The sequence below is a fragment of the Micrasema longulum genome, unplaced genomic scaffold, assembly GCF_059751315.1.
Source record: "Micrasema longulum isolate JH-2025_06_02 unplaced genomic scaffold, ASM5975131v1 h1tg002561l, whole genome shotgun sequence".
NCBI classification, from domain to species: domain Eukaryota; kingdom Metazoa; phylum Arthropoda; class Insecta; order Trichoptera; family Brachycentridae; genus Micrasema; species Micrasema longulum.
The window spans coordinates 80,998-141,945 of record NW_028279699.1 but is presented as its reverse complement, the minus strand read 5'-3'; the positions used below and the strand labels follow the sequence as shown (position 1 = coordinate 141,945).

Below are 60,948 nucleotides of genomic sequence, written 5' to 3'. Positions count from 1 at the left end.
TATTACTAAGCATAGTTATTGTTGTTGATCTTCGAAACTGTAGTTGTGAGAGAAATACATATCAAAATATACACTTAATCAAAATATATATCTACTAGAATGTTTGAATATGATGTTTTATTTAATTATTTATTTATTTATTCATTCCCAATACAATTTTATTTTAAGTGTTTTATTCAGACACTAGTCCTAACTACTTGGGAACTGTTGTCTAATGTTAAAACTTCTCTACCTACAACTGCAGTACCATAAATTAATTTCCATTTTTATCTCGGTTATTTAAGACTTATTTAAAATAGACACGAAAATGAATTGTTCGTTTGACTTATTAAGAATCAGATTAAAGTTTTCATTATACAAGAAAAAAATACATTTTTGTAAGGATAATAGGTAACGCAGTTAGAAGAAAAAATAACAAATTAAATGTTTTTATATTTTTTATTTACACATCATACACTGGCAGTGGTTTATAAGGTAATATAAAAATACAAAACTTACTAACATTTCATACAATGCAATTGACATAAATTGATGTGAACACAGCTATCAAATAAATAAATAATATTGTAGGCTTGCTAAAATTCGAAGGTATTACTTTAACAATGAATTTAAGTGAAATTAAATTCAGTTAAAAATATACGGATGTAAAAAATTGAGCTTATTTTTTGTATTATGTAATTTACATTTAACCATAATAAAAATTTATCAGGCCTACAAATGAGTATTGGTGTTTGTCACAATGAACTAAAATAAATGCTAATATCTCAATTAAAATACGCTTTAAAATACTGCTTGATTGTATTGAGTAATCAGGTTGGCGTAGAAATAATAAAACCTTATTTTATAACACAGAAGATACAAAACACGACGATAATGTTTTTTTTTCTAACTGGTAACATTAGTGGTAATGGTTTTTAGTGGGATTTATACGCCTTTGTAGAACACGATTTTGATATGGAGAGAGTTAAGCATTTAGTAAACGTATCCACCGCTGGAATCGTAGGACTGGGTGATGGTAGCCGGAACTCCTCCGTGACTTCCACCACTGGAGTAGCCACCGCCCGAGAGTCCACCTGAAGACCCTCCGAATCCACCGGAATGACCACCGGATGAGCCGCCAAATCCGCCACCGATGCTTGAGAATCCGCTGGAGGGAGCGCCGTAGCTAGAGGAAGGCTTGGAAGGTGCTCCGTAGCTGGAGGACAGACTGCCGCCAAAACCGCCACTTCCAGAAGATCCGTGTCCACCGAAACCGCCGCTTCCTGAGGATCCGTGTCCACCACCGAAACCTCCGCCAGATGGGCCAGATGGAATGCCGTAGCTTGTTGAAGGAGGACTGTAAGATTGGGAAGGAGCGCCGTAAGATGATGAAAGTCCACCAGATAATCCACCTCCAAACCCACCGCTGCTTCCACCGTGAGAACCTCCAAATCCACCGCTGCTGCCACCCTGAGAACCTCCAAATCCACCGCTGCTGCCTCCATGACCACCTCCGAATCCGCCTCCAATAGAGGGTGCTCCGTATGAAGACGAAGGGGGTCCATAGGATGAGGATGGTTTGCTAGGGAATCCACCTCCAAATCCACCGCTGCTTCCTCCGTGTCCACCTCCGAATCCACCACCGCTTCCTCCGTGTCCGCCTCCAAATCCACCGCCGCTTCCTCCGTGGCCGCCTCCGATAGATGGGGCTCCGTATGAAGAGGACGGCCTGCTAGAAAATCCACCGCTACCTCCATGACCGCCTCCGAATCCACCTCCAATAGATGGAGCTCCATAGGAAGATGATGGCCTGCTTGAAAAACCACCGCTTCCTCCGTGGCCACCTCCGAATCCCCCTCCGATCGATGGAGCTCCATAAGAAGATGATGGCCTGCTTGAGAAACCACCGCTTCCATGGCCGCCTCCAAATCCGCTGCTTCCCCCATGTCCGCCTCCGAACCCACCGCTGCCTCCTCCGTGTCCACCTCCGAATCCACCTCCTGGAGCTCCGTAGGAGGAGGACGGTCTAGAGATGCTGCCACCTCCGAATCCGCCTCCGTGTCCGCCTCCGAATCCCCCGCTTCCGCCGAAGGAGGGTGCACCGTAGGAAGAAGAAGGCTTTCCGCCACCGAATCCACCACCACCACCCCCTCCTCCAATAGATGGAACCCCGTAAGATGTAGATGGAGGAAGGTAGCTGTTGCTCAGAGGAGCTGAAAAGAAACAACAACCCAATTATTTATGTTCACAGAAATGATTGGTTTTCCAGTATTCTCAATAAAGCAAATATTTAGAAATAAAAACATTACATAATTAATATATCGAGCCATAATCGCCAAAGCATCGTAACCGACAAAAACAATGTTTAACGGGAAAATACTTCTTACTCTGATTTTACAAAGAATACACTTTGGGAATTAAACTCTGTTTCGACTATTTATTTTATTGATATCAATTAAAAAATATTCGAACCAAAACTTGGATCTTGATGTATATTTCTTAATACCAAAACGGAAAAAAAAAATTCTCCGGTAAAACATTGTTTTTGTCGGTTATGATGTTTTGTCGATTATGGCTAGATAAGTATCCTGACTGTTCACTCATTAAATGAGCGTACAATAACTTTTACTTCCAAATTAGTGACAAAATAGTTAAAGAAAAATAATGTTTTAATTAGCAATAAAACAGACAACATTTGCGCAATTCCCATTGGCCAAATTTATGATGGGTGCTAACGACTTTTAATGTATGTTTTTTATAGTTCTACATTCTAAACACAAATTTGTAATTTACATTCAGATGTTTCTTAAAAAAACAACCATATTGTTGCCATCTCGGAATCATTTTATTAGTGGTATTTGCTCATTTTTTTTTATTGTTTGATTTCACAATATATAAAATAACCTAACCATTGATAAAAATAAGCTTTTTTTGTATTTTTACTAAGAAAAATAAATAAAATATTACCTTCACTAGCTACTTTGCTGACCAGTAAGAAAATTGCCAAAGCAGCGTTCTGAAAAACAAAAAAAAAAATTATTGTAAATATACCATGAACACATAAAAAAAAGCGTATGTTTTATATTTATTTTACATATATACACCAAAAAAAGGTTTTTAATCTTTAACACACTGTAATTAACTTCCCCCGAGTCACTGTGGCAACCTGACGTTAGGAAATGATCGCCTGATAATCACTGTCTCTTTTCATCTTATAAAAAGTAAATATGTGTCTTGCTAAGTGATCTAATTAGATAACAGATCTTTATCTCAAATGAATGTTTTAAATATTTGTTTAGACTAGGATACTACTCGATATTTTGTCATTTTCGGATAGCGTGATGGATAAAATATTTCATGGAGAATATATTTAACATAAATATGTTTTTTTTTCTAAGAGTTCAGGTTTACTCGAAGATTACAAAAAATCGTGGTTAATGTATGAACGTAGTTGTCGAGATATTAATTTATTAATTGCAATTCACAACGCCGGCTACATTACAGGAACGGGAGGGTTAAAACCAAATCATCGAAAGAATCGAGAGTTTCAAATACTGGCGAATAATTGATCAAAAGGGCGTAATTAGAATTTTCGAAATTGGAACTGAATAATTGGCAGTTTCTAGTGTAGCAATTTGGTGTGCGAATTCAACAATAGACAGTCTAATAGATTGTAAGCATTTAATGATATAAATTATGTATTGACCACTACATTGGCCTCGTGGCGTAGTGGTCGGCGCGTTTGCTTACCATGCAAGAGGTCTCGCGTTTGATTCCCGACATGTTTGACATAAAATATTTATTTAAAAATAGGTGTTTTTACGCCAGAACGTTTCATTGTTCCTGAGATGCAATTATGAATGTTCTCTACACCCTAGAGAGTGGTGAATTTGGGAATATTTATTTTTTCAATGCGACTAATTATTGCTCCATATATGGCTACACTGATGATTAAACGTCAAAAACAATATAGAAAATATTTCTCCAGTCTGGTCGCCTCATTATCGTATACATTCTGATTCACTCGAGCGCGTCCAGAAGAAATTTCTAAAATAAATTAATTTTAAACTTCATATTCCAGCTGCTTTATTTAATTATAATCAATTGTTGTCTTCAGCAAATCTTTTAAGACTTTCTGATAGAAGAATCCTAACTGACCTAATATAACTTTTTAAGGTAATTAATTCATTAATTGACTGTCCAGATTTGCTGGAGTTGGTGTGTTTCCAAGTACCTGGTCGATATACCCGCCACAGATCTCCTTTTTGTTCTGCAAGTTCTAGGACCAACTATCACATGCACTCGCCTATCCCCAGGCTCCACAGATATGGCAATCATTATGAGGACAAGGCTGATATATTTGGTTCTGGAATTGATAGTAATAAAACGAGTCTGATTTCTTTTTTTCTCGCGCAATATTATTCTTAAACTTTTCTTTATATTAAAAAATGTTTTTTCTTTTTTTTTGTTTTTTATATTTATGTATTTATTTCGTTAATATTTTTGGTTGCTTATGTGTATTTACCTACTTGTTACTATTGTTATAGTTATGCAATTTTATAATTTTTTGTTATGTTTTTATATATGTATTTTTTTTTTCATATTTATGTTCAATATATGTTAAAGGCAATTTATGCCGTTAATGTAAAATAAATAAATAAATAAAAATATGAACACGTGATATCAAACATTATAGTTTTCATTAAAAACATTATTGCGACCATTACCCAAAACACTTGATTAAGTTGAATTAACCAAACCGTATTAGTTTTATTTCCGTTTTTGAAGCAGTTTAATACACCATTTGACATTTAATCATCAGTGTAGCCATTAAACGAAGCAAATTGTGGTCGCAATAAAAAAATCTTAAATTAATCACTCTTTAGGGGGTAGAAACGATCCAGAATACCACCACTGGGCAAGCACCTGAGGCGCAAGACTGATCATCTTACTTTCATGTAACAAAAAATATCAAGATACGCTGCAGTTGGTGCACCAATGCAGTGCCCTATGCTCCATTAGGTGCTGAAAGGGAATGATTATGATGACGAATATCGTTTAATATTACACTTATTAGATAGACTTATTATTAGAAAGCCGGGTAAAAAATTCGACTACCCTGGCAATACTAACAAAATGTCCACTTAATTTTATTTAACAATCTGACAGATGGTATAATACTCGAATTCTTAAGAATTATTTATTATTTAAATGATGTTACTTGTGAATTCACTTCTTACACATGAAATGCGATCCGACCGTAATTCCTTTTAATCCCAGCAGTATTTTGACACTTGCAAACAACACAACACGGCATAATTGAATTTAAATCGTCAGTTGCGTACTAAGCAACATCTACCTAATGGCCAAAACGTAAAACTACTCATTTGTGAGTAGTTTAGTCGAATTCAGTTAGACGCGCGTATGCGGTTTGTGGACTATTCTAATTCTATGATTTCGTATATATTTTTTTTTCTCATGGATATTCGAAATTACATAACACTAAATTACTAAATTAATGTAACAGTGTAAGTCACATAAAAAGAAGCACAAAAGCTAGTCTCATTTTCGAAAAGTTAGCCAAATCATTGAAAAATTAGTAAAGCAGATTGTAATAGAAAAAGAAACACTTATAATTTATTAAAATAAAAATAATAGCGCGTCCATAATCCATAATCGCGTGATGCTAGTTTAGTAGTTAAAATTGAAAAATTGTAAGATCAAAATTAAAATGGAATTGTAAAAAAAATTTACAGTCTGTAAAATACGAGATACTTGATGCGTTTTTCGCAATGTCAATTTCAGGAACGTTTCGCAATATTCCATTGTTTAGAACCACAGTGACACAGAAAACCTTGATCGTAGATATGAGTTCTTGCGGAGGTTTTATGCTTTGTTTATGGTACTTTACTCTTCTAGAACGTGCATTGCAACCATGACAAGACCTACAGTACTTAGTTTAATCTCTCACATAAATTTAAATCTCGATCAGTTTCAGAAAACGATCGCTCCTTTGTCAAGGCTTGGCAAATAATCCCACTTTTGATAATAACTACGCTAACACATCTTTTACATCGCGATCACTATGTGAGCGGAGGCATTCTTATCTGGCGACGACTAAAACATACAGGGTGTTCATTTAACCCTGTCACATCCGAAACTACGATGATCAGTATGAGCGAGACGACATATTGGCGCATTAAAATATTTTTTTATAACGAATGAAATTTACAAAAATAACATATTAAAAAAACAAATGTTTACTTATTTCTGCAGGTGAGAAACAAAGAGGGGGGAGGAGGGAGTCTGATACACCGTCACCACACAGCCGCATTAAAAAAATATTTTTTGTTCAAAGTTCATTAATTAAATTACTCTAATTAAATGACTGTTGTGTCAGTCAATGTTTCCGCGTGTACAATAAAATTTTAAAGAAATTTACAAATTGCTTTGTAAAAAAAATATAATTATCTTACATTTTTAGTGTTATGATTATATTTTTTACGATCTGGCAACATTACGCTGTGACTGGGTTAAAGGGGGTATTTTAAGACACAGTTCGATGTATTCAAATATGATTATATGCGCCTTCTGGACTATTCTTAATTCTATGATGATAATAATAAATCTAAATTATACTAGGCCGATATTTATTTATTTTTAATAATAACTGACAGTCAATTACACTCTTTTATCAATGTTAATCAATTATAAATGGTCAGTAAGTGTAAAAAACCATCATTGATCTATTACCGGCGTGCCGCAGGGTAACACCATTGACCTCTTGGTAAAGAAATAGTGACGCAAGGTTCGATAAACAGGTTTTGCAGTCAGGATGTCGTTATGCATGCAAATCGTTACAGTTCATAAATTATCTTCATTCGTGACTTTAGTTTCGTTAGAGTTCTATTTAACACTTGCATTATTTATGATCTTTTAAACGAAAATAACAGCTAGAAAAAAAATACGAAACTATCAGTACAGAAGATTATTTTTACGATATTCATGTAATAACAATAATGCTTTTAAAACTGAGGTATATTTTACATGCCCCTTAATTTAAAAATAAATACATTAAGACTTGTTATTTCTGGCTGCGATACGATCCCACTTAATATTTAATAATGCTCACACTTACACACACCTGAACACTTACTCCTACACTAATACACATAAACACACATATACACTTACTCTCATACAAATACACATAAACACACCCTTTTGTTGTAACATAATTTAATAATATGTATGATTCTTATTTGGAAACTTTGCTGGTCTGTCTTTAAACTGTATTTTTTTTAAATGTAACTACATATATCATTGTCGACTGTTTATTTCTTTAAAATAAATAAATAAATCACAGTGAAACATAAAACCATTTATAATATGATTATGATTCATGTCAATAATAGTAGTGCTTTTACACTTACATATTACGCATACAGGGTAAAATTTAAGTCAGGGGTGGTATTCTGAATCTTCTGTACCCCCTTGAGAGTGATTCATTCGGGGATTTTCATTTTTTGAATGCGTTTACACTTAGCTTCGTATCTGGCCACAGTGATCATTAAATGTCATATAAATATGAACACGTAAAATCAAACATGAAGATTTTCATTTAGAAAATTATTGCCACAGCATTACCCTAAACAGGGTTGAATTGACCAAACCGTATTGGTTTTATTTCCGTTTTTGAAGCAGTTTTATACACCATTTGACGTTTAATCATCAGTGTGGCCACTATATGAAACAAAATGTAGTCACATTAAAAAAATAAAAATCCTCAAATTCTAGGGGGTAGAGAAGATTCAGAATACCACCTAAGGGGTGGCAATACATGAGGTCAACGAGACACATTTCGGATGTTTATATACCGACGCTGGAAGGCAAAAAAATACCAAGCGACATGTAGCAATTTTATGGAACCGCCAATTATAAAAATATAAAAATATTTTTATTTATGTTTTTATATAGTGATGAACACCATATTTTAAAATTTTATTTAAACTGTGTAGAAATCACGCCAAAATAAAGTATGTACGAGATTCTTTTGCCAATTAAAAGAAGAAGAAAAAGGAAAAACTTTAATTGGCTCTTTTGTTAAGTTGCTATATGTCGCTTGGCAACTTTTTCCTTTTCAGCGTCAATATTATTTTATTTGTAATAAGGAAGTTAAGTGCTATTGAATAGTGGATAAAAAAATGTTTTCTTACGAGTGGTAAAAATTAAAGCATTTAATTGTACTGCGAAGTTTCTAAAAAATGTACGGAAAAATTAATAAAAACAAACTACTATGAACTACGTCAAAAATTTTACATAGTCAATCAATTAACAACAGTGCTGTTATGTGTTGAGGTAGATTTCCGATTTCCAGGAAGCCAACTCACCGGTCGTGACAACTCACCGACAACTAGTGACGTCACGGGCGGTGTAATTTCAAAATCATGAAACCTAAAAAAATCAGTGTAGTGATAATAAGTGTTTTCTTTTAAAACTATTAAACTTCCTCATAGTGGTACCACTTTGTGGGTTGTTTAACCCATTACGTAATAAAAACTGTAAATGTCTATCTATGTAAGCCGTATACAGCAAGAGAATTGCCCTATTAACAAGTAAATTCTGACTTGCATTCGAACGGTTTCTAGGTGCGTAAAACAGCGCATGAAATCTCGCCTTGTATAATTATTCGAAACATACGAACTGATCTCTTTCAGTATATTTGGATTAAATATTGTACATCCAGAAATCAGCTTATGGAAATGTTACCCAAAAAAATATGACAACGAGATTCGAGGGTATTGTAATTCAGCATCCCTGCTAGAAATAAAGATGGATTGTAATTATCTACTTTAAGGTATAAGTAGCGTTAAAAGTAGGAGTAGGATAGAATGAAATTTATTGCAGCAGAGAGGGAAAACAAGTAATATGTAAAATTAGTGAATGAAAACATTTTAAACTTTCATAAAAGAATTGATAATATTACGATAATTGCGCGATGACTTAACTCAATTTCAAATGTTGCAAATTGATCACGATTGCTTTCACGGCACGTATAAATAATATTTCACGATCTTCTGTTTAACATCTTAATCAGTATCACTTTAATTTAGAGTAGGTAATAATGAATGTAGAAAGTATTCCACGAAATCTAAAATGTAGTTTGATACGGTCTATAAAGAAGAAATATTTTTTATGTCATCACATGCACCCGAAAGAAATTCGCAGTCACGAGTAGGCGTGTAACAAATTGAGTAATCAAATGTATTCATTTGGGCGGAAGGAACGTAAAGAAGGAAACGATATATTAAAATAATAACAGCAAAAAACAATATAAAACAAAAAGAGGTAACAATATACGGGCCGGGCATCCACAAAAAGATTGTTAAATGTAATAGCCGCCGTCAATATTACTCGTTTGTATAGTATACATGCACAATTATGTCGATAGTCATTTACAAACGACTTTGACACTTTCTTTCAACCTGATGTTATCTCTTGTCATATGATGATGCAAGGCCCGTGAGAGAAATGGCCTTTGTGTCGAACGTGGGAAGAGTCATTTACTGACCTTTTGGTCATGATCCATCATTTTAGTAGAATTATTAAAAAGCTGCAATAGAAAATATCAATTCAATGGAATAGAAAAGATTTCTACAATCTGCAGCTAAATATATCACTTTCTTATATGGATTACTGTTTTAAGATGTTTTGACTGATCGTGAATACAGATATTAAACAGGTACAAATATGCATCCAGTTTATAGTAAATTTTAAATAACAATGGGATTGATTTATTTGTATTAATTTCACACTTTATTTAAACACATAAGCTCAACAATAAAATGTTAAGTCTTTTTCGATTTTTTTTCCTGCTTTTGTACAATTTTTTTTATATTTTCTTTTTGAAATGTCTAGAAAAATGCAAAATTTTGCATTTGTAACGCAAATTACAATTATTTTCGAAAATTTATTAGCCCTCCGGTTGTGTAGTAACTCATATTTTAAATTTACTATAAGTATACCGAACTGAAAACCTTATCACGGAAAATCATTTCAGGGTCTAAAACTTGGAGTTTCTGTACCTTGGATCACAAATTGACAACGACGAGAAATGAGCATGGAATAAGATGCATTTTCCGATTTCTTGGACATATTGCACGCGGCAATGCGGATAGCCTGCAGCGACTGGTTGTGGTCAGTGGCGTGGAAAAAGAGGAAGAGGTAGATCCCCTGCACGATGGACCGATCAGGTCAGGATAGCGGCAGGCACCCCGGTGATTGGATCACTGGGTGCTGCGCAGTCCGAGGAGAGTTGGAGAAGAATTGTTGGGGCGGCCACAAGGGGTCGCGATCCTCATTCACGAGGACAGCGACTAGGAAGAATACAAAACTAACAGATAACTTATGATATCTCATATGGTTAGATTCCTTAGGTATTATTATACACCTAAAGGTACCTGCGAATTTACGTTGCATAAAACCGCTTTCCGTCAAACCGAAATACTTATATACGAGCAGATAAAAGAATTTCATTAATTACTCAAAATAAGAACCTTCGTAATGTTATTCATTTCATTATAAACGTAATCTTCCAGTCTCTTTGAATGACAGTAAACATATTTATCTAACACTTTCTCTTCGCAAAAACGTTCAACATTCCTTTTTATTTGTTTTTTATCTCAATTTTCCACATTTATATGAGGTAATTTGAATTATTTAATGAACATAAAGCTTGCAGTAAAACTGTTTGCCTCTCATGTGTGCGTTTTCTATAATTGAATAGACCGTTATAACACCTTTGTGGTTATGCAATATTCTTATTAAACGAGTAATTAAATTTAATTACGCAATAAAATTAATAACTAATTGATACAATGATTATATGCCCATCCACGGTAATAACATAATTGATTTATTACGTTATTCAGAATTGATTGATTTCTTTATAATACAGAAGTACTATTTAAATATAAACATGTTAAAATTACTTGTCAGAAAAACTGTTATATCTATCAAAACTAACGCAGGTAATTTTAAATACAAAAAACGAAAAAAGGCCTTACTCATAAACTCGGCGTAAAGTTACGCCTTAGTATAGTGGTATGTGGTATTAATCAGATGAGAATACCATCCTTATTCTAACACTATAATAAGAATGGAATTCCCATCCGAATTATATCACTATATTTCGTTGTGACTTTATGCTAAGTTTATGAGTAAGGCCCAAAGAAAGTCAAAACTTTGGTGTGCTAGATCTGTACCTATTGGTACATACTTATCAGATTTTTCTCTTTAAATGTAAATAAAAAACAACCTTTTCTACCGGTTAATAAACCATTCATTTTTAAAAATCACATTTAAACGTTTAATTAAAATAACCTCTCCCAAACTAATCGAATAATTTGATCAGTTTAACTCAACATAACATGATTTATTAATTTTAATTTTGTTTAATAATAACACAATAGATACATATATCGGGCACCTACAGAGAAACAGCTTACAGCTTTAATTTTTATTTGCAACTACATTTATTTTTTATTTCTTTCACTAAAATTTATTTAAGTATTAAAAATAACCTGAATATATCTTTCCATTTTTATCTTATGTACAGTGCATATGTCTCTATTTCCCTTAACAACAATAGATTTCATAATGTATTCTAAATTAAGTATATCCGCGTACAGGCCACGACTATGTGGGATTTTTTGTTTTAATAAACATAGTGATATATGTAATATGTAAGACATGTACTAAAATGTAAACAAAAAAAATGTAAATTAATAAGCAGTAAAACAACCTGGATCGACCTATGCGTGTGGACTTACCCCGACTCGCTAGGAAATCCGAGACAAGTCGGAATATTTGTAATGCATTAATAAACAAATATATACACCTGCACATACATACACACATACACATCGTCATGATCACAGAACAACGACGGATTTTCGAAAAACGCTACTTTGATTTTCTTTTATATTTGATCTTGAAAAGGTTTTATAAAGGCTTTATATTCCAGGTTTGGAAAACAAACATATTACTAACCCAGTATCAAAGGATATACGAGTACTTTGGCTTTATCGAGTTGTGACATAAAGTGTTAAAAATGAATAATTCCCTTTCCGAACTTAATGGTGCATATAGCACTCATTGGTACATCAACGTAGTGTATCTTGATTAATGTTTGAGGTTGATTGAGATGATTAGTCTAACGCTTCAGGTGCCAGTACAGAAATATTTAAGTATTAAAACACCCTTTTAAATAAATATTTTTAGTCGATTTTTCGCATGGTAGGCAAACGCGCTGAGACGGACGGAAGTTTAAATTAGTTGTGAGAAAAACTCACTGTAACATTATCTCATTAAGGCTGTGTCCGGGTGGATGAAGAATACAGTTTTGTTTGTCAAATAGAATCAAAATCTTGGACGAGTGTTTTCGACTCTGGCTACTCTCAAGAAAAAATCTCGAAAAAGGAAATCGAACATTTCATTACCTGAATCGCAGAATTGATCTGCTTACCTCCATAAAGAGCCGCTTAATACACCGCATTTGGTTTATCAATGTGGTACCCTATGCATCACTGCATGTAGAAAGCGGAAAGATAAACATTATATTATATAAGGTAAATCGAAAAATACAGAATTTCTCCAATCGTCAGACTACACCAGCTCGGAAACGAGTATGGAAAAATTTACGTGTTTTGTTTTCCATTATTCGAATGCATTAAAAATCGTTTTGATTGTATTTTATACTTTGCTTACCTACTACAGTGAACTTATTTTTTTGCCTAAAACTGTTATAATTTTTCAAAGATACTTTATTATGTACCTACCTACGTATATGAAGTACTTAATGTTTATTTATTCATGTATCTATAAATCATAATATGATTCGATTCGAAAAAAAACGTTTATTAGAAACATACTTATTAGACCTACATGAAAAGCTTATATTTTAATTTTGTACTTGTCACGTAAAAGCCCTCTGGGCGTATATAATAAATAAATAATGGGCCGCTATAAAATGAATAAATCTTGAAGTTGGTCCATGATGATTATTATTCCATGCGCCTTATATCTGTCATGGCGACTTTCTTACTATTGTCTGTGGTAGCGATACTTTCACTTTCTATGGAGCTGACCGTGACACGACATGAGCGCCATCTTAGATAAGCATTATGAACTTCCATTTCAGAAAAGATCAACTCTAAGTATCCATTTTACGTTAATATCTTTATTGCAAAAACCACTAGAATCACTATGAAATTATGGTTATTTAAAATTTGTGGCTAAGGTAAGGTAAGTATTATAACTCGACAGATGTTTAATATTTGAAAGTAACGTTTAACAATGAGAATGCAATGCACGCATACACTTGGTGATTTACTGTGTACTTTATGGTCAATTCGTTTCGGGTAATTTTCTAATGTATTTTGAATTTTAACACACGATTTAAATGTTAGGAAAATGTTCAAATTTATATGCATGTTATGTAAAATAATTTCTGAATGTATTCTGTATTCAATTCGTCGTCATCATTTCTCTTTCTACACCTAGTGGTGCATAGAGTACCTGAGTGTGGATCCAATGCGGCGTATTTTATTTTAAATCTTGAAATAGTGCATACATTAACATATTCATACGCATGCTATAAACATAACATTTACATATACATCTATATATAAAAGGCAATGTTGGTATGTGTCTTCGATTGACTGAAATTACTGGATCGATGTACATGCGGTTTTCAGCGAAATGTAGATCTTTACCACGAGCATTTTTATAACTATTGCGTGTTTTGTCCCAGGGCTCGACCATTGTTCTCGTGGAAACAGCAATTTGATGGAAAAAACATTGTTTCGAGACATTGCCACAAAATTCTTTGTCCTCACAATTTATGTAAACCAAAACACAAAAATAATAATGTATACGAACATATCTAATTAAGAGTAAAATACATTAATTGATATTTTATTTTATTTGGAAAATCAACAGTTCTACATACATATTTATAGTAAACAAACAGATATAGTGTATATACTCAGAACTAATAACAGATTTCCACAAAGTATACAAAGTTAGTAAAGGAAATATAATACATATCAAATAAATACATATAAGTTTATTAATATAAAAATGTTATTTTCATGTACTCGTAAATATTTTTCAATAATCAAATAATTTTTAAAATTTTTTTTTAAGAACATTAAGTTACTGTAAATTGGGCGGGATTAGGACAAAAATGCTTGAAGAGAGGATAAGGAGGGGAAGGGAGATGTACATATTTATTATTATAATGTCTACTAAGTTACATAATGCATTTTTAGTGTAAATTTAAAAGTTGACAGAGTGATGTTTGTGTAATCTATATCTTTAAATTTTGTATTGTACACTGAAAAAGTCCTACGAAACATCGAACATTCGATTGTGTTCATTTAATCTATATACGAGTATGTACTTAAATCTAGCAATAGCAAAGCATTTCCGGGTTCAGCTCGTAATCCATAAGTTGTTTAAGACATAGGTACATAACATGTATGTCTTAACGTAAGTTAAAATTTAGATTTTTTTTTTAATTTCGTAAAAAAATCACTGCCTTAGACTCGTACATAAAACTAGATTCTGTGACTTTACATTTTTCTAAATGGGAGTCTAATCTTTACCTTTTATCTGGTACTATGACAAAATTCGTTATGTATAAAGGTAAGGTGATCAGTCTAGTGCTTCAGCTGTCAGTTCAGGTACACAAAAATACTGCGGTGTACCCACTTTTAAAGCGCAATAGGTATCAGTTCAGGAAAAATTGCTTGCCCACCACATACCGCACACCGCATCAAAGGACTAAGTCTCTTTGGCAGTGCCCACATTACACGGAAAAATTGCTCGTCGCCGTTTGTAATCTGGTTGCCTTAGCATCTTTGTGCTAAAAGAAAATAATCCAGAAGTGTATAATATGTACTTTATTGGATTGTGGTAACGAGGGAAGTTAATTCTTCACAGACCGGGATAAAATTGATTGGACATGATGACTTTGCCGATTTCAAATTATTTGATTACAAATTATTTTTTTTCGTAATTTCTTTCTATATATTAGGACTTCTTTGTATATTCTCACAATTAAAAAGAAAATAAAAGGATATTGTCAATTGTCCTCGGCATGGGTAACCCCAGTGAGGACACATTATTTTTATTATTTATTATCGTTTATAATGTGAAAAAAAAATCTAAAATTTCTCTTTTTTAGTGCATATAAATAACTGTTTTATTTGAGAGTTAGTTAAAAGGTCAACAATAAAAATGCCTAGTCGTAAGACAATAAAATGATCTAAGATTTAAGACCGATAATATGTATGCGTAACTAAATACCAACGTATAAGTTGCGAATAAATTAAGTAAAATGCCTCTTAAGTAATTTGTAAACAGGTGGAAGAAATTAACTTAATCTTTAATTGATCAATTTGTTTATTTATGTTTTGTTAAGAAACAACTATTTTCTTTACTTTCTATTCATAATAATAATTAAGTAAACACATTTCGATGAAATGTTTTATAAACATTTCAAAACATTGACGTCAAGAAAACAAGTTTAAATTTTTATTTTTTAAATTTCACTGCGATTATTCTAGGTTAATCGTTTTCTGAGACACTAATCTGAATCTTCTCCATCCCCTAGGGCGTGGATATTTTTTTTTTGCGTACTACTCCACTTTGCTTCATATATGGCCACACTGATGATTAAACGTCTAATAAATACGAACACGTAAAACCGAATATGATGATTTTTATTTAGAACATCATTGCGCACAAAACACCTAAATCTTGATTGAATTGACCGTTTTTTATTCAATTCATGCAGTAATATAATGAGTAGATAATAACGCATTGATTAAAAACCAAACGTTGATAAATGATTTATTATGTTGAAATAAATATAAAAGAACTTATTTTTAATTGTTTCTACCGACCGGTTTCAATGCTTCACAAGCTTTTTTATCTGGCTATAATTAACTAATAAATATAGTTCTATTTAATTTTAACATTAATTATTAAATATTACATCGAAACATACGAAGCTAATAAGTCGAGTCTTTTTGTAATGTTTTTTGTAAAGATGGGAAGTGTGAAGTGAAATGGATACGATCATTAAAACTAGAGAGGAGGAGACTTAAAAATATATGGTTAATTTTGTATTTATAATTTTTTTCTAATTGTGAATCGCTTTTTTTGTTTTCAAGATTTCTAAGTTGTCGGTTGGTAGAAAAAAAAGTAGTTAAAAACAATGGTGTTTTGTATTTTTTTTGTAACAATGAATAGTCACAAAGTTAGCGCTTCAAATATAAAATTTATATATATATTATGTGATTAAAAAAAAGGTTTCAATTCAAGAAATTTTCTGTTTTTTATTATTTAGTCTATTCCATTGCTCTTTCTAATACTAAGTTCTTTGTATTTCCTCTGCTTGTGTTGTTCGTGCGTGTTTCCAGACAGCATTGTGTAGTGTAGCATTTCCTAAAGCATGACTTGAAAATTCATTCAACTTACTTTCCTTCAGCATAATCAGTTCAGAAAATCAATACTTATACAGAAATATAATACACTTATGCATGTTTGTAAACTACGGAGAATTTTGTTGAGAACAAATCAGAATAGTTTTGTTCGTTATTCTGAGGTTTGGTACAAAATTTAACGGGTCATATTTTGTGCCTATAAATTATAATCAAAATATATAACCAACATTTTGATATACTACTCTGCTTAGCTTAAGATTCGTAACTGAAATTATTTCGTTTTGAGTTTATTTTACGTAATGAATATATGATAGGCTCACATATTTCTCAATTCAAAAAATCATTTCTGCTTCTCAAATATGAGATATTTTCTTGTAAAAAAATATGAAAAAAAATTAAAACAATTCAGATTGGCAAAGCATAAAATAGAAATGTCCTGTAAAGTTTAAATTTAGCAGATTCGACTTTTTACATTAGCATGGCCGTATAATATTGCATTTAGTTTACGTTTGCGCCTTAAGAAATTTCAACCAACGTAAATAATGTTAATTAGATATTCCAATTTTTAAAAAAGGGATTTTCAATTCCGAAACACCGTTTGACATTTGTTTTTTTATTTAATCAATTATTTTTATATTTCTCGTGTTTATTAAACATGTTATAACTACGCTATTGTTCCCCAGGATATTTATTCAGTAGAAAGGTAAACATTTATCTTAAAAGGGTAAAAAAACATTTGAATTCTGTAATGTCCTGCCGGTTTAACAACTTTTTGACTACACATTGATTGTAGATAACTTTGTTCATCCGGAATATAAAAAAGAGTTTCCCACACTCACGACATTAGATTAAAAACTAAGGGTTCCTTGGTCGTTCCCCGAATTACAAATTACATCGGAGAACGAACATTAAATTGCGTTTTTCCAAGGTTGTTCAATGATCTCCCTCAAACCACCATTAGCATGAAAGATCTTAAATTAAAGAAAAGAATAGAAATATCTTCTAAATAATGTACGAAAAAAGCCTGTCCTTATATTTTTTTAACTGGAAGAATAGCTCTGGTATTAAGAGGGTTAAGGTAATAAATTATACGATTGAAGATAACGGCATAAGACAGCACGGACGGGTTGAGGGGGTATATTGCTGTTGGGACAAACAAATAAATATATGTCGTGACGTCGTGAGGTGTGTAAACACAGTGTTTCCGTAAAATTTTTAAAAGTTTGAAATGATTTTATCAAATTTCCTATTTTTTACTACTTGTGATACTATATTATAACACAGATAATAGCAAAAACAGTGGTATAAACCGTACGAAAGTACTTTGAATAAATTATTGGAGATGTGAAAAGGGACTGCCGAGAGTAAAGAATGTGACAGGAGATTCAAGGATTGAAAACTAAAAAAAATACAAAGGAAATGATGTATTTGCAAAAAAATCTTTATATACCTAACATAGTAAAAGACTGCAAAACCGCATTTTTATTTATTTATTTAAAGACATTTGAAAATCTTATCTAAGGCCTTTAAGTTGCTACCGCTTACGACATTAAAATGTTTTTTTCCGACGGAGCTACTGTTCAATATTTGAGTGTCATAAAATATTCATCCAAAATGACCTCTACGCCAAAATGGCAGGTGTAATAATAAACCGAATTTACATAAGTGAAAATATTAGACAATTTTGTCATTTTTCAACGCTTCATTATTTGGTTTGTCAATGTTTAAGCAGATTTGTTGAAATTTGAAGTGTAGTTATCTTGTCATTAATTGGTTGATGAAATCGTCAACATTTGCTTACGAAAGGTTAAAACTACGTAACGCGTACAGTTACATGAAATATATTTTGGTTTGTTTTTCTTTGCCGAGTAAAAGTCATAAAGTTCATTAAACTTAAAAACACAGAATATTCAAATGATTTTTTTATTAAATTGTAAAATCACATTTGCACAATTAAACAATAAAAACTATAGGATTAACAGAGCTGCGCTAATGATGGGAAGCTAAAAACATCATACTTTTACCTTGACGGTATAGTTGAAGATACACTATCTACCGAATCTTTTGTAAACAAAACATTTAAAAAAAAAAAATACTATTCATTACAGCTAAAAAAATTGTTTTTCAATGTACGGGTCTGAAAAAAGACCACAACACCTTCGAAACAGATCTGGGTAGGTGGGTGGGGCTTTTAATACACTACCGACCCCCCACCTTCAAGTTTTGGGTAGATACATTGGGATGTAACAAGGGGAAGCGTACGTCAAAGTAGACATATCTACGCACTAAAGTGACATAGTTTCATTATGACATCAAGATAATTTTGACGATTACGAAGATGCACTACCGATTCTCTTCCATCAAGTTTTGATGTAAGTGCATCGGTTTGTTATGACGGGATAGTACCCCTCTGAGGTTGGCACTTTTTTCTTAAGACCCCAATAAAAATATGAGAGAGAAAAAAGCAAATTTTGAAGTCAAACTGAATTCTGATATAACTGTCAGTTTTAAAAACGATGCACAGATAATGTGGCCAGATTCTGATTTAGAACATCTAGGCGTAAAATGTTGCCACTATAAAAAAAAAATTAGTTATTATATTTTTTTCATCTGTTTTACTATCTTCCTGAGTGTACGTATTGAAACGTTAAAGGAACCGGATTTGTAATCACTCGGTAGATAATAGATGATTGTTGAGCATACCGTGTTGGTAATTGTCAAAAGTCATATAAAAATCATGTTTGAGCGAGCATTTTTTGCTTGAATTGGGATTTATTGGAGTTTATAATCGCTTTGAAGTAGGCAGTTTTTATCGCAGAAGCCTATTTTAAATAGAAACGAGAACTGTTTGAAATTTTAATGAAGCAAGGAACGCGGACTGAATTTTCGCGGACATTTATTGGTTAGATTCGATCATATAACGTCTAGATGACCTGTCGGTACAACATACTGAGGTAGATAGAGATAATACAGAAGTAAAGTGTACAGTCTCGATATGTACAGATGTAGATAGCGTTCATAATCGCGGCACCGGTGACTAATCAAATATCTACAAATCAATGAATAAATTTAATGATTCTGTAATTATTACACATGCCAAGCCTATAACTGGTAGTTTTATTTCGCGTGATATAATACCATTTGTATAAAACAGTTTTTATTACATTTTCCGTGTGCAGTCTTCGACCCAAGAGAGAAATGCATAAAACATACGGCTTTTTTATATCTTTCGTTATAAAACTACTTGCTCTGGGATATCATTTCCTACTACTACTACCATCATTACATTTCCCCTTAGAGGTAAGCAGAGAGTAGTGATTACCACACACGTCTATCCTGACAAACATTCCTAAGTTCTTCCACATTCATACATATTATGACACGGGGAATTTTTTTTTGAAGAAACAAAAAAAAAAAAATTAACGTAAGGTTAACAGTTTGTATCCCGGAACCGTGTAAACACGTGATTATATTATAACCACGCGTTGTGTCCCGGTCCCGTGTTTTCACGTGATTTACAGCTGTTTAAATAGTGCATTTTATTGACATCTAGTGACTTTTATTAGTACTTTTTCGTTGCTGGTGAACTTCGTGAAAACTCGGGACCGGGACACAACGCATGGTTGTTATTATCACGTGTTTACACGGCTCCGGGATACAAAGTACAAAAAAAGAGTGAGACGCTGTAGGTATATGTGCGAACATTGCAATGTGGTTCAGCATAAAGGCCAATGTTGGCAAAACTATCATACAAAAATGACTTATTAAATTATTTCAAATAAATGTGAGAAGTTTTAATTGATTTAACCCAGTATTTTCATAATTATGACACGTTTAAGAAACCCTTCAAAAAGCATGAAATTTCACTAAAATGGGCCAGGCACAGGGAAAATTAAGTGTGTATTCGGCCGGTACTCAAACTGTTAAGAAATATGTGTCTATCAATTTATAAATGAAACATTTATACAATAGTATTAGTAGAATACATAATAAAATAATTATATGTGTCATACTTCAAGAATTAAAATTAAAATAAATAATACACGCCCTTTGGTTGTGTCTGCTTTTGACATGACAAGACCTAAGATTTTAGTTTACCTGATCATGCTACGTCTTTCGTGATCGTCCTCTTTCTTTGTTACCGTTCATTCTCGCCATATTATTATTATTTATTATTATTATTAACCACGCTTGCCTACTTTACAAGGCATCAGGTTCTCGACGTCCTGGACGTCCGCTGCTGACTGTTCGTCGGCAGTTCGTGTCAGAACTACGGGACGCGAACCTCACTTGTGAGGATGCCCAGAAGCTGGCAGCCGACAGAAATGCTTGGAGGATCTTTGTGGACACCATATGCTTCAACTAGGGAGCGGACATGGAATGATAATAATAATAATAATAATAATTGACCATTCGTATCTCGTGACCAAACCATCTCAGTGACCCTTTCTTAATCTTATCAATTGTATTTACCAATTAATTAATAACTTTAGAATCGGGTTGTGGTCCGGTGGCTAGTGTCTCGGACTCACGGACCAAAGGTGCGTGGTTCGAATCCTACTCTATCCCAACTTGATTCCCATTTTCTAATAGTGAGTTATTTACAACTTGTTGAAAACGGTCCTCAAAATGAAATATTTGGGTAAATCATAAGACCGCAAATATTTCTTTAAAAAAATAATAAAAATAGCATTGGTACACCGATTCCAGCGTTAATTATAAAATAATAGTAAATAATAGTAATTAATCTTACCAATCTTATACATCTCTCAGATTAGCACCTTATTTCCAAGTAACCTAAATCTTATCCACATAAATAACGATTAAAGCTTTTTTGTAATACAATAACTTTATTTATTTAGATAGCTATACAAAAAAAAACAACTAGAAATTCCTTAACTTATTCATATTGCACATTACAATATATATATATATTTAAATATTCACTCAGGTCATAAGCTCTTTAAATGTCTAGATTTCCCTTTATGTTTCAATAGCAATGTGATAATGATAAAAAAAAAACGCTTTTGGAAATCGAAATCTATTAGACTACCACTCTACCGTAAAGCTAACTATTACGGCGAAGAAGTTCAGTGTCACGGGAAATTAGATATAAAAATCTTTCTTACACGCAGTAAAAAGTAGACCATTAATTGTAAGACGAAGTTTCTCTAAAACGAATGAAATAATTGATAAAAATGAACTACTTTAAACGACGTCACAAGTTCTTCTAAATCATAAAATGATATAGTGTTGTGGTAGATTTCCGGTTTCCGTGAAGCTAACGCATCAACCAGGACAATTTGTCGAATATAACTAGTGACGTCACGCGCGAAGTAATAAAAAAAAAAAAAAAGATTTTAAAAATCTAAACCACTGAATTTCTTCGTTAGCTATTTTCTACAAAAAATATAACTAAATATAATATTACAATATTTGAGACAGTTTTTACTAATTTCCTTGAGTAAAATCATACTAAAAGTGTTATAATAGACGTATTATGTCGGAATTTGAATACAGCGGTTTTGCCGTATGGAAATAAACACGAATATGTCGTAATTTGTCTCCAGCGCCGAATACAAATAATAATATATGTGAAAATTTTCACTTTTCTCGTACGGACGTGATGTACTGTTTATGCATGACTTTGGCTTTCTTTTGGCTCAGATATTAGCCATGGTAATTTTAAATTACTAAATCATCAGTTTTATTTAAGAAGGTGAAATAAAAATCACGCACTTTAAAAACTGACATTCGATTATTGGTGAATTGTTGATAAAAAAAACAACGTAAATTAGTTTAAAGCTTCGATTTTTAATGTCACACTATAAAAAGGTATACTATATTGAAGTGTTATTTTTCAAAGATTTTTAAGTAAAAATTAAGAATACCATTCAGCTGCATGGAAAATTTGTTCCCTAACAACCACTTTTGACACTACAGGGCTTCAAATTTACTTTTTTTTTTCTCAAATTGCTTTTAAAAATTCTTATTTTATGTGTTTTTAAGTGATCGATTTTTCGAGTATCAAAACACTTGTAAAAGTGTAAAAATCAACAAAAAAAAACACTTGATCTGATAAAAACGGATAAAACACATAACTGTTTTTCTCCGAACGATATATATTGGTTCAACAATGTTTTGAGTATGTCCAAATGTTAACAAACTGGCTGGATTTCCTCCCTAGGGAGTTATTTGTTGCAAAAGATACAAAGAATATAGAAGTCTAGGCATTAACATTAAAAAGAAGAAGTATTAAAATTGAAAAATTATTTTCAGGCGTTGCCTAGTGGGTGAATTTGGTTCAGCCGGATGAATCTCACCCACATTACAAAGGTTTCAGCTCTTTAACTTCACAAAAGTCAACAGATGGAAGAGTTGAGGAAATGTGGATGTTCAAACATAGGCAGAATGGTGAATGTTACACAGTGTGTAAAGTGGCCACTTAAACCAGCCAATGACAGGCCATGCCCTGTAAATGCCTAGACTCCCATATTCCCCTCTCAAAAATGCTTTCCCTCTCTATTGCAACAAATTTAAATTAGAAATGTTTCCCGACGAATCAAAAAGATTCACCTCATCTGCTCAAATATTTTTAAAAAAAGCCCTTTAGGTACCCCATCATCAAGTTATTTGAGGAATTTGTGATTTAAGGCAACTATATATTTTTTAAATGTTGAACACTCCTCTAGTGGAACGGAAGACCTGTTGACTACTGCCAACAGGCCGGCTTCTCCTGAAGAGTTTTAAGTGGTTTCCTCTCCACGTGAGCAAATGCTGAGAAGTTCCTGATTAGCCCACATTAATATATCCCTCCTGATCCCAATAGTTTAGATAAATTTTAAGATATTTAATTGCAGAAATATCCACTTTTTGAAATATAAACCTTGTATATTATAAGCAAGGTAAATAATAAAGCAACTCCCATATAAAAATAATAAAAAAACTATATATTTTTGAATAATAATGTTTGTGAAAGCAATTATACTACCAAATCCCAAAAGGAACACTCCTACACTACCAGAAGTCAAACTAGAGGATGTATCATGGGGTCTATCATAAACTCTGAATTCGGGCAAAGAAATTTCAGGTTTCTGGGCCCCAAAATATTTAATATGTTACCCGAACATGACCCGGAGTCAATTAAAAAAAAATGTAAAAAAATGGTTACTGGGTTTAGGTAGAGAAAAATTAACTAGTAGGTAGTAATGTTATTGTTTATTTTTGCATAAAAATGTCTGCCTTAAAACAGGCTGTACCTAGTTAGGTAGACTAGACATGATCCAGAGAAATCTATTACCTAAATGTGTATGTAGATAAAGTAATTGTTATTTTGTTAATGAACTATGATTATTATTATTATTATTATCGTTCATCTTGAAATAATTCAGGAACTTCATGAAAACATGACATGGTCCCGAATCGTGCTGGAAGATTAGTTATCCGAGATATAGTTTTGATTATCTTACAAAATCCACAAAAAACAGGTATAACGAGAAACACGTCTGACATTGGCAATAACTCGGTGCTGAATAACAGGATATGTGTTTTTTTTATAAATATAAATAACTATCAAAATCGTCTTGCAGCCAAATAGCTATCTTAAAAGAATTGCTAAATGTTGACGTCAATTTGCACAATATCAAATTTTGTGTTTGTTCAAAATTTTTGAGTTTTGTTTAACCCTTACGCTGCTACGCAGTTTTTCAAGAATCTAATCAGAAATCTTATTATTAATACATTTTAAAAATATTTTATCGAATACGTTGTTTTCCAAACACACTGTTTTAAAAATTAATAGCAATTCCAAGAAAAATCTTCCATTTCATAAATATCTAATTCAAGCCCAGTGGAGTGAGCAAGATAGACAACTCGTGCCGCCCGCAACACATTCTCGTACAGCGGTTGTAAACCCTTTCTTTATCGAAAATAAAAACAAACAAAAATGATCTCGCACATCAATCTCAAGGCGCATTGTTTTAATAGTTATTATTGAAACGACAGTATTATGATGGTTTTTTTGTTGATTGTGGGGCAAAGTGCCCTTATTATCAAACCTACCACTTCCATCAATGCATGCTAAACAAAATTTGAGTATAATATATCTTGGATGATTCATATGAACAAGCGACGTCGTTCAAAGTAGTTCGATTTTATTAAAATATTTTATATTATTTTTTATTAATTTTCAATAAATTTTGCAGTACAATTTAATGTTCGAATTTTTACCGCGCATAAGAAAACATTTTTTGTATTAAATTTTCCGTAGGGCTGAAATAGGTACGAAACTGAATAATAACCCGTCGAATAAGTAATTTTCATGTTTTGAAAATGTTTTATACCACTGACGGTTAAGTGCAACAAGCAGTTCCCGAATTCATTTACCCTTTTGGGGATTATGACGTCAGCATCAGTCTAGTTAGAACTTTATGATAGGGATTAACAACAACGATATATCGTTGTTTAGCAGTCTAAGGGTTAAATCATTATTTTTTCTAAATGAAGTTTTCATGCCAACTATAAGTATAGCACCAAAATATGGAATTGAAAAAACAAAAGTGAAAGTAGGCTAAATGCTGTCAAAATGCTATCCCTCAGACAAATGTGTGATGAAACTAAGTATGATGGTTTACATAATTCCGTTTTTCTTATTTATCAAAATTTAAAAAACATTGCAATTAGAAAGTTCAGTGCTATTGGAAATCGGATATAAAAAATATTTATTACACGCTGTAAAAATGAAATTACTAAATTGTCATGCGAAATTCTCGAAAATGTATGAAATTGAACTAATAAAAATGAACTACGTCACAAGCTCTACTGAATCAATTAGTGATAGATAGTTCCGGGAAGCTTATTCACAAATTAGCAGAACTCACCGACGAGAACTTGTGATGTCACGGGTGGAGTAGGTAATTACAAAATTATAAAACTGTAAAAAAAATAATTATTAGTTTTGTTGACAAATTGAAAACTAATTTTTAAAAACCACTGAACTTCCTCATTTGGTAGTAGGTAGTCGTGTTCTGTTATTATTTTGTTCTGCATATGAAAATGTCTGCCTTAAAAGAGGTCGCACCTCGTTAGACAGACGCACAATCTAGAGAAATATATTACCACAAAAATGTAGTTGTTATTAAATTGTGTTAATAAATCATCATTATAATCAACTAATGTGAGAGACATATGAAAAAAAAATAGAACCAGGTAAGAAAGTCTGATGGAAAGTTACTATAAAAAAGTTACATTTATTTTTATCTTCAAAATAATTTTTTTTTTCTGTACAAAAAACAGAATATGTATACATTTTTTTTCTAAACGTGTTCAACTACAGGTTACCGACGTTGACACTTTAAATTTTGTATAAAAATACACACATTTTTGTTCATAAATACCGATTTTATTTTATGCCGTCTCAATATGTACCCGATAACGATAGCGTTTATAATCACGGCGCGGAACGCGCATATGGAAGGGGTTACATTAAAAAAAATAAAAGTATTTTTAAATTATGCGAATACGTATTTTGTTGCTGTTACATTTATTGAAATAAAACGGCAAAAGTGTGATTTTGTATTCATTATAATTTGATATAAATCAGAAATAAAATTAGGGGTTCGAACTGTCAGTAGGGTCGCAGTGAGTCACATCTTGCTTAAAGGTGTGATATAGGTGTATAAAATGTTGCAAATTCCTAGTTGCAGTCCACCGGCAACACAACTGACTAGTCCATCTTGTTAGCGTTCACGTCGTGAATTCTTGGCAAATGGCTTTCACACTCATAACGGTGTGATCACGGCAGATAAAGAGATAATGAAAGGAGAGGTTCTGGCTCCTCAAATCCAAAACCAAACAGCTAAAGAAAGGTAACCTCGACATAAAAATTCTCCAGAGAAAGCAATGAGAAACCACTTTGGTTATCTTTTCCCAGGAATCACTATGGTGAGTACAGCCAAAAAGCAGTTGTCCTGGCTGCGGAATATAAAAGTAGTGCAGGACCAAGATGCTTTCGCTGTAGTGATCGCCAACGTCAGGGAGACCTGACAAGGCACCGCAAGAAGAAGATAAATCAGCAAAGCCGCAATTGTAACAGTGATTGTAAATTTGGTATCATTATGAATCTGCATAATTATATCAAATTACTTTTAAATCTATTTATGAAACGAAAGTAAAAGGTGATTCTAATAAATAAAAATGCATCTCTTTGCAAAGAACTTTTCCTTTCTTTTTTTAAGAAATGTTTTTAATTACGCGATTACCGACAATAATTATGAATTATTTTTAAATGCACATCTTTGGTTTGTTTTTGTATTAGATAAATTGAAATAAGAATCCGGAGAATAGATTTAGCGATTTGACGATTGAGTACACATGAAAAATCAAAAGAGATTGAAATTTCTTTGACATTAAATGCATTATGCATTCAATAAAGAACAAGAAAGACACTACGCATTCAATCAATATTTGGACCAAGATTTCCGTGCGCATCCTACGCCAGTGATACTGTTAACTGTTAACTTCAACTGTCAAATCGTATTTGTTGTTGGTTGTGTCTCTTGATTTACTATATGTCCTCTTTGTTTCTTTGCACGTTTTCACTTCACGCCTCACAAGTCCAAAATAAAGAAGTTCTATCAAACGAACTTTTTTTGTGTAGCGAATTATCATAACAATGATTTTTTTTTAAAAGTAATTCTCGCGACGCGCGACATCTTTCAGATATTTAAAAATAAAGCATGTACATCACATTAATGATTGGCTACTCTAAACACGTTTTCACGTGAACCTGTGACGTTTCACGTATAAGCATTTTTTTTTTTTTTTTTCAAGCATTTTGGAAAACTTTATTGATTTCCAATATCTCGCAGCACTGAACTTCAAAATCATTTCATAGGCGTAATATTTATGTTATCGACCAAAATGTCGGTGTTATTCCATAATTTTAAAATTAAATTCAAGAAGTTAATGAAATGAAATTGAAATTACGATGATCCTTTAAGCCATCGTTATTTTAAAAAAACATTTAAAACTAGATAACACAAATGAACGAACTTAAAGGTGTGCCTTTGTTTTTGCGAATGAATGTAAGATTACTGATAGCGCGATGTGTGTTACTGCTCTGTTGTACAAATGAGTTTTTTTCAACTATGCCACTGTTATTCCCGGATTGCGATGTTAACTAATCAATTGTGTTATAAGACGTGATTTTAAAATGCATTGATTAAAATACCGGTTTTAATAAAAAAAAAAACAGCAATTGGTCGTAGCATTCCTCTTGTGGGACCAAAAGTAATAATAGAATTAGAATTGAAAATGATTATGAAAGAAATCTAAAAAAATAATAAACTTGGTTTCGGAAATAACATATTTTTGAGTGGGTACTAGATTTTTAAATCTCTAAGTAAATTATTAAAATTAGGCAGATATCTAACTATACAGAGACAAAGAAACAATTAAACGTTGTTATTCAGAAAGCCGCCATTTCACGATTTTAAAAAATTACGATATTGATGTTATCGGGTGCAGTTAGGTCGATTCTATGTTCTGCTTAAAACAAGCCAGACCGCTTTCATACAAAAAAACTGTATTTATTACCTTTTGAAAATAGTATCGATCACAAAAACGGCATTTCTCAATTTGCAGAAAACACCCACAGCACTTACGGTACTTTAAAAATCATTAAAACTGGTCAAAGACGTAATTATATTCTTGTTTGTAATATATTAAAAAACGAACGTATTCATTGTTTATGAATATTTGTCAAAATTAAAAACATTCCAACTGTTGTGTAGATTTGATTATTCACTCTTTTTACAAATGTGCTATTATCTCAGTTTCACTTTTCTATGGCTGGCTGCTTTCTGCATAACTACGTTCAATTCTAAAGGGAATATCAGCAGAGCAACAAATGAAATACAATGTTGCTAGTTTCATTCTTAAAATAAAAAAAATAAAAAAATAATAATAATTAAAGTAAACCAAAAATGCCACGAAACTAGAGATAAAAAATATTAAATTTTACTAACGAGGAAAAAAACCAAGTACTGTTAATGGAAGAAATAAAGAAAATTTAAGATCTAAAAATTTTTTTTTTTTAATGTTCTTGACGAATTTTAATGATAATATGAATGTTAATAAAAATTATATTAGTTCCGACCGCGTCGTTTGATCATTAGTTATAGTTAAAAATAAAAAGTTTTGAAAAAGTATTAATCTTTTCATATAAAAAAGAAAGAAGAAAATTGAATAAAGAAGACAGGGTATATACCGGACTAAGACGTGTTGTTGTATTTACAATGCTCATATTTGAACACATCTTTACAATTTTACAAACGCAGACAAAATGGTAAAAGTTACACAGTGCAAATATTCGTCAATTAAACGAGCTTATGACAGGTCATAAATCAAGCAGATGTTCAGCGTCTCTTCTTCTTTCATAATAATTCCTTTGTTTCTATTGAGACATCAATACAAAATAAATAAATAGTTTTTAAGATACTTTCAATTTAAATTAGGTTCTACTAGTCAGAAATAAATTATAAATCCCTGATGACTAATTTGAATTTACTCTTATTATCAAACAAAAGGACAGTAAATGACCTCTTGGTTATTTACAAATGAATTAATAATAAAAAAGATTGCCCAGAACTGTTAACTTTAGTACGCGTTCGTATTCCACATAGACCAACAAGACAACATTTTTTGTTTTACAGTCATCATCATGGTACTAATTATTCATTGAATTCACCGATTATTTGCATGCAGCGACTTGCAAATCAATACAGTGATGATTTTGATTTATTTTATACCACGCCGCTGATGATCATGTCCTGTGTTTTGAAAAAGAATTAATAATGGAAAATTATTCATTCTTTTCAAATAATGATTAGTTCTCGACTTTTGTTTTAACTCTTTACTCTTGTGATTTTAATTATTTTTTAAATTTATTATCCTTAAATATTGAAATTTATATATACCATGATGTAAAATTTTTAACTTCTGAATATAAAACTTAAATCTTCTATTTTCTTTAATTTACCTTTCTTTTATAAAGGTAAATATTTACATTTTTTACAGAAGTAATATTTCTTTTTTTAAATAAATACTGTTTACTATTGTATACTTTTTTCGATGTTTTTGTTCTTTTTAAATATTATGTTATTTTTAATTGTATTTTATTTTACTGGTTTTATTGCAATTATGTAAAAGGCTCATGGAACTGTAAATAAATAAATAAATAAATATAATAAAAAACTTACCGAGAGAGTAAATCTCGCCATTTTGAAGAATTTTGTTGATTTTTTAACTGAAATAAAAAAAACATAAATTATTAAAATTTTGCTACTAAATCAAACATTACGTGCATGACATAAAAAATCAGTTTATCTATGAGAAATATTACAATTAAATTCAGATTACATAATCGCTTTTAATATTTTTCTTTTTTGTTGTTAATTAAATAATTTATTCTCACTCAATTTTTACTCATTAGTCATAAAACACATAATATAAAAATTTTCAGAAGCAGTTGAACTTCTGTAGGCCCCGACGAGATTCGAACTCGTGATCTCCTGTTTACTAGACAGGCGCTTTAACCAACTAAGCCACGGCGCCCATGGCCTCTGCCGCCAAAATACACTATTCGATTTGTCAGCGAGTTGAAACAAAAAAAAACACACACTTAAACATGATTTTATATGTTGTGAAGCGTTGTTATCTCCGTTGCGTGTATTAGTATAAGTACCGAGAGTAAAATCGATTGTTGAACAAAATATATTGACATAAACACGATACATGTGATATTATTTTGTGTATGTATGTGTTTGATTGATTATTTCTCCGCCTGTCTTGGGTAAATAAAGAAAACAGTCAACTTCGAACTAGCGGTTTTGACTTGTTAGGTACCCAATCTCAGGTAGAAACCCAAAAATGAAAACTATCCCAACGTGTAAATAAATCCCCTTGAGATGTACCTACTGGTTATTTTTTTATCTATTATGTTTGAGGTCCGGGTTTGATTTCCGGCAAGTTCTGCATGCAATATTTCGGTACTGAGACGATAAAACGGTCACTATCGACGGCTTAATCCGCAAACAAGACAACTCTATTTATTTGTCAAATTGACCCTTTTTTCTACTTCTAAAACATCATTCGACACAACGATAATGTTGGCACTGATAATAATTTTAAACAGAAGAATATGATGAATCAAAAATTTAAAAAACATTTACCGGACATTAAATAAAGAACATCGGGTTTATGAAAGAGACTGCCGGTATAATCGGTTGACTTTGGCATTGTGGAGCGTCGTCTTTGTCATTCAACCACGATAGAGATACCGGACTAGTGAATTTCACCTGGCAGCATATTGAACTTAAAGTACATTCCTCCACATATCCGAAACCGTTTTAAAGACCGTGGGTCTTTCTATCGGTTATACTCATACAAAAAGCAATGTTTTTTTGTCAATAAACGAGTTTCTTTTTTCAAATTTTCAATTTCATATATCGCGATTTTTATTGAATTTAACTCTACTATTTTCCCTGCCCCTTTCACTGTGTGTTTGGAAAATTATATGAAGGGCTTTTGTCGGATATTGTCATTCATCCTCATGACCATATTGCAAACACTATTGGTAGCAAAAACTCAATTAACTTGTATCACAATAGCTTCCATTTTAGTAATATTATCAAGTGAATATCGACAAATTAGATTGTTATTAACATTATTTTTAAATCAATATACTTTTTTTTTTTTAATTACAAAATTTAAAAAAAATATTGCCACGACAAAAAAAAGCTTCGTTTGATAGAACTTCTTTATTTGGGATTTGTGAAGCGTGAAGTGAAAAGTGCAAAGAAACAAATCACACAACTAACAACAAATAAGCTTTGACAGTTAACAGTTAACAGTATCACTAGCGTAAGATGCGCGCGCAAATCTTGATTAAAATATTTGACTCTGATGCCCCTCATCTCGTATAAGTCACCAAAAGATAAATCCCAAAATCACGCGTGTAGGACTGCTTATTTATAGGATACATAAATTTAATCAAATTGCAGTGAAAGGATTTTGAACTGATTAAAATTCCAACAATTACCAGTGTCGCATTCGCTGTGAAATTTTTACACCACTATTGCGACAATGTCGATAAAAAACGAAGGTATAATAACACATTTACGTGGGAAATTGTTAATTAAAACAAAGACACTGAAGGTTCGTAGATTGTACGAATAAAACTTGAATATTATATCAATAAGAAAGTTGTGAACAATGAGAAGCCGTGTTAGCAGACGTACATCATATTTCAACACAGCTTTTTCATTTTACGATACTTACAAGAGAAATGGTAAGTTCGAGAAAGGTTGAAGGGTCAGGCGGCAATTATATTTACGACATAATGGGACAGAGTAATCTTACTAACTAACCCATTAATCCCCAGACAAAATAAAGTCAGCATTTTTTAAATCTTTCCTTTAGTTCATGAAATTTTTACGGCATTTACAAAATTTCAAAAAAATTCCAACATTTGTGAAAATTTATGGTCATACTAGGGTCTATTGTTAATGCTAATCGACTTTCGATTAATGAGTCTACGTGCCGAAGGTTTTTACAGCACGTGTGTACTGGAACCTTACTGAATAAAATTTATAACGGCTGAAACATGGATATTTAAACAAAGTACGAAAAAATGCTTTCTGTTTTATTGGTGATTTGTGTTTTGTTAAGTTTTAAATAAACGTCTATTACTTTAACCAAAGACACTTAACCTTCATCGTATTGACGATAGAAAATACGCATCGTTTTGCCGCGCACGCCTATGATCGTATTATCGCTTGTCAACTCAGTACTTACCACGGTCTTTCAAGAGACAGTTATGTCCAGTGACGTTTGTTTTATATAGATATGTGTATAATAAACATAACAAAAAAAAAATAGAATTATTCACTACAAAACTCGTTCGTCGAATCGACAAATGGCTAGGTTTAATGGTGTTTGTTCAAACGTCAGGTATCCAGAGTTAATAAACTAAAACAAGTATTTATATATTCTTAATCATAATTATTAAATTACTAAACAATTGTTTTTTTGCATTATAACAGCAATATCTTTTAAAAGATTTTAAAATGTGATAAATGTTACACCATTATAAAAACCTACACTAAATGTGCCATTTTTAAATCTACTTCCCAGAATAGCGTAGTACTTTTTTGTGTATGAAAGGCCAAAGTCAGGTAATAAATAATTTTTAAGTCATAAATGACAATGTAAAGTACTATTTTGGATTATGATCAACGGCATAGTTACTCATGATTGCGTAACATTAATAATATTTCTAGAATATGGAAATTTGTAATTGTGGCTCTTGAGAAACTAGGCGTAGATTTACACAAAATGCACATAAGTGCTAATTTTTACTGATAGTAAAAGAAAATATTACGACTTTTTACTGAAGTAATATTTACATATTATGGTGATACGTATAAGCCCTGGAAGGGAATACGTTGAGTTTAAGGATACGTGTATAAAGTCTGTTATATTTTTATTTTCTCATATCTTTTAAGATAAATATAAAAAATAACAAATGGTTAAATTATTTTAGACTGTCAAGGTGTTAACAGTAAGTTACAATGTAATATTTATTCACATGATCTCTGCTTAGCACTTTCTATTGACACAAAGTTGCGTATTCAGTGTTAAGTTTGACCATTGAACATTGAAAACTAATTTAAGAATAAAATTTCTTCTTTTAATACTTCAGCTAATGAGCCTAAAGTACCCCATTAACACAGATACATAATTATTGCGCATTATTTCACACGTTTTTAAATTAGCTGACCGGGTAATAAAAATGTTTGCATAAAAAACAAAAACAATATTTGAGTGACATGTGAACGATGTAAATTACATTTTGAGCACTGTACAGTGTACAGTGTACAAGTGTAGTCCTCCTTAGAACAAGTTTCCCTTGCGAGGAGGACTCTTAAATAAATTTTGTATATTTTAATTTCATATACCTTATATGATCATCATCATTCTCTTTCTGCACCTAATGGTGCATAGGGCACTGTATTGGTACAATCGCAGCGAAATTTAATTATTTTATATACATGAAGGTAAGATGATCAGTCTTTCGTTTCAGGTGTCAGTCCAGGGACTACGAAATCCTTAGTGTTAGTGCCAGAAGTGATAATTTTTAAGTTTTGGTTAATATCAGTTATGCATTAGAAATAACTTCGAAATAAACATTATACTATAACACAAGTTAAAATTGGTTCAAGATATATTTATTTGGGACATCAAAATAGTGTTTCGGCATATTTTAAACCAAAAAATATACATAATTCGTTAGTTAAATTTTTCGTTTATAATGAAGATTACTGAGAAAGTTAACTTGGGTAATTTTATCCGAAAAATCCATAGAAAAACAAAAATCTCTCTCCTGAACAATTAACTTTTGGCTAGTACTAATAAAATATATGCATAGTTTAATTTAAGTGGTTTTTACTAAATAAAAAAAACAAAAAGTGTAAAATACGATAAGGTAACACAAAATACATTTACAAGGCGTGACCTGTCATTGACTGGTTTAAGTGATATTTTTTGTAATACCTGTCATTATAATCATTATTTGGCCTCGTGGTGTAGTGGTCAGCGCGTTTGACTGCCGTGCTAGAGGTCTCGGGTTAGATTCCCGACATGATTGACATGAAATATTTATTTTAAAAGGAGTTTTTACATTAGAATATTTCAAACTCCCTGGACTGGCACCTGAACCGTAGGACTAATCATTTTACATTCATGTAACAAAACTGATCAAGATATGCTGCGATTCAGGACCCTATGCACCATTGGGTGCGGAAAAGGATGGCGATGGTGATAATCATCATTTCCTATCTGCGCGCAGTGGGCGCTAAACTGGTACTTGGATTGCTGCTTATCTTGATATTTTTTGTTACATAGAAGGTTAGGTGATCAGACTTACGTACGTTAACAGAGTAAAGAAATAAGGTTAAAAACTAAGTTTGTTAAGTAGGGAAGTAATCTTATGATGAAAATAATTATCTGTACGATTTTTTTTTGCACAAGGAATAGCCTGTTAAGCCTCTATTTTAGAGGCTTGTCAGCGGGTGGTGTTGAGGGGATGTGGAAGTGAGTCATGAAAAATATACCACAACACCCAGACCAATTGAGAAAAAAAATATTTCTTGATTTCTTTCTTGCAACAGGCGAGAATCGAATCGCGACTCTGTCTAAATGTAAAAATATATACAAAAATGTACATGCAAGAGACAAAAAAAATAAAGCCTAATAAAATAAAATAAAATAAAAGTTAGCAAATCGAAAGAAAACAAATAAAGTAAACTTCAAAAAGTAGGCATCTGGTAATATACTAATAAAAAATATCTTATAGAGTTTGAAACTAATATTCCTTCCCGGGAAAAAATAATTATAATAAATAACATTCCGAAATAAAAAGTATGGAAAATATAAACGTTTTTAAAGCCATTTTAGAGAATTATATGGAACATTTGCTATATTTTTCAATTTTCGTAATAAAATGTATTTTTTTAATTTTTATTATGTATGTATTTTTTTTTATAATAAAAATTGTAAAATGAACTCCTCCTCAAAATACAAGCATTTAGCTCTATTAAGGAGGTAGAATTATTAAGTAAGTGTATAATATAATTAACGTTAGTTGAAATGTTTGACCAAAAACCTAGTGCTATAAATATACATAGTAAAGGTCAATGTTATCAATTTCTTCGGCATAATTAGTTACTACATAATTATTTTCATGGAGCCATAATTATTATATGTAACTTATAAGTAGTACCTACGTTACATACAATGAAATAATGTAACCACGTTTGGTACTAGAGAAGAGTGTTTAAACTTTCTCTATTACACGTTTAAAAATATCTAATGATAACATTATTTATGTTGTATTAATATTAACCTTAACATCTGCACAATGCACTTCTATTCACTTTCTTGTGCATCCTATAAACGTCAATTAATGACCATAACATGTTCATAAATCACAAATTAATATGAATGAAGTCCGTCAGCAATCAGCAAAGAATAAGCAATAATAATAACAATGTTTTGAGTATGTTCAAATGTGTGCAGACAGGCTGGATTTTCTCCCCAGGGAGTCATTCAGATCTAAATTTGTTGCAACAGAGGGAAAACATTCTTGAGAGGGGATTATGGAAGTCTAGGCATTTACAAGGCTTATAACCTTTCACTGGCTGGTTTAAGTGGCCACAATTTTAATCGAAATAACTGCAATAATTACCTTGAACCTGAGCGAGTAGTAGACATTGCCGATATTGTGGTATTCAAGTTCAGTATGCAGAAATGTTCCTGAATGTATTTATTATCCGCGGAATTTACGGAATAAATGCCAATATTACACCATGGTTTTTACTCAGGTATAATTTATAATACTGACGCAATGATAATTATGCCATTGTTGTTTCGGAAAAATATTTTAAACTAGACGCCACAAGTGAGTGAGCTTTTAAATGTGTCGTTGTTTTTGTGAATAAATGTGATAGCGCTAGTGTGTGCGTAGCTGCTGTCCTGTAAAAATGTAATTTTTTAATTGGGTCCGAAATGTGAAAAATAAGTACATGTTTAATATATATAAGTATTCGTGTGAATAGATTTTAGATTTTTATAGTTATTTTTTTTTTTTAAATATACTTAATTTTTTAAAAGGTTTTTTTAATTTAATTTTTATTTTTATTGTATTTTATTTTTTAAATTGTCTTGAACCTATGAGCTCTAAGCACGAGACAGTTTGTATTATACCAAGATCATTCGATGTACATACATTGCAACTATATCAACAAATTTGAACTGGGTTGTGGTCCCGTGGCTAGTGTTGCGGACTCACGGATCAGAGGTCCGAGGTTCGAACCCCATTCTACAAAAATCGAAATATTTGGGTAAATAAAAAGAATGCAATTAATCCTTTTTCAAAAAAAAATACAGAATTAATGATTTCTACTTTACTGCGTTATCTTTATAGCAATAATTTATGATCTTTTTTATGTTATGTGTAATATATTTCATAATATGTATAACTATTTTTTTCGTATTATTTAATAATTTTATAATAGAACACTGTTATGTTTAGACGTATGTATGCTTATGTTTTGTGGCGTTTGTGCATTTGTGCCGTGTACGTAATTAAAATTTTACATACGATCTAAAAAGTAGACATAAATAAATAAATGCATTTTTAATGGCACGAATGGCGTTTTTTAATTTTTTGGCCAATTGCAAAAAAAAAGTTTTTTTTTTATAACCCAAATATAAGCGATCTAGCCTCTTTCTTCATTTGATAATTTGGACAATTTAATTGCATAAAACCAAAAAATATTATGTGCACATAAACGACTACGCGTATGCACATATTTGCATGCATGTTCGTTCGCGTTACGCAATATACACAAACTTTCTTCCTTCCTCATTTGTTTGCCATTACATTAGCCAATGTCTTATCTTCTTCATTTATTTGATTATATTATGCACTTTCGCATAATATTTCTTAATTGTTAAATAATATTATCATACATAACACCGTCCTGACGTAAGTAGATTGAGGTAAATTGGTGAATCTGTCGAACAGTTTTATAAATGAATAATATTTTCAGGGTGTTTTTCAAATGTTTTCAGACAAACCGTCATCATTATTTTCCTATTCATCCGTGTAAAGGGCACTGTATTGGTATACCAATCACAGAGCACAACCAGCAATTTGAATTTTGACAGCTCCACGGGGAGTGGAATTTAGCCTTGTTTACAAATCTTTGGATATATTCAAAATATTGATCATTTGACTAATTAAAACAAGAGAAAAAATTGGAATTTAACATACGCTGCTTTTTAATGACAAAAAAAACAAATTGGTCAATAATGTATTCTCCAATGACGCTAAGCTTTACCATTCGTTTAACTTTTGGTGCTCATTAAAAAAAAACACCTAATACAAAAATTCAAAAACATTTTCAGGCGTTGCTTGGTTGGGCATTTGAACCAGCCAATGACAAGCCATAAGCCTTGTAAATGCCTAGACTTCTATATTTCTTTCTGAAAAATAATTTCCCCCTCTGTTGCACTAAATTTCGATATTAATCTCTTTAATTCCGAAATTAAATTGAAATGATTTGTTTAAATACGGTTTCAGCCCTTGACCATACATTTTGATGATCATCTCCATTTGATTATCTTTCTGCCAAATAATGTGCGAGGAATATTAAACGGATGAAAAGGCGGGAAACGCCCTGTCAACGTAATAAAATGGCGGCAAAACAGAGATCAGTGGGAATTCGTAGTTTGAATTCGCAAATCATGTGCTCAGAATAACAATGCGAGGTAAAACATTTTGAAGAGAAACACAGCATTATTATTTCGTTGAACCTTAACGTGATTTAAAAAAATCACATTTCACACAAACGATAAAATAGAGTCATAACACAAAAAAGCAGAATTTCCAGACACTAAAAAATATAAGTATTTTTCATTGAGTTTTTATGTTTTCTTTTCGTCCTTTAAAGCAATGTGTTACACATATCTACCTCAACAGAATGATTAGGAAATAAAATTTTATGATTGTGCGGTTTTCAAAACATCATTACGTTTGAACTAAATGAAATTATTTCAAAAACTCTCAATGTTTACAATGATTATATTGATAATAATAGTATAAATTAAAAAAGCGTATCTTGGACTACTGATGTTTTAAGTATTAAAACAAAGTGAACATTATATTTTTATTTTAACTTCAAAAAGTATTTATATGACGAAAGTAGGCTTTTGTGTTTGTAAAACTGTTATAGTCAAGGTGCATAGTGAGATTTACGTGTTAGTTTAATTAGTGTCCTGATGAAGAGACGAGGATGTCTTAAATCAGTAGAAATAAAGTCGGCAAGTGCTTATACACAACCATTTATGAACATTTACTTAACTGTTTTACCATGTATTTAATACATAAAATATTTATAATATTCAATATTTTTTTAGTTTTTTTTTAAGGTAAAAAAATTAACTATTCAAATGCAAAATAGAAAGCTTGTAAATCGCTCTCGTGTGTCAAAAGTACATTTCATCGTAACAGAAGCTATGCTGTGCTGTGTTCATGAGTAGACTTCGAATCAATATGCAAATCGAAAATTGTTTTTTTTTTGTTAAAATATTTATGTCCTGACAAAGAACTAGTGATTTTCCGAAACCATTCAGCATATTAACTTTAATTGACAAAATAATTGCATAGTAGCATTATTTATTATTAAAAATTGCAGAGCAACTGATTCAAATATGACTTTTTAAATGAACAACCCCAAATATATAATTAATTCAAAGTTATATCAAAATAATAGTCATAAAACAGTGTAAATTACCCAACTTTCAACAAACCAATTTTACATCACTTTAATCATTTTAAGTATATTAAATAATAAATAAACAAATAACAAAATTTAAGTATTGCACTTTAACATTTCTTTTTTATTTGATTTTAAGCTCAATTTTTTTTTTATAAATAAATAAAAAATCATTTTTCTCTTTGATAAACGTAATTGTTATGGCTAGAAAAAAAATAATTATTACAACATCCGTAGTATTTTTTCATACTGACATCAGAAATGTTAAACTGATCATACTTTTATGCAATAAAAATGGGTATTCTACAATAAATTAGTGTATTAAGAGAGCATAATCCAAAATATGGAAAAAGGGTTTATATTATTAGTTGCTTGACTTTTTAGATTTTCTTATTAACCCATAATCATGTAAATATATTTTTCAAAAATAATTTTACTTTTTTAAAATTTAATTACTTACACATGTACCTTAATAACATTCATATATAAGCGTTCCTATTTTTTATCTAAAATTTGCTACACCTAAAAATATTTGTTTAAAAAATTAGCTAAACATAAAAATATATTTTCCTAAATTTGATACACTTAAAATTTTTTTTAGCTCATGCCGAAAAATGCTTACCGCAGATAAATTATTCTCAAGGCACGTAATACGAGATCACTTAAATAAGAAAAATAAACACTTGCACTTTTCAAGACAACCTGTGAAGCGTCCTCCAGCGGAGCAAAGAACAGAATGCCTCAGAAAAATGATGCACCTGTTTTTATACCATCTTCAAGATCCATTTTCAAATAATGTTCTAAACTAATCTTCAAACGAAAACGAACGTGAAGCTAAAGAGATCAACGCACCGCGTAAAATATACAATCGGGTAAAAAAGTCCGAAGCAAAAGCATTGATATAAATACTACAAACGTGATAGTTTCACATTTTAACTATACGGTTTTTCTGATTTATGTTTCATTGATGCGTCGAGTATTGTAGAGGGGAATGTAATTGAAAGTAAACGTTTTTTGCTTAGAATTTTTGCCATTCATTGATTGTTGGATTGGACAGCGAAGGATTTGCTAAGGATTTTGATTCTCCATAAGAGTTTAATAATAAAGCTTCCATAATGAAATTGAGAGCGGATGTTGGATTCTACAACTAAAGGGTTTTATGCATTTATTTGATCACTTTTTTTAAAGATTAATTTTTTGATTTTAATGAAAAAAATGTTCACAAATAAGTATGAAATGACAAATGTTTTGTTCACACACAATTAATAATATCGTTTCTACCTCTATAAAAGAGTAAAAACTCGTGTTATGAGAAGGAATAAGTTTTGCATTCATTTTTATTTTTACTTTTTTTTTGTAACAAGTTACTTAATGTACCTCATAATTCAATTTATCATTCTTAGATTAAAAAGAACAGTTTTATGGTATAAAATCATGATTCACTACCCCTGTTTTTGCTCGTATACTTAATAATATTTATATTGTATACTTTCTATTAATAATATTTATATTGTATAATTAATTGGCGGCCTCCGTGGTGTAGTGGTCCAGACGCTTGACTCACACATGGCAGGTTCCAGGTTCGATTCCCGGCGAGAACACAAAAAAAATGAAAATATGGTTTTTCCCAAGCCTGGGTGTTCTGTGATGTAATTTACCACTGCAATTGGGCCTCCTGGCTTGTTGTGATGCAAAAATAAAAAAATAAAAAAAATATTATAACGTGAGGTAAGGATGTTCAAATGTTTGTAGACAAGGACTAGGATTCACATTATAAAAAGGAAATATAATTATGTCAGTCTAAGAATATTAGACATAGCTTATAACCTATTAATATATAAATACTTTTTATGAATATAAGTTTTTAGTACACATGCATAAGGGTGGCCATATTGCCTTAAGACAATTTCTTCATATCTACCCAACTGTTTTATTTGAGAAAATCAGTGGTATATGAACATACTGCGGGTATATACTAATATTTTAATTATTAAAAAAAAAAAAAACATTGATATTTACATATAAAAATACAAAAAATGTCTAAGTATCTACACTATACTATGAAGAAAGCTGGAGGTTAAGAGTGAAGGAAAGAGGGAAGAGAATGGAAAAACTGAAATATTATTGGCTGGTTTAGGTGTTCATATTTTGAAACAATCACCATTCATACATTGTTTTCAAAATTATTCTTAAATCAATATATTTCAACGGAGATGAAGAACATTTTAGAAAGGGAAAATAGAAGTTTAGGCATTTACAGGGCTTATGATCTGTAATTGGCTGGTTTAAGTGGCCACCTCCCACACTGTGTAATATTCACCATTATGCCGATGTTTGAATATACGCATTCATTCAATTCTTTCATATGTTGAGTCTTGTGAAGTTAAGAAGCCGCAACCTTTATTGATGCCGGTGAGATTAATCTGAAAAATATCAAACCCTAGTATGTCGACCCGATATTAAAAAAAAAATTGTTGTACAAAATGTAGTGAAAAAAATATGATCATTTCAAATTAAAACACGTCCTCATTATAACAATAAAACACCGTTTAAAAACTCCGTTTTAATTCAGAAGCTAGTAGGTCCACGTGGACACTATGGTAGATCGTTGTGGACATATCTGCGTTTGATATTTATCAACTCTTTTTTTCTCAATTTTTCTCTTAGTTTTCTCTTTTTGTAACCGTCAATTTGGTTTATTGTGTATGCAGATAATTGGTAGAATTCCATATTTGAATTTAGTAAGGTATCTAAAACAAAACACTCTATTGGATTTAATTCTACTTTTAAAAAATAAAATATGTGACGTGTTTTGTCTTGTTAGTGTAAATAAGTGTAAATGGCAAAGAGATTTACGAAAAGCGGAATAATCAAACTCAAATTCCAACTTGTGCAATGAATTTACCAATCTGCACATTCTGGACATTGGGGCATAAAAACAAAAGTTGCTCTCAGAAATTTTAAATTTATTTTTACTATTCGCTCTTAGGACCAGTTGCATCACAAAAATGAGCTCCAAATCGTTAAAAGAAAACATGCGAAATTGATTGTTTTATCTTTCTTTTTTTACGCAACTATTATTATTTTGAGCGTTTTCACGAAAACGCAATAAAGATTTTTACTTTTCATAATTTAAAGTTGTTACGTTATTGTCAAAATTTATCAAATGTATTGCAAATGAAACGTAAAATACAACAAACCATCAGCCTATTTTGACGAAACCCCAAAAAATATTTTGGCATTTAAAAAATAAAAAACTACTTTTTTTACAATTATTTTGATGTTTTTTTTAAATCAACCTTTTTTGGTGCAAATGGCCCAAAGTTGCACCATTTGATCGATCAACAAATAAAAATTAACAAATTACAACAGCGATGAAGAACATTTTAGAGAACGTAATATAGTAGTCTAGGCATCCACAGAGCTTATGACATGTCATTGGCTGGTTTAAGTGGCCACTTTACACACTGTGTAACATTCACCATTCTGCCCATATTTGAACATCTATATTCCTTCAATTCTTTCATCTGTTGATGTTTGTGAAGTTAAAGAGCTGTAACCTTTATTTATGCGGGTGAGATTCATCTAATTGGACTATATTCATTTTAAAAATTACTACTTGAAGAGGACACAATTTAAAGGGTTTAAATATTACAGTAAAAGAATAGTTTAAAACATTAAAAAAAAGAAAAGAAGCATTGACAAACATGAGGGACATCGAGACAAGATCTGGACTATTTATTTATTGCTCGTTTAAATCGTTGTAAACTCAAACCAAAAAAGTCCAGATCTTGTCTTGAGTTAACAATACGACAAAGACGGGTCATTGGAGAATTAAGGCCATAGTTTGTTCTATGCTGATCGATGAACAGTGCTTCATTGTTTATCAATCTACGAGTCGGAATATTGAATTTTACTTGTCCCAGTAATGATGAAACATCGATTATACCATTTAGTATGCCGAACATATATTTGGAGTCAATATTAGTTCTACGTTTTTGTAGACTAGAAATATTTAACATTGACTCTATTTCAGCATTAGAATAATTATCTCTCTCTAGTCCGAGCATCCACGCTATTTTTTGAAGCAAGCGATGTTGGACTAATTCAATGTGATTTATACGATTGACATAGAATGGAGACCAGACCACTGAGGCATATTCAAGAATAGGGCGAACAGTTGAGCAATAAAGAGTTTTGATTGTACGGACATTAGTAAAATCAGAGGATATTCTGTTAATGAAGCCAAGTAATTTCAGTGATTTATTTACTGTATTATGTTTACGCTCGTTGTATGTCAGTTTTATAGTCCAAAACAACATATATCATTGGCTCTTAAATTTACAGAGCTTCGTTCAATTTCCTCAACCATGTTAACTATATCATCGGCTTATGATATTATTTTCTATTAAAATTTTGATAGAATAATTTTTGATAGAATGTCATTGACGTTGATAATAAATAGAAGCGGGCCAATCACAGTATCCTTTGTATTGCATATTTATTTTTAATTTTGTAGTTTATGTACTTATTTTTTGTAAACTTTATATGTAAAAACCTAATGAGAGTAAAAATCAATAAAACAAAAATAATGTTTACAATAAATAAATATTTTTAGCATGCGAAAATGTTTGGTAGATTGATTTAACTTCCTGCATGTGACCACATACTGAGCACTTATCATCCAATATCATATTATGGCAGATGTTAATTACAAACATAATGATTGTAAGGAGTATCATGATTTCGCATTTCGATTGTAATTGTGCTCGTAATTATTTGATTTAATCGCCTTTCCATTCAATTTTGAATTATTATGAAAACTGTCTAAAATCATTGATATACGAGTATTTCGACAGGTGATCCAATTTAAATGGTTGGTTTAATTGCAATGTTATGAAAACAGCGAATGTTCATTTTTTCATTTGATTTTCAAATTATCTTTCAATGTACATCTATAGACTCATCACAATCCACACGGCATGGTAAAGTTAGGGTGGGTGAGTGGAGATTAGTCGGCCTCAAGGTGTATTTCTAAGTGCGATTACTTGCCATTAGATGAATAAAATAATTAAAAAAAAAAAATTTAATATGTTAAATATCAATCCACCTTAAGTTATTCTGTCGTGCCGGGTGGATTTTTTCAATGGTGTGATAACGGTCATACAATGGTGGATTTTAAAATATTTAAAAAAAGAACCTACAACATCATCATCATACCCTTACCCGCACTTAGTGGCGCATAGGGTACTGCATTAACCTTTTGCAGCGGATCTCAATCGTCCGTGATAGGAAGTAAGGTGATTAGTCTTACGCTTCAGGTTCCAGTCCAGAGACAGTTAGTGTTGTAGAGTAAAACCCCATTATAAACAAATATGTCATAACGATCTTTACAGGAATCGAACCCGTAACCTATTAAGTAGCCATTGGGCCAAAAACACTATTCCAAGATTCTGATAATATTATTTATCCCTACAGATACTGGTGGATTTTTTAAAGCTGGCGCGTTTGCAATACTTACACAAACGCATTGTGTAGTATTTGTGAATAGGCCCATAGTACGACATCGCACGGCATACGAATTATGAAAATAATTTCTGTCTCGCTCGCGTCCAGACGCGCTTATGAGCGTGACATAGACAACTATTACTAATGATATGGTAATAAAATATATACAGAATGCTTCTGCGTTCGCCTGAATTTCGCTGTGATTCTTAAAAGTAAAAATATAATAATATGTATTTGATGTACATATATGTATTAAGCTATAGATTAAAACACTGGTTTTTAAAGGTATATTTTAAATTAATAAAATCATATATATGTCGATGAGCTATTGCTGGCGCTTTCGCAAAACTTACACAAATATATTTTTAATGTAAAGAATGTCAATTTTTAAAATCTTGGTATTAAATATTTTAGGAAATCTCTCTTGGATTAGAGCGAAAAAAAAATATCCTAGGAAAATATAATATATTTATTTATTTTTAAACAAGCATGTTTTTAATTTAATATTTTGTGTTCATTATAATAATAATTTATACAGTGTAATTAAAATACACAGTACTTTTTTTTAATTGGAGAAAATATGTATTGATAAACAATAAAGCACATTTGGTTAAAATTTAATATGACCTTTTTTTAAATCAACATACTGTAGATTTTTAATGGGTTTGTGTGAGTTTTGATAACGCAGCAGCTTTAGTTAAACAACTAGAACATAAACAAACGGTTGTTTAGGGCCATACCGCGAAATTTCTGAGGAACATTTTTAATGATATACTTTTAAAAATTTCTTATTGAATTTTTCGGAAAACCTCATTTAATAAAAAAAAAAGAATTAACCAAGACAAGGACGCGGAAAAGAGAAGCGGCCGGGATAGGGGAGAGTTATAGATTCGTGGCAGGGATACTAATCCGTGATATAAAGATTGTCTCCATTTTAAAATTATAAAAATGGTTTTTTATCAGAAAAAAAAGAGTTAAAAAAATATCTTTTATGATTTTTTCGCAATTTCTTCTTAAATAAGTTCCCAGTATCTCTTGAAAAAAATTGTTTACAATTTAAATGTTTGTCTGTTTGAAGAAATTTGAAATCGAGATTTTTACAGAAGATTAAACATACTCGAATAGAACTATCTCTAGGCGTCAATATTCATGAGTTTTGTGACACCGTTTTTATATTTTATTTAATTAAAGAACGGATTTTCTCCTCGACTCCTTTCCTTTACCATCAATACTATTGCGTAAACTTGACAGGTGATAGATTTGTAATTTCCTGATTTCAAAATACATTTTTTAGCTGATGTTTACTATCGACAATGAAAAACAATATGCTAATTTAATATGATATGGAATGCAGTGTTTTGACAAAATGTTCACTCAAATTGTAAATAATCTCATGCAAGTGGATTTACATAGGCAATTTTTAATTATTTCAACTTAAATATCATATATTGAGATTTTCTACTGACATTTCAAGTTGAAACTGCATTTTTATTCAAAAATATTAATAAAAACAATGTATTTATTTCTATTCCACTTTTATTTATAATTTTCACCAGTCATCGACATCGACATGTTGGGTGACCGAACAATTTTTTTGTTATATACAAGCAAAAGCAATGTAGTATTATTTAACAGATTTTTGTAAATAAACGAGTTTAAGATAGACGAATTAAAGTATTGCTTAAATCTATATACTAAAAACAGACGTTAAAAAATAAAATGCAGCACCAATAATTGTTTGGTCACATTGGTTGCACATTATGTGGGTATGTATTGTTCAAGTATGGTCACAATTTTTACATCCTTTGTACCCACAACTACTGTTCACTCCCCCCCCCTTAGTATCCTTTGATCACCCGCCACATTGAAACCTCGTGTCTTACATCGCGCGTTTATTATGTTGAACGTGTGTTGCATCATAAACTTTGTTTCCACCAACCACCAGTATTGAGCTCCACCACAGCGCCTGTCCTCTTTTGGTGCCACTCACAAGTGACCAGTCGGACCACAGCAAGTCCATCAAAAACAAAAATAAGGTTGGTGGCCTCCATTCCTAAGCCATCCCATTTGTTGGGGTTTTGACCGATTGATACTGCATACTACATATCGAGGATACTCACTTATTTCATTAAAATATTAAATACAGTCCACTCCGCTAAATAATATCGTAGAAGCCTTAAGGCTTCGCCCCGAATCCGCGTGGGAATTAGAATATAATGGAAATTGTACAGAAAAAAATCCCATGTTCTTTGTCATTTAAGTACAATATGGGTAGAAAACTTTTATGTTATGAAGAGCGCTTGGAGTATTTTCAAATTGAAAAGTTAGAAACTGGGAGACAAACCAAGAATATTATGATGTGCTTGTATAATATAATTCACATAATGTTGATTCAGTGTTTTGTGTTGAAAATGTGTCATTATACGTTCCCGTAGGCGTCTGAGATCACCTGATACCCTTTGTTTCCAATTTGACAAACAATATCGCACTTGTTAAATATCTTACAAGAATGTTAAGACTAAAAATATAAAAAATGTTAATATTGACATTTATCACGATATAGTAAATGATTATAAAAAATATAACTGTCTTTCTAAAATTAAATATCTAATCTGTATTTTTATGTTTGTAAATTAAATTGAGTTTTTTTCATTGCTTCTTGTATCTTCCTATTTTCTCTTTTCTTTTCTTTAAAAACAATTAGTTTTATCTTAAACTCAACCTTTATTATTATTCAAATTGATTTAATTTAGTTGCACACTTGTTTAAGTTACCAGACACTCCACCCTGATGCTGCAAAAACGAGTAAAAATTAATAAAACTTTAGGTCAAAGAGGATTGGCCTACTACTCGGCTAAAGTGTACAATCTACTTCCATTATCCATAAAGACAATTTGTTAGTTCTCACAATTTAAACTTGCTATTAAGAAATGGATAGTGGAGGTAAGTTGCGCACGGATCGATGAATGGATCAAGCCAAATAGGTAAAAAAATAGTACTGCTTATGAAATTTGGTCTACAGGTCTATATAAGTTGGTTATGTTTTTTATGATTATTTTAGTTTTTATTGCTTACTATGTAAATGATAATGAGGTTAGTTAGATGATAACGTTTTTATTTTAATATAATGTTAACTTTGCTAAATAACTTATTTGAGGCATGTTTTACTTATTGTAAAATGTTTCAAACAAACAAAAACAAACATTGTTTACTTTTAAGTATAAATAATTTGAGTTCAATTATAATTGAGGATATATATAAAGAATGGTACTGAAGCTTAATTACAAATTGTATGTTTTTTTATGTATCCTTGTTAAACTTCCAAATAGAAAAATTAAATAAAATCTGTTAAAATATTTGTCACTCGAAATAAATGATCTTAGGTTACGTCATTATTTTTTTATAACACAGATCTAGTCTGTTGATAAAAATGCATCGTTTTTAAATCTAGAGCGATGTCTGGTTCTCCGAAACTGGGTGACTGTTCGGTAACATATAAGTGAGTTAGATTTTAAATAATCTACTTACCCTTTTCTTATCATAAAAAACTCTTAACTAATAGTAAAACTTTCTCTAAATAACTCAAGTGTTTAACTTGATCTTAAGTTAGATTAGTATATTCATAGAGAAGCTCTTTATGTCTAGACAATGCAAGTTTATCATTTTTATCTTCCCACTTAATACGAGTTATAGCATCTACCTGCAGTCGAAAATGGTAAGATCACAACGAAAAACGGGCTGATTTACAAAGTTATAAAAATATTTTTTAAGTGATTTTAAGTATAAAGTCTACTTCTTCATTAAATTGGTAAATATACTATTTTATTTTCAACATATTACAACAACGATGAAGAATATTTAAGAGAAGGTAATTACATTTTTACATTACATTACATTTTTTTTTTGCACCACAATAGGCCAGGAGGCCTAATTACAGTGGTGAATTACATCACAGAGCACCCAGGCTTGAGAAAAATCACATTTTAATTTTTTGTGTTCTCACCGGGAATCGAACCCGGAACCTTCCGTGCGTGAGTCAAGCGTCTTGACAACTACACCACGAAGGCTGCAAAAAAGAAAACATTTAAGAGAAGGTAATATAGAAGTCTAGGCATCTACAGGGTTTATGACCTGTCAATGTCTGATTTAAGTGGCCACTTTACACACTGTGTAACATTCACCATTCTAGCCATATTCGATCATCTATAATCCTTCAATTCTTTCATCTGTTGATGTTTGTGAAGTTAAAGAGTTGAAACCTTTATTTATGCGGGTGAGATTTATCTAATTGAATTATTTCACCCACATACTAGGCAACGCCTGAAAATCTTATTTTTTTAATTTCTATACTTCTTCATGGACCAGCCATTGCCAGGTCATAAGCCCTGTAGATGCCTAGACTTCTATATTACCTCCTCTTAAATGTTTTTTATTTCTGTTGTAATATTTTAATATAAACATCTCCCCAGGAAGTTGAATCCAGCCCTTGTCTACAAAAATTTGGACAAACTCAAAATATTGGTGATACTTTTTTATGTTTTTTTATATATTTGTGTTTGTTACGTTATATATTTTTAAAATTATTAACATTTGTACACTTTTTTATAACTTATACTGTTTAAGAGGCATAATTGCAGTTTGTATTTCGTCGTTATGCTGATAAAACCTCAGAGTAATAATGCGCCAAGCTATAGAAGAGCCTATCGTAGAAAAACCATTCTATGACTATTGGGTATTAAGTTAGCTACAGTTCGCAGCAAAAAGATGGGCCGTACTTAGGTCGAGAATTGCCAAATGGATATTAATTTGCATTGTAAATACTTTTAAATATGTACCTGTGTATTGAAGTGTGTCCCTGAAGTTTCTCAAAAACGCATGAAAAAAATTAATAAAAATAGTTTTAATACAAATGAACTACTTTGAATGACGTCACGAGTTCTTATCATTTAACCAACCAATGCTAGCTTTGACATATGTTGTGATAAATATCTCGTTTCTGGAAAGACATTTTTAAAACGATTCTTGTATTTTTACAGCCACGGGGTTCTACTTTCAAATGTCAGGGCAACTCACCGATGAGAATTAGTTTTGTAACGGGTGGAGTAGCTTTAAAATAACAAAACTTTAAAAAGTTACGGCTATGGAAATACGATACATAAATATATAAGAAAAAAAATTGGCTTAGTTGGATATGCTATGAACAAATAAAAATAAAAATAAAACTAAATCCTTATTGTTCCAATACACAAGAAATCAGAAAAACAAACTGGTAAATGAAATCAACGGTCTTTACCAGTAAGCATTTCTTTTTGTAAAATGCGCTTTTAATGGATTTATATACATGCCTTTTGGCCTCGTGGTGTAATGGTCAGCGCGTTTGCCTACCAAGTTTGAGGTCTCGGGTTTGATTGCCGACATGGTTGATATGAAAAATTGATTTGAAAAGGTGTTCTAACACAAGAATATTTCATAGTCCCGGACTGATATCTGAAGCGTAAGGCTGATCATCTCACCTTATTAGTGAACAAATGCAGTAACCTATGCACCATTGGGTGCAAAAAGGAAATGATGATGACATACATGCTAACTTTGAAACTCAACCTTGGTGAATTTAGAGAATTTTATCAGTTGATAAAGCTCAAAAATACATATAACTGCATTTCTTACTTGTTTCTCTATTTTTGTCATTTAGAGGTATTTATCAGAACACCAACGATTTGTTTGTAAACTTTTTGTTTAAATGAGGCCTAAATGAATTTGTCCAATTAATCAGATATCAAACAATCTTTTTTTTAATCATCAAATTTCAACGTCAATAAACTTAGAGCATATTTTTTTAAAAAAGGTTGATATTCTTGGTAAATAGTCTGTTTTTTCTGGTGCAACAAGCCCTGGTTAGATAATGTTCAGATATTTTTAAAGGGTAGGTAATGATTTTTTGACATTATAATTGTCTTGATGCCCGAAATTTCCTGACATCGCCGCATATTTAACGCTTGCATAACACCTATTCTCCTCTAGGGATGCAAATCGTGGCACCTCACAAAGGCCCAAAAAGCTTCGGAAATAAGTGTCTAAGAAGAATCTTGGGTGAGCGGTGGTTTGGCTTTGTAGGGAATGACGTAATATCAAAGGTCAAAGGTCCGTGCTTTATCATTTTTTTGCACCACAACATTCCAGGAGGCCCAATTACAGTGGTGAATTACATTACAGAACAACCAGACTTGAGAAAAATGACATTTTTAATTTTTGTGTTCTCACCGGGAATCGAACCCGGAACCTTACGTGCGTGAGTCAAATGTCTTGACCACTATACCACGGAGGCCGCCAATAAGAGAACGGACTCCGGTGACAACTGTCATTGGGCGGATGCGATACGGTTGGCTAGGCCATGTACTGCAGGATGCCTCTTGAGAGCCTAAACCACGCTTGCCTACTTTACAAGGCATTGGGTTCTCGTCGTCCTGGACATCCACTTCTGACTGTTCGTCGTCAGTTCATGTCAAAACTACGGGACGCGCAGGAGCTGGCAGCCGACAGAGATGCCTGGAGGATCTTCATGAACACCATTTGCTGCAACTAGGGAGCGGACGTGGAACGCTGATCTTTTAAAATCTGAATATATTTTAAGACTTATTCCGGTTTTCCTCAGGGCTTTGTAATAGTGGACACCATTTATTACGCTTAAAAGCCATGATCAAGCACCCTTCACAGTATTTCGTCACACGTATTAAGTGATAGATCGGTGTACAGGTATTTTAACACCATATATGTGATCGTGAAAGATGTACCAAGCGAGTACATAATACAAAATAATTTCACCTACATTAATAAACGTTTCACCTCTATTACATCACAAAAACAGCAGATTATTGTTTTTAAGAACGTCATCATCATCATCAAACCCTAATCTGCAGTACACTTATTAACTTATCAATATAAACGGCACGCAGCGCCTTTTACTTTACAAAAAATACGCAGTGTGTAGAAGTAAACAATTCAAATACTATATAAAAATAATTAACGGAAGGTAGAGAACGAGAGAGAAAAAAAAAGAAAGAAAAATTCATATGTACATATGATACCACAATGGTTTCATTCAATGAACACGCTTACATATTGTGTAAAATAACATTTTATTAAAAGGCATGTAAAACATAAAAAAGGTAAGCGAATGTTTTATTTTGCCCAAATATTTTTTTTATTAAGGATAGGTAGGTATATCGTTAATCATAAATGGTACATTTAACAAAAAAAAATTACAAAATGTAATCATACTAAAGTTAAAGTGAAAAATTAAATTTTTAACTCTTTTATATAATTATTAACGTATTTCGATAATGTGTTACAGTAAGGTAAAGTGATCAGTCATACGCTTCATGCACCAGTAGAGAAACAGTGAAATCCTGCAGTGTAAATCTCCTAATAAAATATAAATGTTTTGATTTTTACAAAAATTTAACTATAACTTGCATAACTAGTTTTATTTTAATGCCTATTTTATTAGTATTTTATTTATTGTTTTTATCAGTTTTATATTTATTAATGATTTTTTTACAATATTTTAATTTTAATAATATGCATTGTTAATTGTTGATTTTATTCGTATTTTATTTTATTAATATATACTTCGGTTTATGCGTGTAAAACAAGTATTGTATATGATTTAATTAATAAGTAAAAAAAATAATTTCAATTTTAATAATTTTTAAAGTTAATTTTATTGAAATATGTATTTTGTGTGTGTTGATTGTTACTAAATTTGATTATTTATAACTTAATTACATTACAAATTCGAACATGTTTTAAAACTGATTAAACTTCTTAGATTTTCACGGCCGTTAAGATGCACAATACGTTTTTCTGGGTTATTATTTAACAACCCGACAACATAAACAGAGATGATGGGATGGGATTAAAAACATCCTGGTACCCAGGCATAAAGAAATCGCATAAAGACTGCGATGTAACACAGATTTGTTATACGATATAGATCCTAAGTACATATTGGTACACATTAATCTAAACGACTACGACACGGTACAAATCCCAAATACATAACGTCACACATAAACGACTACGACACGGTACAAATTCTAAGTACCTAACATAACACATAAATAACATCAACCCTGATGATGGACGCTGTAACTCGATCCGAAACGTCGGTAAAGAGTACGAACGACACACGGCATGATAACCCAGAAAAACTTATTGAGCATGTTTTAAAACTACCGAAATGCGAAAAGTTTCCACTCCGCAGAACTGATTCCGTTGAGCGCCTGGCGAAATTGACGAAAACAAAGTACAACTCACGCACATTATAATATTTTATTGGACTGATTTTCCTACTCAAATACGAAATGACAGCCGGTAAAGAGCAAAAAATCGACTTTTTCGAAAACTTCAAGCTCCGGTTGAGGGCCAAAAGTAGTATCGATTTTTTTTGCATTCCTAGTAATCCAAAAGGCAACTTTTTAGACCCCTTTCATTTCGAGATTCAGAAAAAAAACATTGACCCACCCTACTGCCCCTTGCCATTTTAGTTTGGCGAAACAATCTACCACGTCGGAAACTTTAGTCCGGCGTCTGATAATGTCGTTAATAATCTCATCATATAAATTAAAAGTATTTTTATTACAGCAATTTAAATTAAATGTATGTTATTCCTGGTCACGGTTCATACATTAAATTTGGTCTTCAAAATAAATACATTTCGATTTTAAATGCCATTATATACATACTTGAATTAAATTTATTCATAAAGCGATTAAATAATCATTATTTGTGCGAAATAGATGACCTTAGAGTGTAATAGTATTCGCAAAATAATCATTTTGAAATATTTTCGCAATGCTCTGATTCAGATCAACGTTCCTACATAATGGAACATTCAATTACATTAAAAATAAAATTTACAAATACAATTTTTCTAACAACCAACCACCGCCAACGGTCACCTGACAGTACTAAAGGATGTGCTCTCTTAAGGTTAAACTGCACTAGAGCGGCACTGCGCAGTACAGTGCGGAGAATGGCACAGGGATGGAGAAAATTTTAGTGAAGGGATGAGGCAGTCTATGCGTTTACAGGGCTTGTGATCTGTCACTGGTTAGTTTAAGTGGCTTCTTTCCACGCTATGTAACGTTCACCATTCTGCCTATGTTTAAACATCTGTGTTTCTCCCATTCTTTTATTAGTTGATTTTTGTGAATTTAAGAGTTGAAACCTTTATTGATGCTAACAGCTTGCCCACCACATACCGCATCTGAGGACATAAGTCTCCTTAGCGGTGCACATATACACGGAAAATTTGCTCGTTGTCAAATGAGAAAAGCTGCCCGAAGGAGCTCTCTGTAATCTGGTAGGCAATAAAAGAAACGAAGGAATGTTCAAACTCAGGCAGAATTGTTAATGTTAGAATGACAGGTCATAAGCCCTGTAAATGCCTAGACTTCCATTGTCCAACTCTGAAACATTATTCTATGTTGTAATGTATTAATCTTAATTGCTCCCTAGGGGCAGGGGGTTGAATCCAGTCCTTATCTACAAAAATTTGGACAAATTTAAAATACCGTTGACACTCAAAACGATTTATTTTTCCGATTTGATTTAAAAGTAAAACACATCAAATTTCATGTCCGATCAATTTCAAAATTTATTTTTATTACTTTATTCGTATTTGATCAAACGAAATATTTATTTAATACATTATTTTGTTTTGTTTGTGTTGTAATACACTCGTATCTGTGTTAAAGTGTTGTAATGTAAATATTGGTTATTTAAAGAAATTGTTGTCATGTTGTATGCGTAATATAAATCCGCAAAATCCACGGTCGCGTCAATGTTACTCACAGCTAGAGATGATTCATTCGAATGAAAATAATCGATTCCATTCGATTACTTATTTCATTCGAAATAAAGTTCGAATGCAGTAATTCATTCAAATGAATTAGTAATCGTACTATCATCATCACCACCTTTCCACACCGAATGTTGCATAGTGCACTACATTGATACATCAATCGCAGCGCATCTTAATCATTTTTGTTACATGAAGGTAAAATAATCAGTCTTACGCTTTAGATACCAGTTCAGAAACTATGAAATATTCTAGTGTTAAAACACCCCTTTTAATAAATATTTTATATCGTAGCTGCTCCAAATTTAATTTACTTCGTCCCCATTTAGATATTTTTAATACAAAATTTTGTGACTTAAAAAAAAACTTTTTCAAACACTGTAAAATGAAACATTTGTCAGTGTGTATTAAGTTTATGCTATTTTAGTTATGTTTATTTTATTATAATATCAAAATTTTGAATTGGTCAACTATATTATGAAAATCCCTCTCCTCCACTCCTTCACTATATTTCCTTATTCATTAACCTTCTTACGAGCTCTTTTTTTATCATGTATTATATAATATAATAGTTTTCTTTTTACTGTATAACATGTTCTCTCATTATATTTGTGAAAATTTTTAACTGGATGTATCTACTATTTTTCATATTTTGTATTCATATATAACAACTGTTGTTTTTCCTAAATAAATCAAAATAAAATATCAACCATGTCGGGAATCGCAACAGAAACCTCTCGAATGGTAGGCAAACGCACTGACCATTACACCACGAGGCCCACACTAAATCGTACTAAATTAAACGAAATCATTCGAATGAAAGTAAGTAAGGAATTACAAAATATTAAATTTCTGATACAGTTTAAAATAAGTTTGAGTTCTAGGATTAGCGTGGAAGGAACAGATAGACACTTTTAAAAAAATAATTAAAAATAAAAATAAAATATTTACTCTAAAGAAATCCTTATTTTGTAACAGCAGCATATGTTAATATTGTTTTTCTTTTCATGGTTATCTCATAACATAATTATATGCAATAAACTTACAAATGTATAAAAAGGAATGGTCCATACTCAGACGCTGAAGTTTTTGTGGGCATTTTTTTCCAAATTATGGTATAGCTTAATTTTTAGCTAAATTTTAAGATGAATGTTTTTGTACTTTTATAAAATAAATTTTATTTAAATTATCTCCAAAAAAAAAAGTGAAAATTTATTCGATTGCAAATATCTAGCCGACATCTTTGGGGAGGGAGGAGATTTTTTAAAGATTTGGTTTTACCTCTCCCCCTCCGAGGACCAACTTTGTTTTGGAGTCATCACGACTATGGTATACCGAAAACGAATGATTCGTTCAATTATTTCATTAATTAAACTACAAATCATTCGATTATTCTTATCTCTTCTCACATCGTATGGGCTAGAAAGCAAATACATACATGCTAATAATATTTTAGTTTTGTGCATAGACAAATAAATAACTACCTACCAGAATCTTATAAAATAACCCCAATAATCATGAAGATTGGTATTTTGGTGAAATAAATTTAAATTAACAAATATAATAATACAATTAACACAATAAATCTACAGAAATAGTATCGCGTGTTGTCATTTTATTCGAAATATATATTGGCTAGGGAAATTACAAAACGGCTCCGTATTCTAGAAGGGCCAATCGATGATAAGCCTAATTGTCAACACTTGACATTTTGTAATTTGGCTAGCAACTTAAGCCGCTATTTAAATTGGCGAAGTTATAAGGTATTTTAGAGAGTGCATTAGGGTGACCAATATAATAATATTACATTATTTTTATGTTTGTAGCACTTACTTTGTGGAACATTATTATTTAATATATTAAAATAAAATAAAATCCATTTGTTTTTATGTACCACTTATATTTTTATAATTTGACAACCAACTAGTTTCGGCAATACTGTCTTTATCAGGGTTAATTACAAACTAACATAATATATATACATTTTTCACAGCGAGGGTAGAGTAGGCGTGGCTACGAGAGAAAAGAAGAGAGGGGGTTTGTGTGTGGATTTAGGGAGATAAAGTAGATCGATCAGGCATTTACTTTTTTGATGTGCCATGACTGCAAGTCATTTTATATAGAAAAACATCAAGTACTTTTAAAATTATAGTTAAAGAACATATGAGATGTCTAAAAAACAATTTTTCTGAGTTTGCTGACCATATCCTAACAAATAGTACCTCATTCAACTTTGAAGATGGCATCAAAATTTTACATACAAACAAAAACGGATATGCACTTGATTACTTTGAAATATTGGAGATTAGAGAGGCTGTAAATTTAAATTTAAATATTATTAATAATCAAATAAATCTTAGTAATGGTCACATTCTAAATTTGTTCCCTCTCATATGACTATGAAAGATTCAAGTCCCTTTTTTTAAATATTTTTTTATACATGAGAATTGCTTTATTATTTACCTTGCTTAAAATATACAAGGTTTATATTTCATAAAGAGGATTTTTCTGCAATTAAATATCTCAAAATTTATCTTAACTATTGGGATCAGGGGGGATATATTAATGTGGGCTAATCAGGAACTTCTCAGCATTTGCTCACGTGGAGAGGAAACCACCTAAAACTCTTCAAGAGAAGCCGGCCTGTTGGCAGTAGTCAACGGGCCTTCCGTTCCACTAGAGGAGTGTTCGGCATTTTGTTCCCTACTTTGATTTATTTTACCAATTGCCTGCACTATGTTAATTATGTATGATACTACCTCTCGTGTAAGTTCTTAATTACCTATCACCGATGGGATGTCGCATAGATCTTCACCCAGGCTTCTGCATCGCGCCTCCAGTTGTTGTCTTTGAAAGCTGAAAAAGGGGCAATGCATCAACAGGTGAGGGACATCTTGAGGAGTTTCATCGTCGCATGGGCAGCTGTCGATCTCAGAGAGCTTGTAGCGATGCAGGTAGCTCATGAACCTACCATGACCCGTAAATTCAAGTCCCTGAACTGGTACCTGAAACGACAAAGTTGCCCGACGTAAGTCTATTGTGACGGAATGCAATAAGTTTAGGCCCAAGAATCAAGCTAATTCGAAATTCTAAACGTGCAATTTGCAGGAGACGTAAGAAATTGGAAATTTACATCTTTAAACCGTTTATTTTTAAAACCTTTCACTTCTTCCGAATTCCGGTGAAGACATTTATTTTAGAAGGTAAAGTGTATAGCTGTTTCATGTTTTTATGTAAACTAATTGTGATGTTTTACATTTTTATTTGATTTTTTTTTAAATGCATGATTGAACTACTAATGTACGGTATTTTTGATGCTTCGATCCAATATATATATTTTTTATTTGTAAATCATTGAATACAACGTATAATACAAATGAATGATATTCCCAGGAGTTACTACAATTCAATTCGAGACTTAAATAATAGAACGATTTTTTCGAAAAAGCAGATATTCAGAACAATAAAGAAACAATGCAAGTTTTACATATTTTTAACTTAATATAACAATGTTTAAACCAAAAAAACTAACTAAATAACAAAAAATAAAAATTAATTTACTTACACGCTTTCGAGAATGGAGAATGTGGTGACTAGGACTAAGAGAGATAAGGTCGTTAAAATTATATGATACGCGGCGATGCATTCATAGTGGCAGAATCATAAGATGATTTAAAGCGAATGTTAAACAAGTTTCATCAATTTCAAAATCATCATTATCATTCCCTTTCCCGCACTCAGTGGTACATACTGCATTTTTAAACTTAATGCTGGGTATTGAGATTACCTGTTTCATGAAGGTAAAGTGATTAGTTCTACGCTTCAGGTGCCAGTCCAGGGCCCCGATTACAATGGGAAGTTAACAAAGTTATCTTCGACTGTTTATAAAGAAAAACCAATATTTGTCTACGCAAATGAGTATATTTGTATGAACATTTAAAGTATCTTCGCCAGTAACCTATAATTGAACATGTTTATAAGAAAAAATTGTGCGCATACTTTGATTTTCATACAGAAAATTCTATTTTATTTTGTAGTTAAAAATGGAAGATAAATGTTAACTTCCCATTGTAATCAGAGCCCAGGAACAATTAAATATTGCATTATTTACTCGATTTTCTTATTCAAAATTTTTACCTGATACCTGCCATTGAGTCGAAAACACTCGTCGAGGTTTTTGGTTATATTACACACACACAGCACTGTTTCCTTCATCCCCCTGGATACGCAGATAATAATTAAGTTATATTAATTGTTCACCGTGCTTGTAATTTTATTGACTAGATTTACATGACAGAAATTATTATTAAGAATAATATTCCGGCGCCCTCCAATATACCTGTCAGAACAGTTGTTCCAATACATGAAGGTGCTGGATATGAGACAACTGTACCTAAAAATGGCACTTACATACTTCTGATCGAACAATAAGGAGAGGTCTCAGCATAATTTCAGTATGAAGTTTTCACAGGGCATTAATTATGTCATACCTAAAACCCGTACGACTTTTACTCAGATAGCTCTTTTTTATCGCTCCGAGAGTGTTCAATATTTTGAAAGAACGTATTAAGCTCTCAAGGACAAAAACCATTTTCAAAAGAGGAGTTTTTATTGTTATTTATTGTGGCTTGACACGGGCATAGCCTAAAAAGCCTTAATAAGTTCATACATATTTAATTTTGTAATTTTAAATGGATAAATAAATAAATAAATAAGGACTGGATGTTTCTTAGTGGGAGGGTTTTTAGTTGGAAACTCCTTGATGATTTTCCAAATGTTTGAGTTTACTATTTAACCATATTGATGTGCCAGATATTTTGTTTTTTTTATTTCTTTTATTATTGTTATGTTTCTGATCTCATATATTTATTTATTTATTTTTTATATATACGGCCAAAGCCAATTACAACAATTACACGAAGAGACATAAATGCAAGAAATGGAACAAAAAGAACATAAAACTATTTGGCAAAGACAAACAAGGGCAAAACAATAATTGTATACAATATTTAAAAAAAAACGAAAGACCTAAAACTTTGAGCTAAACCATGCCAATCCAACTTCATCCCACACTGTTTAGTCGCGAAGATCTACGAAAAGCCGGAAGATCTATCCCAAAGAATTCCAAGTCGTGTGATGAATTGACTAATCTACACATTCTGGACATTGGGGCATAAAAACCAAAGTTGCTCGTAGAAGATTTTATAAATAGCAGATTTTGACTTCTGGTGACACGATTGGGAACATGAAAAGAAATTGATTGCAACAGAGATGGAACATCACTTAAAGCATTAAGTATTTTAAAAATGCATATAAGGTCCATCTCAGTTTTACGTCTCTCTAATGAAGACAGATTAAGAGATTGCTCTATTTCAAAATAGGAATAATTACCCCTTTGTAATCCGAGCAACCATGACATTTTTATTAGAAAACTGTGTTGGACAGACTCGATATGGTCAATATAAGTCCCATAGAATAGATACCAAATGGGAGAAGCGTATTCTAGGTGGGCAATAAAGAGTTTTGATGGTATTAATATTTTTGAAGTCCGCCGTCACTCTAATTAATGAAAACCGAAAAGTTTAAGAGATTTGTTTACAATATTATCAATTGATTGTTGTTTGTTATATTATTTGTGATGTTATAATATTTGTGATGATATACTCGTGTGTCTGTGTCAACTAATTGCTCGTCCTAACTCAAATTAGGACTTTTAGTCCTATGGAGTTGGAACTTTTGTCTTAAATAATGTCTCATGAACAACATATAAATAAATATAACATCTAACCTAAAACGTGCTGAGCCTTGTTAGAGCCAGCTGTACCAAATAAGGTTCATTTCGAAATATTTTAAAGTTAAATAACTGATGCGTTTTCATCAAAACATGTCTTGCAAGAAAACCTTCAAATCTAAAGCAACAGTAGAAAATTTTAAATTTATTTTTACTATTGGCTCTTAGGACCAGTTGCATCACAAAAATTAGTTCCAAATCGTTAAAAGAAAACATGCGAAATTGATTGTTTTATCTTTCTTTTTTTACGCAATTGTTAATATTTTGAGCATTTTAACGAAAACGCAATAAAGATTTTTACTTTTCAAAATTAAAAGTTGTTACGTTACTGTCAAAATTTACCAAATGTATTGCAAATTAAATATATAATATAACAAACCATCAGCCCATTTTGAGGAAACCCCAAAATATATTTTGGCATTTAAAAAATAAAAATCACCAAACTACTTTTATGTCAACCTTTTTTGGTGCAAATGGCCCTAAGTTGCACCATTTGATCGATCAACAAATAAAAACTAACATATTACAACAGAGACGAAGAACATTTTGGAGAATGTAATATAGAAGTTTAGGCATCTACAGGGCATGACCTGTCATTGGCTGGTTTAAGTGGCCACTTCGTTCATATTTGAACATCTATATTCCTTCAATTCTTTCATATGTTGAAGTTTGTGAAGCTAAAGAGCTGAAACCTTTATTTATGCGGTTGAGATTCATCTAATTAAATTTCACCTATATACTCGACAACGCCTGAAAATTTTGTTTTTTCAATTTCTATACTTCTTCATGGACCAGGTGGATTTAACGACAATATTTTGAGTTTGTTCAAATAAAAAGTTGTTGTTAAATAAAAATTAATAAAAATCACCCAATCCTTATTTTAAGAAACCGTTA

General features: G+C 31.5%; 1 protein-coding gene and 1 non-coding gene across 2 annotated transcripts; both read right to left on the bottom strand.

The window, feature by feature from the left end:
* Window positions 1-424: 424 nt before the first annotated feature.
* LOC148271961 (uncharacterized) lies at window positions 425-39,677 on the bottom strand. Its single transcript, XM_088240698.1, has 4 exons — window positions 39,516-39,677; window positions 29,753-29,799; window positions 2,947-2,995; window positions 425-2,192 (listed from the first exon to the last, which is right to left on the bottom strand). Exons 2-4 carry the CDS (start codon window positions 29,771-29,773, stop codon window positions 973-975), a joined length of 1,290 nt encoding a protein of 429 aa, XP_088096824.1. The 5' UTR covers window positions 29,774-29,799; window positions 39,516-39,677; the 3' UTR covers window positions 425-972.
* On the bottom strand, window positions 30,034-30,107 carry TRNAT-AGU (transfer RNA threonine (anticodon AGU)). Its single transcript has one exon. It is a non-coding gene; the product is annotated as a tRNA-Thr (tRNA).
* Window positions 39,678-60,948: the final 21,271 nt, after the last annotated feature.

Excerpts from the sequence above, each read along its gene's own strand:
- LOC148271961 (XM_088240698.1), bottom strand. The coding sequence starts at position 29,773 with ATGGCGAGATTTACTCTCTCG. Across the intron at positions 2,996-29,752 it reads TGGCGAGATTTACTCTCTCG|AACGCTGCTTTGGCAATTTT; the intron begins GTAAGTTTTTTA and ends TTTGTTTTTCAG. Across the intron at positions 2,193-2,946 it reads CAGCAAAGTAGCTAGTGAAG|CTCCTCTGAGCAACAGCTAC; the intron begins GTAATATTTTAT and ends GTTTCTTTTCAG.